This window comes from Coloeus monedula, assembly GCF_965178545.1.
Source record: "Coloeus monedula genome assembly, chromosome: 7".
Taxonomy (NCBI): Eukaryota; Metazoa; Chordata; class Aves; order Passeriformes; family Corvidae; genus Coloeus; species Coloeus monedula.
The window spans coordinates 5,790,866-5,862,615 of NC_138787.1; the positions used below are offsets into that span (position 1 = coordinate 5,790,866).

Here is a 71,750-nt window from a genome sequence, read left to right on the forward strand (position 1 = left end):
TTTTCCTTCCCCCTCTAAGGCTCAGTTTAAAGGCATAGAAAGGCACAAGAATTAATTTCTGGGCATAGGGCAGCGATACGGGATACACATCATAAGGTCACCCCAAGACAAGTGCTCCCTCCCAGGACCGATAATTGTTTCCCTTTTTCCCTTTCCCCCCTGTATTTGTACAGTCAGACTCTGATTCCAGACTGAGCGGCTCTTTAGGGTACTTCTCTCATGCCCCCTGTGCCATGTATCACCCTGCAGTCCTTCTCTGTTTGCCTTCTACTTTGCTGTGATGCTGATTTGCAGGAGGTAGCAAAGTTGGGCAGGGGCCTGTATGCACAGGAATTCTGTTGCCCAGAGCAGCTGCGGCTGCCCCATCCCTGGAAGTTTTCAAGGCCAGGTTGGACAGGGTTTGGAGCAACCTGGGATAGTTGAAGGTGTCCCTGCTCATGGCAGGATTTGGAATGAAATGAGCTCTAAGATCTCTTCCAACCCAAACCAGTCTGGGAAGTCTTGATCTGGAACTTTCATCACTTACTCATTAATTCTTCCTCTCTAAAGAGTTTCAGATTTGTCTTGCTGGGAGATTCTTTGGGGCTACTTGGTGTAAATAACCTAGTAGATAAAATAGGTGTAAGTATTTCAACTCTCATTTGTCTTGTTTTCTTTGGCTATCAGGAACAACTTTAATACTCAACAAATTATGTTAGGTTATCTGAAAAGCTATTTAACAATTTTTATTGAAAATTAAAATTAATGTATGAGTTACCTCCCAAGATCTCAGCCCTTGAGGGGGGAATACATCAAAACTGTTTGATTTAGTCTTGAGTCACTGTTTTGATACATTCACAAGGTTTGGTCCAGTTGCCCCTCTGATGTGGTTTTTTGTTCAAGGGGGACCTTATTGTTCCCTACAACTCCCTCACAGTAGGTTGTAGCCAGGTAGGGATAGATCTCTTCCCTCAGATAACAAGTGACAGGACCAGAGGAAATGGCCTCAAGTTGTGCCAGAGCACATTTAGATTGACTAGTAGGAAAAATTTCTTCACTGCAAGGGTGGCCAGGCACTGGCACAGGCTACCCAGGGCAGTGGAGAAATCACCATCCCTGGAAGTGTTCAAAAGGCTTGTAGATGTGGCACCTGGGAACATGATTCAGTTGTGAACATGGAGGTCCTGTCTTAACAGCTGGACTTGATGATCTTAGAGGTATTTTCCAACTTTAGTGATTCTATGATTCCATGTGCAAGTAACGCAGACCACGGGTCCTAACATGTGCCTGGTCATGCCAGCATCTTCCCTCTCTCCCACTCTCCTCCTGCCCTATCCAAAATCTTCTGGGTGTTTCCCTTGCTTGCAGTGTTAAACTCTGGGATATATTACAGTTTCTTGAGTATGAAGGTGGTTGAGTGCCATTTCTGCACAACATGGCTAAAAAATGTCTAGTACTCTGTGATGGTAAACACTCTGCCCACACACCTGAGTGGTGAAGGCACTCAGATTTTACAGCGTGTGATTGGTGGTATGGGTTTGTTTTTGTGTGGGTTTTTTTTGGTTGGTGTTTGTTTTTTTCTTTTTGTGTGTGTGGTTTTTTTTTTTTTAGCATAAAGTAACTTGATACTGAGTAACACAAGGAACTGCTGTGGAAGGGACAGTTTAAGTCAGTCTTTTGTGAGAGAGATCCTTGACAGCCAGTTGTGTTCAAGATCCTGAGGAAGGCTTTCAGGATCTCAGAAGACTGACGGGAAGTCAAGGTGCATCAAAAGTTAGCTTGAAGTTCTTCAAATCTGCTCATATTTTAGTAGGAGAAAAGCAGAAATGTGACTGTAAAAGTGAAATGTAACACTTTCATATTCTTAGAAGTCCAGCAGCTTGTTCTTCATAAAACATTGCAGAGATGAGACACAGATGTCAAAAATCCTGAAGTCTCCACTATGGAAATGCAGACTGGCAGTGAGGCTTGAGTCACAAATATGGGATGCTTCTAGTTTAGCTTGCTGGTGCTATGCTCCCTCCCTCTCTGGGACAGCCTCAGAGTGGGCCTCTGTGGGGAAGAAAACTCACTTTAAGATGCAGGCACTGTTTTTTTGGCTCCCTGCTGCACTGGGGCACTTGGTGTCTTTTCCTTGGCTGATGTGGTGGGGTGAGAGCCACCATATGTCCAGACTCCATGCTGTGGTCTAGTCCTATCCTTGCATCGCTCCTCTGTGGTCTCCAGCTCTGCCCAGAGCACAAAATTAATATTGTACATAGAGAAGCAGCAAAAAAACAACTGGCCTGGAAACATGCTTTCCAGCTAACCCAATCTTTTGTTTGGAAAACAGTATGATTCAGGTTTCTTTCACAGTCTTCTAACTGTCCCCGGAGTTCCTGTAAGGTGCAAGTTAAAGCTAAAGGATTAAAGAGCTCTAAAACTCTTCCATGTTACATGCATAATGTATATTTTAAAAATAATATTAAGCCAGGTAAAAAGGCTGTTAGTGGGTGCCCTGGCTTTGGGTGCACATGTGCAATCCATGATTTTTGTTCCTCTGGTGTAGTTTGTGCTTTCTGGCATTTTGTGCACAGCACATGCCGTTTGTGCTGTATCTCCCATGGGGGAAGCTATTGGTGAGCTGCAGGCTGATGGAGAATGGTTGGCTTTGGGATTCATGTCAAAGGATAGGCCTGGAATTCCCCCTCTGCCCTCATGAGACTCCACCTGGGGTACTGTGTCCAGGTTTGGGGTTCTCAGCACAAGAAAGACATGGGCCTGTTAGAGTGGGTCTAGAGGAGGCCTTGAAGATGCTCCAAGGGCTGGGGTCCCTCTGCTCTGGAGACGGGCTGGGAGAGCTGGGGTGTTCAGCCTGGAGAAGAGGAGACTCTGGGGAGACCTTAGAAGCCCTTCCAGTGCCTGTAGGGGCTCCAAGAAAGCTGGAGAGGGACTTCAGGCAGGGGCCTGGAGGGAAGGAGAAGTGGGAATGGCTTCCTACTGACAAAGGGCAGCATTAGATGGGATATTGGGAAGCAATTCTTGGCCCTGAGGGTGGTGAGGTCCTGGCACAGGTTGCCCAGAGAAGCTGTGGCTGCCCCATCCCTGGAAGTGTCCAAGGCCACATTGGACAGAGCTTGGAGCAACCTGGTCTGGTGGAAGGTGTCTCTGTCCTGCAGGATGTCCCCTTCAGGTCAGGGGTTGGAACAAGATGGTCTTTTAAGGTCTCCTCCAACCCAAACCATTCTGAGACTGAAATGTGCACAAACAGTGACTGTGTTAAGTCCTGTTTCCAGCATGTGCATTTTACCTTGGTGAACTCTTTTTACTGAAGTTGCAGATCCCTCTTCTACTGTTTTATCTTCATCTTGGGGCAATAAACTGCAATCAAATGACCTCTCATCAAGAAAATTGAAGAAATTTGTTGTCTGGGCTGCATAAGATGCTTTTTCCTGCAGTGATTTGTGTGTGGGTATGTCTTTGCCTCTTGGATCTTGTCAACAGGAGGGGTGGTTTAAATCTCCATCATGTCACTTGTCTTTTGTCAGGTGCTGAGAGGTAACACTTAGCCTCTCTGTGTTCTGCTGTTAAATCCAGGAATAAATCACATTGGTTCTTGAGGCTGCAGACATGATCTGGGAGCTCCCAGTGAAGGGTGTATCACTGCAGGCATGGCTTAGTATGGGCACTTCATCCCACCTTTGCTAATTCTCAGTCTGTCTCCCAGCTTTGTCAGTAATCTATTGTTACACCAGGAGGCTGCCGGCAGTGGCACAGCCATCCCAACCTGTCTTTAAAAGCAGAGGTCTGGGAATAAAGTGCCTTGTTCTGGCACTCCTGAAGCAATAAACTTTATTTAAGGACTGTGGAGAGTGAATTCCCATGGTAACAGCCAGAGAAGATACTCACATGTCCTTAATGCACAACATAATCTCATGGTTTTGAACACTTAAACTTGAGTGATAATTATTTGGCATCTTTTATTAAACACTGATTTCTGAGGCTTTTTTCTGAAGACTAATGCTAAGTACGAAGTGTTCACATGCATCTAATCTTTGCCCTAGGGTGGGAGTAAGGCTGAAAATAATTAAGTCTGCCTTGTTGTGAAAGCTGGAAAATATTGCTGCTGTTCAAAGGAAGAAAGATTTGCATTCCTCTAGTATGTGCTGCACATCTGTAGAACAAGTTTGAAGGAAGTTTTACAGGTATTTTTTTAGAATGTGTTAACCTGAAAACCCTGGTTGGTCACCATAGCATTGAGAAGGGCTTTCAGCAGTTTTAACAGTAGGTGCAGAAACATCTGTTCCAAAGTGGGGCATTCCCCAGTGTCAGAATTGGTCAGTGTGGTGGGATGGGTGGGTTGTCCTGTCTCTGCTGCTCTTGTAGCCTAAATTTTGTCCACAATTTGTCTGTAGTAAAAAGTAGCTTTTCTTTTTTTAGCTGTTGTCTAAAAAGTACTAATACCAAATGGAGAAATTACAACTGTTTTCTTGAATTCTGTTGCCTTTTAAAAGCTTCTGCTTAGTCTGGAGGTTGCACTGTTGGACTATTTTAGTTTGACTAATGTTTAAAGCAGCTAAATAAGTAATGTAAATGTTTAAACACTAGCTGTAGTGAAATCAACAAGATTAAAGCCTAAGTTCCCCTGAAGACATTTACGGTAATTTTACTCATGTGAATAATTCCTTTGGCTTCAATCACGTTCTCTTCTAAGGTAACTGCTCTTATACATGGGATGATCCTGTAAGAAGGTGTGGCATTAAAACCTTTGATTTTGAAATGATATTGTTTCAGTATCAAAATTTTGTATTGAGGGTTTGGGATGCCAAATGTACCAGGAGAGCAGTGAACATAAGTTTTCAAACATAGGAAATGGGAAAATTAAAAGTTAGAAGTGAAGAGTTTCTTGCTGATACTATGGGAATATGTGAAACCATTTCTGGTGAGACAGTGTTTGAAAAATAATTTACTGTGTTTCTTCCTGAACAGTTTTTGAATAATTGGGTGTTCTAGAATAAATGATGAACATACTTTTGTTTGATACCTGCAGTAAAAGCTTGGATATTACTTGATGGAGTAGCATTCTCTTTTTTTTTATCCATGGATTCCTGTTGCTTAATAGCTGCTGAATTTTCATAGCTTTTGAAGTGTCAGTGAACTTCGTTTCAGTGTCCTGCGTATAAAAAGTATCTGTTTGCAAGTTCAAAAAGAGTTTGTTTTATATCAAGGGAAGGAGAAGCACTTGACAGCTTGTATCATGTATAAACTGTGCTTCTCTTTCCAATTGCAACATATATATCCTTTTTTTCCTAAACTTTTTTTTTTCATTGTGGTGCTCACTTGCTAGTCTTTCTTAATTTACTTCAGAATTTTAAATGAGCAGTTCAAAAGGGCTGTAGGGAATGGGGGTTGGGTTTGGGCTATTATATCTTTAATTCAGACTGATAAACCGAAGTAAGTACATCATAGATGTCAAACTGTTTCTTTGTATTTAGGTGGAAAATGTTTTCAGAGGAAAACTCAGTTCTGTAGTTGTGCTGTTGAACTGTGTTTATAGTTTATGGCGGAGACTCATGACTTGGTGTATGAAAAAACACGTCATGTCACAGAATATCCTGCCTTGGAAGGGACCCACAAGGATCCTTGAGTCCAAGTCCTGGCCCTGTGCAGGACACCCCAAGAATCCCACCATGTGCCTGAGAGCACTGTCCTAACGCTTCTTAAACTCTTACTGGAGGCTCACAGTATTGTTCTCTGGGATCAGGAACAAAGTCTTGCTTGAAGGCATCTCTTCCTCAAATTCCGTAAGTGACTTTTATACAAGCAGATAGTGATAGGGCAAGGGGGAATGGTTTTAAACTAAGAGAGGAGAGATTTAGATTAGGTGTTAGGAAGGAATTCTTCCCTGTGAGGGTGCTGAGGCCCTGGCACAGGTTTCCCAGAGAAGCTGTGGCTGCCCAGTCCCTGGAAGCATTCAAGACCAGGTTGGATGGGGCTTGAAGTGTCCTGGACTATGGCAGGGATTGGATTGAGGTGAGCTGTAAGGTCCCTTCCAACCCAAACTGTTCAACACTGGATTTAACATATATGTGGTTTTTGTCATGCACCAGCAGTTGAGATGCCTCAACAGATTACTTTCCTTTTTCAACACGAGAGAAGTCAAATAAATAGGAAAGTAAATATGTAAAGATTGGACGTGGTGGTTTTTTATCCTGACTGTAGGACTGGTGCTGAGTGATGAGTGCCTCCAGGTTGTTGCCTTGGTGTTTGGGTGATTTTTTTGCAGGTTTATGTCTTGAGGTGGTACCTCAGATGTCTGTTTTGATTGTCATTGCCTTGAAACATTTTCAGCTGGTCTTTAAAAAGTTAGTATTTGAAGGTATTCCTAAATGGCCAACATGTGATGATTTTCAAGTATCCTTTGCTGCCCAGGGAGAAATCATGGGCATGTTTCTGAACTTTTTAGGGTAAATTAACTCAAATGTGACACGTAAGGGACAAAGAACTGGTTAATTGAATTTTTTGGAAGGTAACAATATGGAGATGTTGTGGCTAAGTGCTGAGCTCCTGGAGGAGCCCCCTTCTTGCAGGCTCTCCCTGCAGAAGGTGTCGGGGAAGCATGTCATGACTTGAAAAAGCCCCAAAATACTCATTTGCCACTGGGCAGAGCCAGGTAGGACATGCTGAAGATCAGAGGTTTGTTCCTGGCTTTTGTAACATAGTGTTATTTTCCTTTCTTTGCTATTTAGAATTTTTACTGGTTTAAGGTGTTACAAGTCTCAGTTTTTCCTCCACCTGTCTTTACTGCTCATAATATAACAAAAATAATTACTAAAATAAGCTTTTTTTCCCTAGTTTTGAATCCTGGCTGGTTCTTTCTCTGTAAAACTCACTGCAGCTGTCAATATATAAGGATTTTTGGTACTCAGTGGTAAACTTAAGAGTCTAAATTTTCATGAATTGTTTTTAGTTTGTTAGAGAATTATCGACTGGAGTAATGTTGTGTATAAGGAAGATAATATGAAATAAAAAGTAACTCAATGATATACTGAGATAAAAACTATTAGCAGTGTGTTTTCTCAGCATTAATTATAACTTTAAGCAATGCTCACGTAAGAAGAGAATTGTCAAGCTTGTTTTTAAAACACATTTTTGGTGGCTTCTGCCACAAATATGAGATTTTCACATCACACCTAATTTATAGCTTGTATTCCAAGAGTTTGGAAGTTTTTATTGTCGATATGGGAACACTAGGTTGGGACTTCGACTCTGAACTGAGTAATCTGGGCATTTTTCCTGCTTTGTGCTAAGACCAATGTAGTATTTGAATTAATCTTTTTATTTTTATTGGAAGATGCCAGCATGAAGTATTGGGAAATTGAAATGTCTTTAAAAAAAAAATAAGCTGGGATGAATTGATGCAACATGCTAGTATGTGGACTTTAAATATTGTGTCAGATCCCTTTTTGACCAAACCAGTTTAAGACCCGAGATGTGCATCTATTGGGTTGTGTTGTGCAGCCGTGCTCTGTGTAACTTGAATTCAGTGCAGGTTTCTGCAGGGTACCAGCACCCTCTCGTGGGCTGTGATTGTGATTTTGGAACCATTTTAGAATAGTCTTATCTTCACACTGGTAAGGCCCCATCAATATTTTTTTAGATCTAGGAGGTTATCTGTTAAATTAAAGCTGTCTGTTCTTTATCCAACAGCTGTGCCTATTTGTGGAAATAAAATTTCTCACAGCATCCCCGTTATCCTGTATCCTCCTTAGAATAAGAATCACAAACCAGTTTGGTTGGAAGAGATCTTAAAAATGGGGGTGTGTGTGTTTTACCCTACATCTATCTACCAGTTGTTTTCCATCCCACTGCTGGTAGTTGAGGGATTTTCCTGTTTTGCAGGAGAATACAGACTAGTGTCAGTGTTATCAAGAAACTGGTGTTTGGAAAGGGGGTTGTTGTATGAGGGGCCATTTTTATGGATTAAAATCAATCCCTAAAAATAAAAACAGAAGATCTAAATTAAAAAAAAATCTAACAAGATGAGAACTCTGGATTTGCTTTCAGGATAAGTTGGCTGTGATAACACAAGTTTATTTTGGTTTTAAACCATTATTTACCACATTTTTTTCTGACTCTCTCTCCTAGAAGGTGCAGAGATTGCAGATTGGGTTCTACTACGTAACTGCTTGTACCTCAGGGATCTTTCATGACCCCCAGTATTAGGAGCCTTGAGTCTTAATTCCTTTTTCTTAATTTTTTTTTTTTTTTTTTAACCAGCCAGGAATGTCCAGAATGGTCTGTCCCCCTCTCTTTGCTAGGGTTACAAAGGACTTCGCTCTGGGACTGTGTATGTGCAATATGGACTATTTATTTTTAGAGAATCAGAAATGTGTCCCTTTTAAGGTCAGGGGTTGCCATTTGTAATGCTCTTAAATTTTTAGAGAGCCAAACAATTAACTGAGTTTCCTCTTCTTTCAGGTTGCAGAATCAGCATGTCTCTCCAATAGTTAAAAAGGTAAGCACACTATATTTGCAAACATAGAACAGGATTCTCTGTTTTCTTATTGATGCATTTGGCTCATAAGTTGGAGGAGAAGAGACTTCATCTTAATTTATTTGAACACTTACATACTTTATTGTTATATCTATATCTTTTATTTGTAGTTTTACTCTAAATCCCTTCACGATTATTTGATCAGCACAGTTTGAAAATAGAGAGGATATTGGTTAGAAATATCTAAGGGAATGAAGTTGATGCTACAAAAACTTAGTTACCCTTCTGGGTGCAAATTTAATATGTGTGTATATGCAAATGAATGTGTATCCAATACATATTAATAAACTAAATAGGCAGAGCTGGCAGGTAGGACTTGAGAGTTTGCGGAGTGTTTGAGCAAAGCTTAATAGCTGATTTTGGTGGGAAAAGAGGAAATAAGTCGGATTTGTAAGTCTGTCTCCTAATCCCAACCATCAGCCTACCTGTGTGACTGGTTTTTTATCTTTTTATGAAGTAGCTTCAAGATATCTGAGTCTCTTTTAACCTCCTTTAAAACTATTCTAGATTTTTCTTCCAATTAGCTATTCTTTTTCTTAGCACTGGATAGCTGTATCAGTTATCTTTTAAATGATGTTGAAAATATTGATATTACTTACTGGGAGGTCTAGGCTGCTCAATTTTCTCTCTGAATAGTTACCACTTTTGCCTTGGAAGCACATTGTAAATACATTTCTGGTAGTCACAGGTATTTGAGGAGTCCTTCAGAAATAAAATATGTTAAAAATGAGATGTTCAGTCCTAACAGTAAACCAGTAAGGAGGTTACAGAGAAAGGAATAAATCTGCAAACATCTGAAGTTATTTCTAATTTGGAGCAGAGGTCTGGACTTCCTTGGTCCAGGAATAGATGCAACCTGAATTATTTGTGTAACAGCAGATGGCGCTGTTGGAATGGCTTGAATAAACTTCAAGCTGAGCAATAAACTCCAGCATGAGGTGTATCAGAGCTCTTGGGGTTCCCCATGTGCAGCCAGCAGCTCTGGATCTGAAATTTGCTGTGCAGAGTAACTTCTCAGGCTGTAGTTTAGCCCCTACTAATTCTAGCAGTTGCTGCTAATTTATATTCATTCTTGCTGAAGTACACAAAACTAAAAGGAAAACTGCTGTTGGCCTCTAATATTGTCCTTGTGCTTGAAAAATACACAACTTGCTTGTGGGAGCAAAAAACTAAAAAATCTTTGAAAGTGCTTACAAAATACAGTGTATGACTTTCTTCAAAGAGTATGTAAAGTAAGCTGATAATAGGGGCCAAATCCATAAGTAAATGAGATTAGCAAGGGTGGTTTTGGTGCGTGGAGATTTTAACGTGATATATATATATAAATTTATCATATGATATGTGATGTATATGCATATACTTTATATATATGTAAAATAGGGGCTGCAGCATGGCCTCAAGCCTCCTGCTGCCAGAGGACCTGATGGGTAAGGACTAGAGATGCCACCTGAGGAATGAGGTAACTCTTAGAAAAATTAAAAAATTACAAAAATCAGAAAAATATAAGAATTTGGGATCCTAGTGGCTCAAGAGGTATGCCCCAGGAGCGCAGGGATGTGAGATCTTTCGGCTTAAACAGCACTGGACCTCTGGTGGAATAACTTGCAGTGCTGGGCTGACTTTTAGCTAGTCTAAAAGTCAAAGAAAAAATTATTAAAGGCTCCTAAATAGGAGTAAGGCGTAAGTGCCCAGCACTGGCGTCTACTACACCTGGAATCTGCAGTGGTCTGCACCTGCTCTGAGGCTGACTCGCTATTTTATAGTGCCTTTGCTCCGCCCCAGTCCGCCCACAGACCGCCCATGGCACACCCCTTTGGTCCCAAGTGATTGGTGCTTCCCTTTTGACAGATCATCTCTGTCTACCAATGGCTCGTCGTTGTCAGGGGGGTAGTAGCAGCTGGAGTAAGGGTGGTAACATGCCCTCATTTAAGATTCAGGTTGCCGTGGAGCTTAGTTACAGACCAAGGCTGAAGGTCTAAAATTGGCTGTTGGCTGTTAGAAACTGGGGTTTGGAGCTGGTTCTGAGACTTAAGGAGCAAAGTAGAAACCCTTAAAATAAATATTAAAATACATCTAACACATCTTAAAACATTTGTAAAAGTATACAGAGAACATGAGAAAAACAACTGTTACAGTGTACAAGTGGTTTAAAGTTGGAAAGGGATTTTTAACTGGGACACTTTTAACTGGGGGATTTTAACTGGAACTGGTGCAGAAAAACTGCTTCGAACAAGTGAAAACACTAACAGCAGAACTTGATGTTTGTACCTGGACTGATGGGTGAACATTAACACTCAAAAATTGTTTAACCCAAATTTAACTAATTAAAACACTTAACATGCAAAGACCAAACTAATTAGGGATTTCATGTATGACACCACAGCTGCAGGGTCTCTAAGTTGGGCTCACAAATCCCTCATCACAAAACTCCATCTATCACAAGCCATAAATCCATGGAAAAATAGACTGGCTTTGTTCCACTGGGTGGCAGAGGGGAGAACTGAGGAGATGCTGAAGTTTTCTACCAGTCTGGCTGTGTTGCTTCTGATCTTGCCTGGGTTAGTTTATCTCTGGGATTTGAGTGGAATATGCTTGAGTTGTTTAGTGTCTCTGCTTTCCTGGTTCAGTGATGCAGGTGAAATGGGAGTATTGCAGATGGGGTAGGTCCCAAATTCCACCTGGGAACTGCTTTTTCTTTGGAGAGAAGGCAGCCCATTTTCTCCTTGATGCCTCAGTGGGTGTCAAATCTGTGAAATACAAGATGTTATGGGATTTACTGCTTCCAGCACACACATTAACGCTGAATGCCATAGTTTTGTTCTGTGTGCAGCATTTACTTCCTTGCACTTGGTTTTCAGCCTGCTTTTGTCTAATCATGTGGACATTATAAATTTAAGGGTATTGAGTATTTAACTTCATACATATTACAGTTTGCTTATTACAGGGTTGTTCAGCCTGGAGAAGAGAAGACAAGGCTCTAGAAAACCTCATTGTGACCTCCCAATACCTAAAGGGGGCTTACGAAAAAGAGGGAGAGTGACTTTTCATGCGGGCAGATAGTGATAAAAGAAGAAGGAATAGTTTTAAACTATAGGAAGAGATTTAGATTAGAAGTTAAAAGGAAATTGTTCTCTGTGAGGGTGGTGAGGCCCAGAGAAGCTGTGGCTGCCCCATTGCTGGAATCATTCAAGAGTAGGTTGAACAGGGCTTGGAGCAACCTGGTCTAGTGGAAGGTGTCCTTGCCCATGGCAGGGGCTGGAAAGAGATGAGCTTTAAGATCCCTTCCAACTCAAACCACTGGTCTATGATTTGATTCTATGATATTTTTTATTTCCTAAAACTGTTAATGTCACACATGCAGTGGGTCACCAAGTTTCTCTCCCAAGTGCACTGTGTATGTTCTTCAGACAATAGTCAGATTTTAGAGACCTTTTTGTCCCTTCAAAGCTGTCATCCGGCAAGGCCTTGTCTCAGGCCTCCCTCCTGAGTGTTGTACCCTAGTGTCACTGCCTTGGGGAGCAAACGTTGGTAGAGTTAGGAGCTGCTTTTGGGGAGGAGAGCTACAAAAGTGACCTGGAGAAGTCTCTTTTCCATCTTTACAGCAAATTTTGTGAATGATATCTCTGACAGGTTAGGGCAGATAAAGTAATTATTAAAAGCAAAATCACTTTTGACTTCAGATAGCTAATGCAGCAACTCTTCCCCCAGAAGGAAGGAGAAGTACACATCATTGTGTGTCTCTTTCTTAGCTGTGCTGAGAACAACGTGGTAAAAATTTAAGCAGCTGAAGGAATTATGGTAAAGAGCTCAGTAGTTGCACAGAATGCTCTTCGCATTTTACAAAGTGTGCCATTTTCTCAAAGGTGCAAAATGAATTCTCATCCCCCTATGGGGTGTTTTTTCCCTTTCTCTCCGTGTCATTATTGTTGTTCCTTCAATGCTGTGTAGATGTAGATACCTCACCCTCCATGTTCTTGGTCTGTCACACACAGCTTATTGTGTATTGAACTGTGAAACTTGGCCTGAAACTGTTAATTGGCCTGCAGAACACCACACCAAATTAGGCACAGCACTAGTTTGGGGAGTTGCTCTTAGAAGGGACTCATGTCCTCCTGAGTTTCTTGGTGGTGAACATGTGACTGTGGCATGACTATGTTATTGATGGCTTGTTTCTCCGTGGTAAGTTCTTTCTAAATTGTGTCAACTGAGCTCAAAGGTTCCTGTTCCTCTTTCTTCATCCTTAGAAAAGTAGTGTCTAATAACATGGATGCCGAAGTAGAACTTCAGCTCCTCTGAACTGGGGAAGTTTGAAGCTTTTAGTGCTTAGGCTTCAGACAAAAATAATTACAGTCACTCAGTCTCTGCTTTCCATCACTGTCTGGAGATATAAAAGCTGTGATCTGGGGAATGAGTGCCAGCAGGTAGAGCTCCTTGTCAGCCCATCAGCCCAGTTCCAGTGGTGAGCTTGAGCATGTTGGGTTTGGTTAGTGAAGTACTGCTAATTTAAGATGCCAGTGGCAAAGTTTTTCAAAAAATGCCAGCCTGGATAGTTGTCAAAATATGATGGTGCATGTAAGTCATCTACCAGAATTCATCTAGATTCTATAATGTGCTGCGTTCCTGATGTACTGAGAAATAAAGGTCTGAGAGCAGCTGGAGGCGACTGGTCAGAGAAATCTCATCACTGTAGTAACACACTGAAGAAACCTGTGGAGCATGCCCCTGTAGGCATTCCCTGCTGGAATGTGCTTTTTTGTCCTGTGAGGTTTAATCTGAGGGTAGGATTAAAGGATAGCTGCAACCCTCAGCCTGAGCTGGTGATCTGTAGGATCTACAGGATCAACATATGTTTTTTGGTCACTCAGATGGGGAGACAGGATGATATCACATTATCCCATAATGTCACATGTTATGTTTTAGTTTGTGAAAAGGCTGGAAAATACCACAGGTAATGTTGACAATAGGAGGCCTCTTGGTCAGGCCTGGCATAGAAACCCTTGTATGGAAAATCTGTGACTAAAGTATGTTTGAGATTAGCATATATACGTATTCCTGCTATTTCCAAATACATTTTGTGCCTTTTGAGGCAGTGTGTGAAATGTGAACACAAGAAACTGTTGTAAAGGGTGCTGAAAGCATTTTGTTTCATGCACTAGGCTATATAAATATTTCCTTGCTTATGTCTCTCCTTGTTTCTGAGCTACAGGACTGAAGACTTGCCCTCCTTTATTAATAACAAAATAAGGTTAATTGAGCTTTTCCACACCTAGCAGTGAGGATGTCTTTGATCTAGTCTTTCTAAGAGAACTGTCCTTCCTTGCCCCTTCTGTGTGACAAAGGGTTGTCACACGTGCCTCTGGCAGTGGGTTGGGGTGAGCTGCATTCTTAACTCACCTTTGTTCACTGGGCTGTGCACTGGTGTGTTCCAGGGTTCCAGGGGCTGGGTAGAGAGAGCACAGGGTTAACCCTCCTTTTGGAAATACGTTCTGCCGCTTTGGGAGGGGGTGAGGAGGTGACACAGGCGGTAGGGGGGTGTGTGGCATCATGTCAAGCCATGGCTCTGGGCATGGGGACCCTCTGCAGCACAGCCTGACTGCGCTGGATACGCAGGAGGACGAAGTGATCTGAGAGGAAAGGTAGGGTTTGAATTGCTGCATTTAATTGCTGAAACAAAGGAGTTGGTGGAGGGGTAGTGGTGGTGTTTGTAAACATAGTTTTAAGGTGAGGTTTGAACCTCTTTGTTAAGTCCAACTTCAGTGTTAGCACTTTGGATTCATAAGAAATCCGGTTTGTTGGAAATATTTTGAGCAAGATCCATGTTTTATTTCACTTTGCTTTCAAAGTTTGGAAGGAGAGAACTTTTTAACAAATGTGAAACTTCTCTAAAACTGCAGCTTTCTGACTTACATTGTTTTCTAACAGTTTTGTTTCATCTGTCAGGTTAATGCGGTATTTTGCATATATGCCATTTGCTGAATGTAAAGTGTTGTTAGCTGCTAAATTTCCCTTTCAAGACATATTTAGGTTTTCTCTCAGTAATGAGAATAAACCAAGATAACTCTTAAGGTCTTTCACAACTCTTTTTTGCATGCAGTCGATACCTAGGATAGTCAAACAGAAGAAATGCAAGTGATCTCTAAGTCCTCCTGTGGTGTGTGCTTGCTATAGTTAACATTTACTTAAAAATCTCTCAGGTAGTCTCCTGTGAAAATAAAGGCAAATTCTCTTGTGTTGGCTGCTGCATTTTTAGGTACTTCTGATGTTCTTCCTATCTTTGGAAATACTCTACAGGAATTAGACTTTAAAACCAGGAGAGGATTAAAAGTATGCTTTCTCCTGGCTCCACTTAAATTAGCATTCATTTAGATGCTGTTTTCCTGTTTGATATGGCCGGCTTTTAATGCATCTAGGAAAAGAAAGGTTTTTGTAGTCAGAACATTTCAGGGTGTGCTGCTATGCAGAATCCCTTGGCTTTGGTGAGTCAGTTTAGGAAGGAGCTGGGTGGAGGTTTGGTGCTCTGTGTTACGAACAAAAAAACTCCCCTCTGCTACACCAGCATAGTTCAGTCAAACCCTCAATTTATTTTATCAGTATACCTGGGAGGAAACATGGAGCTGGCTTCTCCCACAGCCCCATTCCACACAGAACTTGCTGTAAGTACACTGACCCAAATCACTTTGTATTTATGGCAGTCATTCCTTGTTGCTGTTTTTCCAAGTTTGTTAATCTCTGAACAGCAGTTAAGCTTTTTCCTTTACTCTTACACTTTTTTTCCCAAATAAAAGATTTTTCCAGTGCTGAGAATGTTACTGTAGTTGTGTCCCTTATCTGAGAGCAGGATTTTAGGAACAAAACGTGAGAGTTTATCATATCGTGGTGTCCAAGGCAGATGCACAGCTTCAGTGAAGTCCTTTTGGAAGGTGTCCTTGCTCAGATGCCAGATGACCATTGCCCAACCTCACGTGGAGGCTTTGTGTCTGTAGGACCTGAGATGTTCCTGGATGTCAGTTGCTAAACTGGTTATTTACAGGCAGTGAATGTGTTTATTAATGCAGTTTTGCTGCTCAAATAAAAGTTTAGAAGGTCAAAGAAGTCAGAAATGCTGTTCCTTCTTCAAAGTGAAATGATAACTGAATCAGTAATGTTTTCAAAAGTAACCAAGCATGCCTTGGCAAGAGAGGAAGCTTTTTTTTGTAGTGAGCAGCCCAGGCTCAGAGTCCATTTTGTGAAAGAATCTCCCCTCTCTTTCTGAAAGCATACATAGATCCTATTTTATATGGAAGGACTTTGAAAAACGTTTTTTCTTCTTATCAAATCCTCTACATTTGAAAGCCAGGTGGGAAAAAACCCCCATGGATTACATTGGGAGGAAGTTTGGAAGATAAATGTGTATGCAGAGTACTGAGTTCATTCTCTCTGCCCAGCTCAGTACTGTCTCCTACACATTATTCGTAGAATCATACCATGTTAAGGGGTTGGGATGGACTTTAGAGATCATCCAGTACCAGCTGTGGGCAGGGACACCTCCCACTAGAGCAGGTTGCTCAAGGCCTTATCCAGCCTGGCTTTGAACAGTGCTGGGGTTGGGGAACCCACAACATTTCACACTGTTTAAATATCTAATTCATTCTCTTCCAAGTATTTTTGACTTGAAGTGGGTGGTTGTTAGCAATTAGTTGTAATAGAAATAGTTGTATAAGACACACACAGTCTTGTAGTGATGTGCTTAGAGTAAGGGAGGCTTAGCAGGCTGCCTTGGGAAGTGGTGGAATCACCATCTCTGGAATTGCTCTGGAAACAAACAGACATGGCATTTCATGCTTTGGTTTAGTGGGGGCATGCTCTTACTCAGTAAAAGGCTGGCCTTGATCTTGAAGGTTTGAAGTCAGTGGTTCTGTGACCCTTAGGTTCTTTACCAGAGTGATCTGCTGGTGCAGTTGTGGGGACTGGAGAGAGGAGCTGAGTGCTGCTAACTGTACTCATGTATTTTTTTATAAAGAAAGGATTAGGGAAAAAGGTGATTATTCTTTATTTGGCAAGAGTAGTCTAACTCTTAAACATATATGGTTAAAGCTTAAAACAGAGCTTAGTGTCATTTGGCTGCATTAATACTGTAGGGTTGCATCTCTTAGGTGGCTTAGGGCTCTTCTGTTAACTGTCCTTCTTGGCTGTTAATCTTCCTTGATGCTTCCTGAATATGTTTTAGCACAGTTACTGAAATTATTTTAAAACCCCCCAAAACGATACAGATATTTATGCAAATGGAGTTTCTGTTTGCTTCTGCTTTTAGCAGAGAGGTGCTTGCCTTTTCTCTCCTTCAGGCTGTAGGGTGAGTTGCTGAGCCCAGGCTGATCACCCAGCTCCTCAGGAGGGTTTATCCATGGTGTGGAAGTGAGGGGCAGCTCTACAGCCTTTTTCACTTCTAGCTTGGCTCAGGGAGCTCACTGATCACCTTGGTAGGAGTTAAACCAGGAATTGTTCAAGTCTTTTGTCCTTGAGTGCAAAGTTGCAGGAGTAACTGGAGCAGGTGTGATGTGCTAATTAAGGTGATAATTATTTACAAGTCCTATTGATTACAGTCAACTAATATCCTCTTGTTACAGTGGAGTGTGCTGATGCTGTGTAATGCAAACTGTCTCAGGGGTTGGGCAGAAGGGGTTATAGTGGATGGGGTGACATCAGGTGTGTGTTCAGTCACTAGTGGGGTTCCACAGGGCTCCGTCCTTGTCCCTGTGCTCTTCAGCATCTTAATAAACAGTCTGGAGACAGAAATCAAAGGAATACTAAATAAGTTTGCTGCCAGTACTAAATTGGAAGGAGCTGTTGACTCCCTCAAGGGCAGAAGGGCTCTGTAGAGAGACCTTTACAAATTTGAGGGCTGGGCAGTCACCAACCGTAAGAAGTTTAACAAGGACAAGTGCTGGATTCTGCACATGGGGTGAGGCAACCCTGGCTGTGTGTACAGACCAGGAAATGAGAGGCTGGAGAGCAGTACTGTGGAAGGGACCTATGAGGCTCCTGGCTGATGGCAAGTTGAGTAGGAGTCATCAGTACCCTGGCAGCCAGGAGGGACATCAGGCACAGCATCGCCAGCTGGGCAAGGGAGGAGATTGTCCTGCTTGCTCTGGGCTGGTGTGGCCTCACCTTGAATCCTAGCACAGGTTTGAGCACTACAATACAAAAAAGACATGAAGCTATTAGAGAATGTCCAAAGGAGGCTGCGAAGAAAGTGAAGAGTCTGGAGGGGAAGCCATAGGAGGAACAGCTAAGGGCACTTGGCTTGCTCAGCCTGGAGGAGAGACGGTCTCTCCCTGTGGGGAGACTTCGTTGTGGTCTTCATCCTCCCACTCTGGCCTTCGACAGCTTGGGGCTGCATCTTTCAGTCACTGACAATCATCTCAGTTTTAGGAGGGATCTTTGGTCAGGATTTACCCAAACAGCCCAGTGCCAAGCCAGGGCCCAGGCTGCTGCTTTTAAAGGACATTCAATACTTTACCTTACAAGTTGCTACCTTAAAACCTAAATATCCCCTCCCTGTTTTCCAGACAGAAGCAGTCTCCGCCAGCCAAGAAACCAGCAAAGATATTTCACAATGGATGCAGACGATGAAGAAAACATGAGTAAGATGTGTTTATTTACATAGTAATAAACTAATAGTTTCTGAAAGTGATTTTTTTTTTTCCCAAGCACAGGGGCGACTGCAAAGAAACTTTGGATGCGGAAAAGACAATACTTAAATGTGGTGAAGAAGGGTGAATTGGAGCTTTTGCATTAACAGTGTTTTAAATATGTTAATATAATTACACCTTCTGTATTACACTTTATACCTTAGATTTTTCTTACAGCAGCTGACTAATCAAATAAAATATTTCCCTGTTTTGAACCGGCAGTGAGGAAGGGAGGGATAATAGCAGTAGTGCCCATGCCAAGGGTTAAGTACTGGTAAGGAGTGAGTGGTAAGATGAAGGGGATGGAGTTGAAGAGTACAATATGATGGAGGGAAGGCAGAAACGGAGAAAGGACAAGGCAAAGGAGGAGCTGGAAGAGCTCTGTGTAGGTCTCACATAGCCTGATGATTCTCTTTAGATGTTGATTGTCCCAACCCTGAACAACTAAATTATTAAAGTGATTTTAAAGCACAAAAATAGTCAAATAAAGAAATCATCTTGATGCATACTGATGCAGCCAAGTGTGTGAGTGCTAACTCTGGGGTATAATCAAGGTCTCATAACTTGTGAGAAAAGTATTCTCATTAAACCATTCTAAAATATTTTTACTGTTATTTGCCTTTCAGCTATCTCTTTCTTTTTGTGACTCAGAGAATTGTTCTGTTGCTGCTGTGCTGTGCCTGACTGTAAATAATTGTATATTATGTAATAACAAATGTGCTTCTTTTTCCCTCAAGTGGCAGTGGCTAAAGAGTGCATCTGGCAAAGGTGACAAAGCCCAGCAATCGCTTTGGAGCAGAAGAGTTGTAATTCAGTCTACAGGAGTTACAGAACAATTTTAGGGGGAGATGAGGAAGTTAGATCATTGTGTTAAAAATAAAGCAAACAAACCCAAACCAAAAATCCTCACCCTGCCAAAAAAACCAAAACCAAAGCAAAAATTATTACCTGAAATAAAATTAATCTTTTTTCCTTAGTGAAACAGTGAACTCAACTGGAATATGCTTGGTTTAATTTTCTTTTCCTTTATATATAAGAAATTACTTCAAATGGATGTTTTAGCTGTTTCTAAAAGTGGCCTCCCTAAGGAGGCCATCAAAAAGTAGTGTAATTGGGTAATTCACAGAAGATTTTTATTTTTGATAAAGCATCCCTTTTCTCAATAATGGTATAGCTCAGCATGAATAGAAGGTGCCTTCCTGAGCTGGAGAAATATAATCCCTTTATAGGGGCATTCTTTAATTCCGTGTCATTAAGCAAAACACTAAATTTTTGTCAGCTTCTGGGTTTTTTTGTGTTAGTGCATCATTATGGGAAACCATTCAAGGACTTTGTTATTTTGTCAGAAGCCTGGCTCAGTGGAACTGTTTAGGGAATGCATTTGTTTAACTTCAGTTTTGAGATGTCAGAACCTTGGCTAAGCCCGGTTCATATAAAGTGCAAGATGATCTTCCTTTGTGTGCCCACGCAAACATAATGAATTTGAAATGTTAAATCATCTGATGGGGGGGGGGGGGGGAGGGAGGGAGAAATCAAAGTTTAAATTTTAAATTTTTAAGTTCTTTGCTTTGATTTGTGCAGGGATACATGTTTTTTAAACTTTTTATCTCTCCTTAGTTTTATGTCTCTTAAAATAGTGAAGTGGCATATTAGAAGCTGCCTATTAAATATTTTATTATTTTATAACTGCATTTGGGGAAACTATCTTAAAGGAAGGGAAGGTGAGCTATGCAGTCTTTGTAGCCTGTGGTTGCATAATGAGAATTCCTCTGCAGAAGCCAGAATTAAGATTTTTTTTTTTTTGGTTCAGATGAAATATAAGACAGTGATGATGTCTTACATTAATAAATTAATATCCCTGACAAACAGTGTTTCAGACTTCAATTTTTAGTGTTTTCCTTCTTTATCCTTTGGTCATAGAGATGTTACAAGATATTTGGGGACAGATACGGTTTTTTAGAATGTTTTTATTTGTTTTCTGTTGCTTTGCGTGTCTGGTGTGTCTGCATCACTCTGAACGCTTGGGACACAAGTATGTGATTCTCCTGACCGTTGTCTTTGATCTGTGTGATCTGTTTGCTCCTTTTTCTAAAAAATGCTCAGAAGAGAGCATGTGGTTTTTTCTGCTTCTTTTTTAATGAAAAAAAAGACTTATTTAGAATTTCCCCAGGCCAGTAAATTAGAACAGCAGTATAAAGGGGTAGCTAGAACCATCTTTTGGTTCAGCTAAGAGTCATCTGAATTTAATTAATTGTGTTCCAGATTAGACAGAGCAGGGGGAGTGTTGTCTCTCAGCAAGCAGGTAATGGAAGGTCCCCAACGGATAAAATATCTTGATGGCAGACACTTTTTAATTACAGGGAATAAACCCAAAAATAAGCCAGCACATCCAGACAGAAGATTTATTTCTTTCCTGGCATGAAAAATTCCCCATGCCTCTTTCCTGCTTTGAGTGTTCTTGTAAGCACTCAGATGAGATCTGGGGGCAGGACTGTCCTTCAGCTGAAGTTGTTGGTGTCAGCTATGATTTTTGCTAAGGTGGCTTCCACAGACATCAATCAAATCTCTAATTGAAGCTGCCAGCTCTTTTTAATGACTAGAAAATACACCAATCTCATGAAAAATACCCAGTTTTTAAATCATGGGTTGTATAAATGTTTAAGAAAACAGGATCTCAATCAAGTGTTTTTATATATGTTAATACTGCATTAAAGCCTTAAATACACAGCAGGTGTGATGGACCTCAAAGGGCTCTCTAATAAAAGCATTCATTCCTTGAAACATTAGATGTAAAGACTGGAAATACTAGCGATTTCTCTAAAATCATGCACAACATGTGGTGTTTAATATTAGAATCATCAAACTTTAAAATCCAGCAAATAAAACCCAGGAGATGCATTAAGACTAGCAGGTGGAGGATCAAATAATGCAATGGGAGATGTTTTAATGCCATTGGTAATGAAGTGGTGAAGTGCCTTGCTCAGGACATCATGGATGCTATGAGTTTATGGGGTCTTTAAAAGCCATTAGAAAACTTTCTTTGGGGGGGAAAAAAAGCACATGTGGCTCCCTGCTATGATCTCTGGGAGAGCCCCAGAGCTGCGAGGCTGCCCTGGGGAGGGTCACTGTATCCTTATGCTGGTGTGATACCCTCTCCTGGGGTCTGGTGGTCCTGTCACTGATGGGGAACTGGGCAAGGTGAGGAAGAGCCAGGAGCGCCATTCCTAACTTCCCTGGAAGGGTGGCATGCCTGGGGAAGGCATCAGGGAGCGGCTGGCCTGAAGGCGTTAGTCTATGTCTGAACATGGACAAGGTTAGAGGTGACATGTCTGACTTTAACAGGTTAAGTTTTGACTAATCTGTGAGATCTTCCCAAGCCCTCAGGTAATTAGAGGGCCTCAGCACTGCTGCGCAGGACAGGCTGAGGAAAAGGACCAAAAGCAAACCTTCGCCCTCTGTCTGACAGGGAGGGACCTTTCCTTGCAGTCCAGCAACTCTGTGGGTTCAAACAAGCACAGGTCCTTTTGGTTTGCACAGGAAGTCCTACTTTCCATCACATACTTGGATTTGGATCAACTCCACAGTGTTACCTCCTTTCCTGGTCTGTTGGTTTGATTCAGGATCAGCTCCCTATGTGCTTTCTTTCCAAGTTTCTTCCACCCTGCAGATGCTCCAAAGCTAACAAAGCCTAGTAGCTCTCAGGCAAGGAGTAGTTTTCTTTCCTTCTCTCTTAATGAGACAAGGTAAGCATGCAAGTTTATTTCCTGCTCCCTACAAGTCCCTCCTCTCTTTCAGGACATCGTTTCCCTTACCTGATGAAGGAGTTAGTTCAGCTGCCGTGCTTATATGCAAAAATTACTCTTTTTAATGTTCAGCTGGAGTCTGTTCAACTCCTGTTTTCTTTCTGTGGTTTCCACAGGCACTGGTAGTTTTCATATAAAAAGAAATGAAACCAGAGACCATTAATTAGTATTAATGATTTCTGTTTATCCTGAAAGTCTTGGTGGTTGATAACAAATACCTGGTGCCACCAGTAAGGGCAGTGTTCCAGAAATGATGTTTTACATGAGATGTAAGAAGCTCACTGTAAGGAAAGATTTAAAAATGTCCTCCATTGTCCTTAGATTCCTCCACCATAAATTTATATTTTTATGAAGAATATATGCATGAACACTGTATTGACAGTTGTGGCCCTATAGCCTTCGTTCTCCAGGCAATGTTTGTGGTTTGTGGCTGAACAAGAGATACTTGATTAAATCTAGCAGATTTCTAGCAATTAAATGCTTCAGAATTTCAATTCTTGACCAAATTTAATTAACTTAATTGCATGACCAGTACTGTACAATTCTTTGTTGTGCTGCTATGCTTTAACAAAATGTGTTCCTACTTTGGCTTTTTCTTTTGATATTTTTTTTTCCTTCCCTTTTTTCTCTTTGAGCACCGAAAGGAGTAACCTATCGAGCTTTTGCTGGAGGATGTTATAAATGAAAATTTAGTAACCATTCCATCAGCTTTGTAACCTGGGCGAAGTGATGTGTGCATGGTAGAGGATTCTTAGGGAAGACTGAAAAGTGTCACAGAAATGTGTCACTATGAAAGAGAGCTTCCTTCCACCTTGGTTTGCTCTAATTTCAATGAGCATTTACCACCTTGGATCAGTGTAGATGTAATACAGATCTATTGAAGTTTTGGAACAGGAGAGTTAAAAATACTTGACCTATTAAATTTTCATTCATAAATGCTAATAGAAAGCACAAATAGTTAATTTTCTAAGTTTCTTTATCAGGGTGAAAATGAGGTCTTTGAACTTATAGCAAATTTAATTCCTTAAATACAGCTCTGATATCATTGCCACAACTTATATTTTTAAAAACAAATCATTAAATTAATATTATATTGTCTCCCCTGCCCTCTCATTAAAATATTATCACTATGACTGGGCAGCTTTTGTCACAGTTCTGTTGTGCATAGCCTTAGAGAGGATCTCTAGCGATTTTTGGGTTTGTAACTCCATGACTGCAGTTTTCTCAACAAGGAATTACTCTCTGTAAATGATGAATAAGAGATCTTTTTAACAGAAGGCTGTGTGGAAATATGTAGTCTTGTGGCCATGCTGGCACAGTGGGCAGCTGTATTTCCTGAGAAAATTGGGATGAGGTGAAATGAATGTTTAGGAAAGGTATAAAAAAGAACTGAATTTGAAAAATATGGAATAGCTAAACAGAAACAAAAGCATTCAAACACTCTTCAGTCATGGTACCTATCAAAGGGCTGCCTAATTTTTTATTGCTCTGAATGAAGGTTTTATTTATGTAGTTTTTCAATTTAAGCAACTAAAATCACTGAGATAAAAAAGTAACGTGACTAAACTGATAATATAATAGAAATAAATATCTGGCTCAGAGTTGTGGTCTTAAGCATCCATTTTTATTTTACTAATGGCAGTTGTTTGTTTTGTGGGCATATGTTGCTATATATATGTATATGTATATATATATGTAAAGAATTTTTTAGGCTAAATGTAACTTAAAAGTAAAAGTTTTTTTTCCAGCATAATTAAAATGAAAAAAAAAGTTATAGTGATTTTTTGCTGTACAGTTGTATCAAGTGTGTAGTTTGAAGATTGTGTTAATTCTTGAATTATTGAGAGGTTTGTTACATTATCATCATCTCCAGTTGTATTACAAAAATATTTAACCTGTGAGCACACATCACTTAACCAGTTACAAAGAGAGATAAAGGAATCTATAAATTTTGCATTTACAAGATCCTGCACCGAAGGCATTGTAAGTTACTCTTTCTGGGCACCGCAGGTTCGAGCAGCACCGACATTAAAGAAAACCGCAATGTGGACAACGTTCCCCCGAAGGACAGCGCCGGCCAGGGGCCCGGGGAGGGGACCCTGCTCTCCAACGGTGGTGGCAGCAGCAGCAGGAAGAGACCTCTGGAGGAAGGCAACAATGGCCATTCCAAATTTCGCCCCAAGAAGAGGAAGAAAATGCCTGGCCCTGTTCTGCCAAAGAATGCCCTGATGCAGCTTAATGAGATTAAACCTGGTTTACAATACAAACTCCTCTCCCAGACAGGGCCGGTCCACGCCCCCATGTTTGTGATGGCAGTGGAGGTCAATGGGCAGGTGTTTGAGGGGTCTGGCCCGACAAAAAAGAAAGCCAAGCTTCATGCTGCTGAGAAGGCTCTGCGCTCCTTCGTCCAGTTCCCAAATGCCTCAGAAGCCCACCTGGCCATGGGCAGGACTCTGTCGGTCAACACGGACTTCACATCCGACCAAGCGGATTTCCCCGACACCCTTTTCAACGGGTTTGAGACACCAGTCCCTTCTGACGCTTCCTTTTATCTGGGGTCCAATGGGGACGGGTCCTTTGGCTCGGGCGGGGACTACGGATTGCCATCATCTGCCATAGCCAGCAGCCTTTCCCAGTCGCCTCTCCCCCCACCCTCACCCTACCCCACAGCCAGTGGGAAGAACCCCGTCATGATCCTCAACGAGCTGCGCCCGGGGCTGAAGTACGAGTTCCTCTCGGAGAGCGGAGAGAGCCACGCCAAAAACTTTGTCATGGCTGTGGCGGTGGATGGTCAGACTTTCGAAGGCTCGGGAAGGAATAAAAAGCTGGCAAAAGCTCGGGCTGCTCAGTCAGCCCTGGCATCCCTGTTTAACATGCAGCTGGACCAGACTCCATCTCGCCAGCCCATTCCCAGCGAGGGGCTCCAGTTACACTTGCCACAGGTGAGAAACCCTTTGGGTGTTGTGGATGGCTTTGGGTAATGACCAAGAGGAGTCAAGTCATGTGTATTGAATCAGTTTGCACAGCATTTCTGCTTCCGTAGATATGTGCGTGTATATAGACATATATATAATATATGTTTATATGTATTAGGTGATTTATCCAGTTGTAGCTTCTGACAATGTGTGTTCTCTTGCACAGAGAAGAGACTTTGTTTCTGATGTTTTCTACCTTGACCATGTTGCGTAAGAGAGCCTCAGTGCCAGCCTGAATAATGGTTTGTGCTGGGGAAAGATTGAATCACACCTTCCTCATCTCAGGCAGCAAGACTTAGATGGAGTTCAAGTGAGAATTACTGCTTTAAGTGAAGTTATTATTTGATGCAACAGTTTTTAGCAGAGAAGAAAATCATTCTCTCCTGCAAACAGAAATTGTTGGAAGTCAAGATCAGATTAAGTGAGGCTGATGCAACTGCCACTGATTTCCAGGGTGTAAACACATTCCATATGCATGTATCCAGGATGTGTGGTTAAATGGCTGTCATCTGAAGGGTTGGGCTCTAGGCAAATGAATTAATATGCATATGGAAGTTGCTTAGGCAAGTAAATCTGGCTGAGAAATAATTTATATCAAACAGTTAGTGAACTAGAGAAGATATCAAATATACTGGACACAGACTAGAAATTTAAAATCACTAGAATGGAGTAATTTTGAATTTTTTTTAATGCAGAAGAATTCTCCTCTCTTGTTTATGTATCTTCCCAGTCAAACTACACTAATAATTGTTTGACTACTGTCTTTCTACTGCATCTCTTGGGTCCTTTTAATGATACTATATGCCCATCTAAATTAAAATATTTGCCTGTGAATTCTTTAGTAACTTTCTGTTTTAGAATTTCAAGGCTTTGACCTTTTCTATCTCAAAACCATTGTTCTAGATTTCATTAAAATTCTGACATACTGTTCTGATTTGATAATGTGGGGTCAAAGAGTATAAGTAGATGTTGTGACTATTTTAAATACATTGTTTTTGCAAGATACATGGACAATATGCATATTTTAGAACTTCGTATATGGTTTCATTTTAACGTTGCACAATTATTGTGTTACTGATAAATGTTTCCTTCATTTTCAAATCCAGGATCATGCTGTTTTGGGTAGTTATGATTTCTTCAGTAGATTCAGTGATTTCTGTGCTTTTTAAAAGCAGAGTACATTCTCTGCTTTTAGAAGTAGATTTGACCCCAGACACCAAAAAAATTTCACTGCCAGTAATTCATGTGTTATTAGTTCTTGCATCAGTAAAATGGTGAAAACTGGAACTGGAAGAGGGAAGTGTGAAAAGCCCAAGCTGAGCTGGGAAAGATCTTACATGGGTGCTGCCTCGTTTAGACCAAATTTCAAGTAATCTTTTTATTCAGGGGCTTTTGATCAGCTTGTCATCAGGGTGTCATCAAGCACTTCACTGTGTTGCTTTGCTTTGAATTTTAATTAACTGTTATTGGAATTACATTAGGTCTTTTACGTATTAGTGATTTTGGTCTGTGTGTATTTAATGATTTAAGCATTTGTGGTGTTTAGATGTCCTGCTTTATTTATCTTCTTTTTTTAAAGTCTGTGAGTTGTTTAATTTTTTTAGATAGTGATAACTGTGTAAAAGACTGTTAAATTCAGAGATAATCCTAAAGTGGGTGAAGTCACAAAAATTTGAGAGTGCAGGAATGATGTAAATGAGGATAGGATTTGATATAACATGTGGGCCAAATAAAATGTTGATTGGGTTGGAAAAAATGAAAGCTAGAAATATGCAAGGGGAGGAAATATTCAAATACCAAATGCTTAGGGGAAATAAAAGATGTACAGTGTAGTTGTGCTAGTGAAGATGTTGGAATTGACTGCCTGGGTGGCAGATCCAAACCTGCCTGTAGCTCATTTGTGATGAGAAGAATGGAGTTGAGATGAGAGATGATCCCTGTGACAGTGGTGGTTGTGAGTATGGCTGAAAAATCTTGTCTGTGACCCCACCAGACCTCCTGAGAGCTGCAGGTGCCCCAAAGAGAGTTAAATGCAGAAACACATGTGCAAAGTATCAAAGGGTACAGAAGGGTTGCTGCAATCAAAAATTGATTGTTGTGAAATGGGTGTGAGAATAACCTTACGGTCTGTACAGGGGGTTATCGAGGTGCTGATCCTGTGGTTCAGTTTTTCAATTCAAGCTTGTCTGCTTGCTCACAGCTTGGCCTGTTGTTCATCCTGTTGTCAGGGATGAAGGAAGGTTCCCTGCAGTGAGGAACATCTCTGTGCTGGGAAAGTGAGTTAAACTCGGGAACACACTCAACGTGTGCCTCAAAGCGGGTAAAAGTGTCCCACTGAAGAACTCAGTAGCTGTGCATTTATCACCTGGCAGTGGGTGTGGTGGGATTGTACAGGTTGTCACACTTGCATTAGAGGGACTTGCCTCTCCAAAACAAAGAAAATATTTTTATGGTTAGCTCTGCTTTGGGAACTGATCAAAAAATCATAGAATCACAGAATGGTTTGGGTTGGAAGAAACCTAAAGATTATCTTATTCCCACCCCCTTCCATGGGTAGGGACACCTTCCACTATTCCAGGTTGCTCCAAGCCCTGTCCAACCTGCCCTTGAACACTTCCAGGATTGGGGCAGCCATAGCTTCTCAGTGCCAGGGCCTCACCACTCTCACAGGGAAGAATTTCTTCCCAATATCCCATCTAACCCAGCCCTTTGTCAGTAGGAAGCCATTCCCCCTTCTCCTTCACTCCAGGCCCTTGTCCTGAAGTCCGTCTCCAGAGCCCCTTCAGGCACTGGAAGGGCCTCTAAGGTCTCCCTGGATCCTTCTCTTCTCCAGGTGAACACCCCAGCTCTTCCAGCCTGTCTCCAGAGCAGAGGGGCTCCAGCTCTTGGAACATCTTGGTGGTCTTCTCCGGAGGGGTCTCACACCTCTGTCAAAGATGGCATGGTGCTGTCCCAAAAAGAAGTTCTCAGACCAGTACCAAATGCTTTGGAGTAAAACTGAGAAAAGAACAGTAGCAGTAATTCCCCAGTATATGCTTCAAACATTCAGCAGTCCAGGCTGCTGGCGTCACTCAGGGAAAAGTTTTCCGTCAGACAGTGGGATCCTGCTGGTTGGAGGTATCACCTCTTCACGCCACTAATGGCTTCTATTAGAAAGCTGAGATGGAGGTTTTCCTAATGTTATCTCCTCAAACTGTTTGCTTAACAAGATAACTGATTAGTCAAGGTGTGCAGAGAGGTAGAAATTGAAATTGTACACACTGAAGCTTAAAATACAGTTATTTAGATTAGGAAGTTGGACTGTTGTGAGAGAAAGCAAGATGAGCTCCACAAATGAGCATTGTAACTGCAAATGAGATCAGTTTGAAAAACATCACTAGAGAGAGTATTTTTAATCGTTCACCAAATTCAATTTATCCTTTCTGTTGTTGTGGACAGACATTGAAACAAAATGTTAAGCAGGAGAAATGGGATGAGAACCAGTACTGAATGGCTACTTGTACTTGAAGTGCTTTTTTAGTCCTGGTTCAACATGGGGCGAGGGGAACTATAAAAAATTATTCAAATATAGAAAAGATATGCAAATAATTATGAACATGAGTGGTGATCTGGAAAAGCTGGTTCTGGAGAGGTACTGAGGAGTTCTAGGCAGTTCATTGCAATGGACTGCTTAGTGTATACAGGAGAATAAGAATGCAATGGATTCAAACCTGGGAAAAAGATAATTTTGAATATATTTATGGCAATATAATAAATTATATGTTGGAATAATTGCTGTGGAATTGGAAGAAATGTATAAGATACATCAGCATAAGCAGTGAAAGACTCTACAACCAGGCAGAAGTTTCTTTAAATCAATACAGGAAACTTCTCTGAATTGTATGTGCTGGTCACTGTTAAAGGGGAGGACCTGGTTGACCTTGATTTTACCTGCAGTGGGAAGTTCACATAAGCCATAAACTGTGAAGAAAAGAAAAAAACAAAAACAAGGGAGAACATTTCTGCTTGAGAAAGTTCCCTGGAGATCCAAGGAGAGCACAGAGGACTTGAGATGTCTTCGGTCAGTTCCCATGAGACCTGTGAGCTGTTGCTGCTGCCTTTCCCACTGTTCAGGGATCACCAGCATTCATCTTGGGTGGTCTCCATGGCTTGCCAATGTCTTCCTTCAGCTCCAGATTGACCTGAACTTCACCAGCTCCAGAATATTTTCAAATGTGAATGGTCAGGGTAGTTCTGCTACAACATTGCTGCAACACCTGAATTTAACCAAAACCAGTCTGTGTGTGTAGAAAAGGAGTGGATTCTCTGTGACTTAATCAGAGAAAGGAGCACCCAAAAAACTTGGAGCTAACATGCCTTACTGAGCCAACTGTCAGCTATTTTAGGTCTTTTATTTTTTGAATTACTCAACTTGGAATAATGATTTAATGCAGGAGCGGGGGTAGAGAAACTGTGTGTCAGATGTTAGAGCATTCACAGGGGAGGTGAGACATGAGTTCAATTTCTGTTCCAATTAATATTTATTTGTATGAAAGGCAGTAGAGTCAGAATGAGATGTGAAAGATCCCTACTTAGGCCAGTCAGTGACCTGGGCTTGTTGTGGAAACAGCTTCAAGTCCTTAGTTTTGAGATGGGAACCACGAGGACGTAATTTCTGGCCAGTAAGTCTTGTTCCCAGCACTGCCTTATTCCCTTGTCTTCCATGCTCTTAGCTATGTCAATGTAATAGACTGCCTGGGAGAGAGGGATAATTCTAATTTCTTGGGCGAGTATTGTTATAAAAGACCAAAATCTTAGTGACTACATCTGTAGGCATTTAGTAGTGTTTATTCCTCACTGCCCAGCTGTTGTCACACTATTTGTATATCAAATAGAAATAATGAATCTTTAATATATCTGCCTGTTTTCTGGCAGTGATCCTCCCCCCCCGTTCATCCTGGATTGTTTGCATCTCCAAGGGTCATTTTGTCTCGCTTGAGTTTTGTTTAGTCCTTCTTATGAGTCCTTCCCAGTGTCTGGCTCCAAGTTCATCCACGTGTTTTTAGAATTCCTTGCCAGCAGCTTAGTTCCAGGTTCAGTGAGATGCAACTCCATCCCGTTCTGCTGTGCCAGCTTTCATCTTCCTGGAGGAACTCACTGCGTGCTTGTTTGTATATCAACACCACCGTTTCCTCTGCTTGTTATGTGAAAAAAAGGATCCTTTTGGAAAAAGCTAATGGATCCAGCCTGTATGCAGGCTTCCTACCCAGCTGCTGTTTAGGGAGCCTTTTGTCAGTGGTATTAGCAGGCAAGGTGGCCATGGATTTCTTTCCAGAAACACCTGGCAGTTTCAGTTCCCAGTGTTGGGGAAGACTCCCCCAGGTACCAGGCACCATTCCTTTTTTTAAATTTTTTTTTGAGCAAAGGTGAATCACATATTTTATTCCCTGGATGCCAAGCCTTTTCTAGCAGGTTTGAAGCCTCTATTAAGCATAGAAGCGTAGCATAGTTTGGGTTGGAAGTGACCTAAAGCATATATTCTCTTTGTGGATCAGGTCCATCCCTGTCTGGAATAGTTTGGTTCTGTAGTGTCTGTATTCCACCACAATGTCATTCAACATGATTTTACAATTCAGCATGATTTTACCATATGCTGTCTAGCACATGACAGTGTAGGGTAGAGCAGAAAATACACAGATTACAGAAATGAGAGCATAAAACTTGCTACTGGGAAGCAATAGCTGTAACTATGCAATGAGGCTAGGGATAAAACACTGGAATGGGGACTCTGTGCCTTGGTTATACAGTGATCTGCCTGCATGGCTGCAGGGAGGTTAATAATTTAAGCCTTTTGTGTATTAATTTTTCATTTCTAAGACCAGGGTCTTAGAAATGAAAAAACACTCAGTTATTTGCTTTTTCTTTTGTGTATTTACCTTAAAGTTCAGCTTTCTGCATTAGGTAAGTACCAGGACAATTAAATGCAGATTTAGTGCTGTGTGGTTTTGGTGCTGGCAGAACATGGACTGTAACCCAGTTTTGGGTCTAGCAACAAAAAGACCATGTTTGAAAATCAGTGTCTGACCGGACACGTTAATAGCCTCTGAGCCAAATTGTGTTCCCAAAAAATATATGGAGTTTCTGAGTTGCAGTCCGTTCAAATGTATCAACAAAATTGGTGTTTGCAATGTCAAGAGTCTTCTGATTCCACAAGTTGAGCGATTGCAAAACATGGATGAGGCTGGTGCAGTTGGGACCTGACTGCTGGTCAGTGTTATCTATCAGGCTCTGGTGAGAGCTGCCAAGCTCTGTAATCATGACACCCAACCTTTAGCTATTTCTTCCTTGGCTGCTAAAGCTTTTCCAAAAGGAAGTTAACATTGAGAGCATGTCCACATCATTTCTAGGCTGTTGGTTCTCATGAGCCTTGTTAAGGAAACGGGAGTGAATGGAGCTGGTGGTCCTCAAACCTTCTTCTTTTCTTTTTTTCATTTTCTTTCCCCTTTTTCTTTTGGGCATCTAACACATCTGTATCATAGAATGGTTTGGGTTGGAAGGGACCTTAAAGCTCATCCAATCCCACCCCCTGCCATGGGCAGGGACACTTTCTACTAGACCATGTTGCTCCAAGCCCTGTCCAGCCTGGCCTGGAACACTTCCAGGGATGGGGCAGCCACAGCTCCTCTGTTCCAGTGCTTCATGCAACATCTGCATGGCACTGGTGGGTGTGACACAGTACCTGTGTCTTTGTGGCATGTGAAGCTGTGGGCCGGGTGTGCACACCTAGAACCTCTCAGATACTGCTGGTTGTCAACATATGGTTGCCTTGGCTTCAGTTTCTTTTCAGGTGAAAATTCAAGAATTTGGTCTTGACTCATCTTTTCTAGCAGTTACAGTTCCAGCTGCCTTGAAAACAGCCAGTGAGATTAGCTGCAGTGCTGAACTGGATTGTCAACAGGAGCAGGACTGGTATTTTGAAGTTTTCCTTCATTTTATAAGTTAGCCCCACTTACAGCCTGACTTAAAGTGACTGTTCAAGTTTTCCTGAAAGACAGAAATCTTTCTTAATTTTGAGGCAGCCTATTTGGGGTTATACACTGATGTTTTCTATTCCTAACTTTGTACAGATCTTGTAATAAGACATAGGAAGTGTTAAACTAGTGTTGAAAACAAAGTTGCCCTTATTTATGTAATAGTTAGATAAGGAATTAGATTGTTATAAAAGGTTCATTTGAGGGGCATGGATTTTTACTTCAATCTTCTTGTCAGGCTCAATGTTGAGGATACTGAAATGATGTGTTTTGAGGTTTGAGTATGAGAGTATAGACTTATCTGTCTATCCAGTTGTTCTCCCAAGCCTCAAATGTTCATCAGGATCACAGGCATTAGATACTTGATGCTTGGCTTACGGCTGTCTGACCTTGTTTTAGTAGACATGGAGTACTCGTACCCCTGCTTCCACTTGCAAGTGATGCCTCAATTTTTAAAGTGAACAATAAAAACTCACTTCATTTGCTTTGTCCAATCATATAAAAGTGTAAATCTTTATAACTTAATGCTCCTGTAATTTTTAATTTTTGAAAAAATTTTTAATGTGCATTTCTGTGTGGTGTTACAGGTTTTAGCTGATGCTGTTGCACGCTTGGTTGTAGATAAATTCAGTGATTTGACAGAAAATTTCACATCTCCACATGCACGTCGAAAAGTCCTTGCTGGAATTGTCATGACAACAGGTAAATTAAAAAAAAATAGTATTTTGAATGCTTAAATATGATAGCTCTGTTTGCATCTAGTAAACTAACTTTTTTCAGTCAACCAGTATATATTTCAGTATTGAAATATATTTTTACTGTTTAATCTTGCAGGTGGACTAAATATAGTAATTAAATCTCAGGTACTTAGAGGAAAATTAGACCTGCAAACACTCCTGTTTCCACAGAATTCCTGTCCTCTTCCTGATTGAGACATCTGAGTAGCTCACAAAATGTAGGTTTTAAAGTTAATCATGAAACTTTGGGAAAATAAATAAAATCCCCCATTGGCCTTGTAGATGGTATTCCTGTTTTGGGCATGTTTTATTCTTAGTGCTCTATGTCAGTCATTTTAGTAAAAATATCTGAAGAAAGCAGTTGATGTTTTGGCAGATGGCAGTGGTGTGCATGTGTCAGCAGTGGTGTCATGGTTCTCTGGGTGCTGACATAATTGTGTTGCAATTATTAAAGGATCAGGGGCATGGATCATTGATAGAATTAGGGGATCAATAAAAGAACTGTAGCAATAGGCCTGTAAGCAAAAGGCCTGTGTATGAGGAAAAACTCTCCATGAGAAAATTCTTGTGTGAAAAAAACAGGGCTGGGAACAAAGAGAACTGGAGTTTGAAGATTTACAGCTGTTCAGATAAGACCCAGAGAAGGGGAGGTAAACTCTGAATTCTTTTAATCATAACATAACTGTAGAAGCTTGCCAATGCAAGTCCAATTATGTAGAAGTAGAAATGCGCTTTGATAAGTTTTAAGCGACTTAAGAGTTAACAAGCTGGTATACTATATAAGTGCCTTTGGATTGCTAATAAACGGAGTTTTGCTCTTATCAACCACATTGGTTTTGGACTGCAATTTTCTCCCCCCCGCCGGAGCGACTGGGCCTCCTTCTTTTTTCAATTCTGACATCTCTGCTTGTCCAAATCACCCAAAACCGTGAAGTTCTGCCCTAAACTAATATATGACCACGCTGCTGCTGAGTTTTCCTCACATTAAGGTTTATCTTGGTCTTCAGTCCATGTGAACCCTTGGTGGAATGCTCATTTTGAGGCTGTCCCAGCCGTGTCCCCTGCTGGTCTCTTGCCCTCCCACTGACACAGGCCCTTGGCAGGTTTGGGAAGCCTTGATGCTCCTCAAGCACTGCTGAGCAACAGGCAGACCTCCATCTGGTAATAACACTGTTTTAGCCCCAAATACATGAGGAACGTGCTGTAGTTTATTTTATTTTGTGATATTTAACAGGTTTTTATGCTATTTACAGCCCTGTATGTGCAATTCCCCGAAGAGTCATGTGCCAAAGAATTAAGACTTAACTAACACATGAATACATTTTGATTAACTGTAGAAATAGCTTTACACAGAATTAGAAAATATTTCACCATGAATACATGTCTGGGCAACACCTGGAATTAGATGACCCCGTTGCATAGCCTTGTGTTGCAGCTCGTTGCTTCTCCTCTAGCCCTGTGGGCAGGAGGGCCCAGCTGGGCTCAGGTTCATTTTAACTTGTTGGGCTTTTTTTACCCCTGTTTTGCTAAGTGTCATTTTGGTCTGTCTTTCTTAGTCCTTCATTCACCTCGGTTTTTTGAGTGATAAAGGCAGTTCTCTGTATAGGAAACACCCACCCAACATACTTTTAAAATTCTATTGCATGGGGTGGTTTAATACCAAGAACTACACATTATACTGGTAATCTTTACAGTGATTTAAGCATTTACAATTGTTTTCTCCCTAGTCTTACCTTTCCTGTTGTTGGCTCAATACCCTTCCATGATGTGTTGCTGCTTTAATAAACCAGTGCCTTTCAGATTTCTAAAGTGGCTGTGAATATTTGTGTAGGTGGCCAGAAGGTACGTGCTGAAAGTTGCTGGCTGCCTGAACCTCAGGAAAAAAAGCACTTTGAATCTCGGTCTTTAATGATTCTTCTTGAAGCAGCACTTTTTACCTGCAGGTTTTCAATTTTTAACTTGTCTGAACTCCAACATGAAGAGAGTAGTTCTCATAAGAGCCACAGACAGTGCTGGTGCAGGGAGGTATGGCTCAATGAAGCTTTTGTTTTAAATAAATTATCAGAAGAAAACCCCATTTTTTTAAAAGAAGCAAACAACAACAACAAAAAGAGCCTTGTTTTGGTTCTGCAAGAAGATCACTCAGTGCATTATTGGTGATGTTAATTGTATCTCCTTCCTGAAATTTTGTTTTGCAGGTACAGATGTGAAAGATGCCCTGGTAATAAGTGTTTCTACAGGAACAAAATGCATCAATGGTGAATACATGAGTGATCGTGGTCTTGCATTAAATGACTGCCATGCAGAAATTATAGCTCGACGGTGTCTGCTGAAATTTCTGTACACACAACTTGAGCTTTACCTAAGGTAAGCTGGAGGGAAAAAATGATGAGCTGATCCCACAGAGCTGAGAAAGTGTCTGTGGAAAACATCTGTCTTCATTATTTCACTGTAAAACACTTGTCCTGTTGCATTAGGATGTTGAATTTAGAACTTGTGCCCTTTGCCCTCAAGTTTGAGTTGAACAAAACATTTATTCAGTGAGGTGTCAGTCATGAGAGGGGAGGACAGGGAAAATAATTGGCAATCATTTTGTAAACTGTAAACATATAAATCAAAATAATATGAAGTGGGCTAAAGGTTGCTGATGTTTCATTTAAGTGCCTGAAAGCTCTTGACATCTGGCGTTGCCACAGGCTCTTTGTTTCCTGTCTTGATGGTCCTTTAATTTTGTTAATTGTCATAACTGTTAGATTTATATTACAGAATCTTCAGCCATCCTGTGTTTGTTTTTAATGCCTGTTAAGTCTGCCCATCTTATGCTTATTTCCATGTTAATGACAGTTTTCACTCTAGCTTTCTTCTCTGTTTCAGCAATAAAGAAGATCAGCAAAAATCCATTTTTATCAGATCGGAGCAAGGCGGGTTTAAGCTGAAGGAGAATGTGCAGTTCCATCTCTATATCAGCACATCTCCTTGTGGTGATGCTCGGATTTTCTCACCCCATGAAGCAGCTCAAGAGGGTATGACAGCAGTCCTCTTCCACCCAAGGGAGCTTAAATTATTCTTGGGGCATGTACAAGCGGCATGGTTAAAATTTAGGTGTCTTCTTTCCTTTTAGCATAGAGGTGTGTTAGACAAAGATCTCTTCCATAAAAGTCTGAGCTGTTCTTCCTCTGTGGTAGAAGTTCAGTATAGGGTGATGAGCCCTGTGGTCTTGAAGAGGTTGATGCTAACTGAGATAAGCCAGTGAGTCAGCAAGTATTCCTACAGAACTAACCATCCCCTTTCCTTGTTTCTATCCTTTAACAGCAGTTTGCTGCCTGCCCCTTCCACAGTCTGCCCATTAACTTCATTTTAACTCTGTAACACCCAGAACAGAGCTCAAGAGCTGCCTGCTTCCTACTGCTCCTTTGGTGAAAGCTTGGTTTAACTGCAAGTGTGTTTTGGAAGGCAGTGTTTGTGAGAGGTGTCTGATGCTGTAGCTAAATTGCCAAGAGCAGCAGGAACTGTGATGCAAGCCAGCAATAACTGCAGGCAAATACCTCAAATTAGTCTTTCTTACTGTGATTCTAATGTAAAACCCTTTGAAAATGTTCCTCAGCTGATTCTCAGTGTTTTTTGCCCTTCAGACCAAGGGGACAGACACCCAAACCGAAAAGCCAGAGGACAGCTACGGACAAAAATCGAGTCTGGGGAAGGGACCATCCCCGTGCGCTCCACTACCACTATCCAGACGTGGGATGGGGTATTGCAAGGAGAGAGGCTGCTGACCATGTCCTGCAGTGACAAGATAGCCAGGTGAGATGCTGAATGATTGGTTTTGTTGCTATTGATGTTACTGCTGAAGGAGGGCATAGGACAAGCGGGAATGGCCTTAAGCTGAAGCAGGGCTGGGTTAGATGGGATATTGGAAAGAAATTCTTCCCTGTGAGGGTGGTGAGGCCCTGGCACAGGTTGCCCAGAGAAGCTGTGGCTGCCCCATCTCTGAAAGTGTCCACGGTCAAGATTGAATGGGGCTTGGAGCAACCTGGGATAGTGGAAGAGGAATGGAATAAGATAATCTTTAAGGTTTCTTCCAACCCAAAACCATCCTGTGATTCCTAAAGGAGGGGTGCATGGTACCCACAGTGCATGTGCAGGGAATTGTTGGGCTTATCTCAATGCTTAGACATAGTGTGAGAGTGGCTGTCACCCCGTGATAAAGCCCTGATTCTTCACCTACAGTTGATGTCAGACCTTTTGCTGGCTTCAGAGGCAAGGTGAAGTCATTCTGTATCATTCCAGCCGCATCAAGTCATGACAGCTTTGTTTTGTATTTCTGTCACTAGGGAATAGCAGAGGAATGTTTTAGTGGTTTTTTTTCCCCTTAAAGTAGTATAGCATTAGGAAAACAGTACAATAAATCTATTACATTACTTATATTTGGATAACTTCCTCTGGTGATATACATCCTTGCCCCATTGTTGGAAATGTTCCATGTCAGGTTGGATGGGGCTTGGAGCAACCTGGTCTAGTGAAAGTGTCCCTGCCCATGGCAGGGGGTTGGAACAGGACAAGCTTCAAAGTCCCTTCCAACCCAAACCATTCCATGATATCAAGGATACCTACATTTTCCATGCATAGTTTAGATTTTTATTATTTTGTATGGTGGAAAGTGTCCCTGTTAAAAAAATCCTAATGGATGGGCACTTCTAGTTTTTAACTCTAGAATTTTATTTATAGTTGAAGTATTTTATTGTAATTAAATATTTTGTTTCCAGAACAGTATTTTAATTTATATTTCATCCAATTCCTTCTTTGTTGTCCTTTTTGGCAAAGATTGAAAGATTGTTTTTGTTTTCAGAATCATAAATGGACAAAAAAAAATTTAGCAGTAGAATCCTTTAACAAGCGTCAGAAGTATGGGAGAGTTGCAACATCATAATTTTTTTAAATGAGTCTGTGCGTTTGCAGCCTTTGTGCTCTTGCAAAGTAGATGAGAAATACCAAGTTTTTTGGCTAATGTTACTTTAGTTATTTTTTAATGATATGTATGTTAAATATGTTTTAAAGTCACCGTTAGTCCGATTCAATGTTTATTAAGGATATTAAGTAGGAACTATTTTTGTGAACTGCATATGCCAGATGAAAAATAGAGGAGGAAAGTTGCATAATGGATTTGTTCCTTTAGTCTTGTTTCAAGTAATCAGCATCTCTACTGAAGGAAAACATTTTATTTTAGTTTAAATACCCCTAACATAAATGAATAGGGTCTTTCAGAAGCTAGGACAGGCAGCTGGGGAAAGGTAATTCTATAAAAATGACATTTCAGCTTCTTTTATAATATTTTCAGTAAAATTCACCAAATAAATTCCCCAGTTTCATGTCGGGGCTTCTCCCAACCTACTGACTTGGGATTCATGCCACATTCTTTTATCACATTGGCATTGCAAATATATTAAAAAAAAAAGCGCCAGTTGTTGAGCTAGAACACATTTGACTCTTTTGTTGATTTTGTATGATGCAGAACAGAATCCATCTCTCGCTTCCATAGCTAGCTGTCACCTCTCCTTGGGGCTAATGGGAATAATTTTGTTTGTGCCAGTGAAGGAAGCAAATAGAACTCCTTGACACAGAACAAAGACTGTATGGCGGGTAAGGAGGCCCAAATTTTTTTTTTTTTTTTTTTTTTTTATTTTTTTTTTTACATTGCCCTGACATGTTTTGTCCATTTACATTTGAAAGAATGCCTTGCTCCACAGTGTCCAGCAATCAGTCCTCCAGTATGCCTCAGACATGGGAATTACCACTGATCTTTCCCAAGGTTCACAATCACAGCCTGGGAAAGATGTGGATAAATTTGGGGTGTGGCACTGCACTTGTATCAAACCACTTGTATCTGAGCTGCCTCATCTGTGTGGATTATCTGTATAATCCAGGTTGCTGTTTCCAGCCTTTGAGGGCTTTGCTGCAGCGTGCTACCCAGCACCCTCCTAGACCTGGTAGGAACAATCAGGGAGAGTTGTGAGAAATGTGGGAGGGCCATGAGTGTAATCCCCCTTGGGCTGGAAGCATTAAAACAGGATTGTCCTGGTGTGTTAGAGCTTGGTGGCTCTGCAGTAAGGTGTTAGGGTGGTTTCTGACCAGAGTTAACATTAATATACATGCATTTGTTTTAAATGTATCCTGACCTGGTGCCATGGTACTTCATGATGTTGATTTTTGTCATTCTCCTTCTGATGTGCTTTTCTGCCCATATTTTTGGTTTCAAATAATTACTTACCTTCTCATTAAACATTCCAGTTAATGGCTAATGTCCTGCTGAGAAGTGCAAAATTCCTTTTCACATGGTTTCTCTGGTAGAAAAGCTCTAGGAACTGAGAAAAACTTTCTATGTTGAGTTGTTAAAAGGAAAGTCGTTGGTGCTCTTCTACTTTAAAGAAGGGAAAATATTTTTCTGATAAACTGTTGTGTGAAAGAATATCACATGCCCATCCACCAGCCTTGTTTTGTGCTTATTCAGAGTGGGAAATCCAAATGGACATTTGTAACTCAGTCTTCCTCCTTTTGTCCCCAAAAGAGAGCATTTCTCCTCACCAGTTCTTAACCCAGTGACAGTGGCTGATGTGATTGCAGTGGCCACTTTGATGCATGGTGGCACTTAGGTAAAATACCTGAGGGGAGGTGGGGAGAAACGACTATCCAAGGTGTACCATTATGGAACCTCTCCAACTAGGCTCACATATGTTACGATCTGGTTTAAACCCAGAAGAGCAAAGTAAACAAAGTCTGTGTATAAAACAGAAAAAACTTTGAAGGTTCAAAATATACCCAAAAACGAGATTAAAACCGAACGAGATTAGATGTTGGTGCCAAAAAATTGATGTGTTTTATTTAATAGTAAAAGAGGCAAAGAGAAAGAAAGAGAAAAGACAGAAAGAAATAGAGAAAGAAGTGTGCGTGGGGGGTGGGGGTACAGGGAGAGAGTGATGGGTTAGGTGGAAGCATATTACCCATCCGAGGGTCCCAATGACGTCTCATTGCTCCCCTCCATCTGGTCTTGGTGAGGGTCCCCTGCCGCCGCCGAACTGAAGAGTGTAGAATGCAGTGGATGAACACATGTTTTGGGCAGGTGGGAATGCCCAGGTGTCTCCCCTGCAGGGCGCCAGTGTGTCACTGTCCCTTGCAGCACCATGGATCTGTTGCATCATCTCTGGTTTTCTGGTGAAGGATCTGGGGACCCCTTTGAGGGGGGCGTTTGATGGGCCATGGCACCCCTCTGTCCTTCATGTGGATGCAGCTTCTCCCTAGCAGAAGAGGGCCCTCAGCTGGGCTTCCCTGCACAGTGGAGGATGGGCATTCACTGCCTTTCACCAGAGGCTTTTCCAGCACACACCCGAAGCCTCTCCTCCCTCCACCCTTTGGTGCAGGGGTTCTCTGTGAGCCTGGCAGCTGATAGCCCTGGAGCTGTGGTCTCCACTCCTGAGGTGTTAAGCCTGTGCTTTGGGAATGTCCCTAGCCCTGAGTTGTTACTTTATCTTATCTTCATCAGCGAGAGGTGTAAAAGGCCTCAGGCCTGTTCAGTACTGGTCTCTGCGGCTTTTGTAATACATTTTGCTAGAGTAGGCAAAAGTCCTTCATGAAGACGTTTAAGTAATAAACTATTAACATTTCAGTCTCCAACAACATACAGGCAGCAAATCCAGGCAATGCCAGAAAAGCTGGGACAAGGCAGAGCTGCATGGTTGCCTGCCTTGGTGCAGCTACAAGGGGAAACACTTTTTCATGTGTGTAATTGCAAGTCTAAAATGGTGTTTATGAGAAGGGCTGCTGTCAAAGACCAGAGACTTCCTGCGCTTACAATTTACAGTGTGGGCTGCTGAGCCAGCTACTTGATTTGAAAGAAGCTCTCACTCCTTGTAAAGATACTGCTGCCTGTTTACAACTGTGGCCCTTGAAGAGGAGTGGTCATAGAGACTTAATTAATCTCTTAAGGAAACAAGAAGAAATCGGGTTTAAAGTTGTGCCTTCTGCACACCAGAAGGAAAACTGCTTTCTGGTATAGTCCTTCATCTTCCACAGTGACACCTTTTCTCACTTGCCATCAGTTGCAAGTAAAAACTTGTGATAAACAAAATGCTAACTAAGTAATTTTTATTTCTTCATAGTAATTGTGGTATTATAAATAATACTGATATGGGAAGCTCTTTGAACTGTAAACACTTGATAGGTTTTGCCTTGTTTGAGTATTTGCAGGAGACTCTTGTTTTCCTGAGATGAATTTTGACACCAGTTCCATGTGGACACCATTGTGGGTCACACATAGTGAGTGCCCTCCCCCATACTGCTCTCTGCATAAAAAATTAGTAACTGTTTGATATTAACATCAAATTGTATGACTTACTGCTGTTAGGCCCCCCTCAATTCTGTATTTTCTCTAAAATAATGTGAATAACAGCATTCCTGTACCTTTGGAGTTTGAAAAGTTCAGAGGGGAATTTTTACCTGACGCGTATATTTTTAACTGGTTTTATTTTTGGCAAGAGGTGCTACCAGCACATTGTGAAAGTGTTGCTGAGAGTTAAATTTTACTTACCTTCTCATGTGTCAAGAGCTGTGAAATCAGCTGCATTTCTTGAAGAAATCCACAGACCTTTTAGGAATCCACTGTGAATTCCACAGACCTTTTAGGAATCCACTGTAGATACCCTTGAGCAGATGGTGGTCTGAAGCAGAAATGTGACAACACAGCAAGGAGGAGAGGACTCCTCTTGATTTGGTGTCAGTGTCTGGTTTCTCCACCCTCTTTTTTTAGTGCAGCGTGCTTGACAACAGCAAAGGTTGAGGAAGTGCATCCATCCTTCAGATTGTTATGAACAGAATCTAGAGTAGAGAATACAGAATAAGAAAACCAGTGACTATGATAAATTTATAAAATTCAGATTTCCCACTGAGGTGGTCATCTGTAAGACCTCACGTGAGCACAGTACACAGAGAGTGTCCTCTGTGTAAATTGTCAGGAGTTGAACACAACTCATATGCATTGATCTGCAAAGGCCAAGGTGGGGGTCGAGCCTGTAAAGGTGTTGGGATGTACTGGTTTGAAGGAGCATTTCCCAACACTGTCCTTGTACTCCCAACAGTGAAGAAATCACCATTAGCTGTACCCCAGCTCAAATCAGGGCACCCGTGTTTAAGCGTTGGCAGTTTGAATGTAAATCCCGTGGCTATTCATACCAATCTAAGAGCTTGCACTTTAAATATCAGTTTTACTTTGAGGTAAAGTTTTTGAAGGTTGTCAAAGAAAATTCCTGTAGTAACTTAAAACTGGAGTGCTCAGAATGTGTTAAATACTGTTATAAGACTTTTTTTTGCTTAGCTTAGACAAGCATCTCATGTGTTTCCAGTGAGAAGGTATACATTGGAAAAGTTTCCCTGCCTGCTTCCATGTTCTTTCCCATCTGCAGCGCTCTGCTTTACATGCTTTTCTTTGGGCATGTCAGTATCTTTTGATGCGATGCAGCATTCTTGTGTTCTGCTCGTGCTCGTTTTTTAGTACCCAGGTTTGGGTTTGTAAGCTAGATTTAAGTCACTTCAGTTACTTACTTAACTCTTTTCTGATGCTATTTTTAATGTGAAGAAAAAAAAATCCATTGTTTAATTGCTCCACTGCAAAGACAACACTGACTTGAAGTTTTCTGTAGTGCATTTTGCTTTTTCTGCTCTGCACCACATGGTTTATAGTGAAGTACAGCATTTGGCCCATTAATTTTAAAAGAAATTGTGCTTTCAGTAGAGGTTAGTGTTAGATTGGCAGCAATTGTTGGTGTGTGTTCTGACAACCTGTGTTTGTAAACTGGAGGATGAGGCACTTCTGGAGGCAATGCCTGTGGCCTTTTGAAAACTGATGTATGGTGGTGGTGTCTTCTCAGTTTATATTCATAAAGGTTGTTCCAGTGTACGTGCTAATGGAAGTGAGATATTACTGTTCGATGGAAGTAGAGTATGAAAAAGGAACAAGAAGAAAGTCTCCATGTAGTGCTTTCTTTCACTCTGCTATGATCTGCAGAACATGACCATAAATCTGATAGGGAGAAGCTGAGGGATCTGGGGGGGCTCAGCCTGAAGGAAAGGAGGCTCTGGGGTGATGTTCTTGCTCTCTGCAACTCCCTGATGGGAGGGTAGAGTTAGGTGGGGGTTGGTCTCTTCTCCCACATATCAAGGGACAGGACCAGAGGAAATTGCCTCAAGCTGTGCCAGGTGAGGTGCAGGTTGGATACTGCAAAAATTTGGCCAGACCCTGGAACAGGCTGCCCAGGGAAGTGGTGGAGTGTAGGTGGGAAGTGTCCAAAAGGTGTGTGGATGTGGCACCTGGGAACAGTGGTGAACAGGGTGGTGCTGAACAGGGTTAATTGTTGGACTTGATGCTCTTAGAGGGCTTTTCCAGCTTTAGTGATTATGTGATTCTTTTGGGTTTCATGTTCATCTCTGCACTATAACCAGTTTCTGATATAAGAATACATTTTTGTAGAGAAGTAAATGTTCTTTTATTACAACAATGAAATTTAAAGCTAGTTTTATAAACCTAACCACCACCCAACCCTGCGTAACGAATATTAAGAGCTTTGGCTGTGTGAGTGGTTTCTGCAGTCCCTGTCCTTGTACAGGCCCATTGCTCTGAGCCCAATGAGTGTGTGCTGCAGTGGCAAAGGGGATTCAGCACAACCCAGCAAACCAAGGCCCTAGCCCAGTAATACCAGTTCATACAGCCCTCCTTGCAGAGGCTTGCTCAGCTGTCCTCACTCCTCCTCCTCTTCTAATCAGAAGTTAACAAGACAAATGTCAACTTTCATTTTCTGCGCCAGAGAAGGTCACCAAGTGTGGGAGGAAGCAGCAAAACACGAGCTCTGGAAATACTGAAGTCAGAAGTAAGGAAAAGGGTCTGGCAAAGGGGGTTTATTTAGGAAGTAAGGGCTTTGCCAGAAGAGTGCCTTGGCCTATTTTAAAATGTCTATCATCACTCAAGCACTGATCATGTAATGTAAAATGTGATGTGCTTTGTCTGCAAACCTGAGTTTGCAATGCTCAGTCTTGAATTCTTTCCAAATGTTTCTTCCATAGTTTTACCTGTGTCTGTAGCAGTCAGAAAGGCATACTGGTCCTGGGAAGCAGCAATTTTCACTTGATATCTTTACTCTGACACTTGGTTCCTGATTGCATTTTCAGTCTTATTAAAAATATGCCTTTATTCCATGTAAAATACACCTCATTTAATATCACAGTATTTTTACTCATTTATTAGGGCCAGCTTTTTTAATGACAGGTGAGTAAATTAATGCGCATTGCCTCCATTTTCATCCTCAGTAAAGATATGTAAAGAAACTGTTTCCTTGGATTATAATCTTTGTTTTACCATTTTTATTTAAAAAAAAAGAAACATGTTGCAAGTCCTGAAGCCAGCCTGTGTAGTTCAGTTTTTGCAGTATTGAAACAGTTGTGGTGTGGAGTTTCTAACTTGAAATGATGCTAATGTGTAGCTCTGCCATCCCAGCACAAGCTGCAAGAAACACTGTTAGCAACATCCGAATTCCCTCTTTTCCTAGGACAACCTTGCAACCTGGCATAGGATGGGCTTTTTAACAAGGACAACCATTCTATGGGAGCACGAGAGCTTCTGATGTGCTCCTCTGTTTCATCCAAGCACCAAGGGAACTTTTCCTGCTGCTTGTGTCTGAGTGTTGCAGTTGGACTCCAGCTCCAGGTTGGACAGGGCTTGGAGCAATCTGGGATAGTGGAAGGTGTCCCTGCCCATGGCAGGGGTTGCAGCTAGATCATGTTTAGGGTCCCTTCCAAGCCAAACCATTCTGGGATTCCAAGACTGAAATACACTATTTTCATTGTTGCCAAGCTTTTTGCACGTATTCCTCAGACCAAGCAGTGAAAATACTCTACAGGAGATGTTGAAGTTTTCAAAAGTATTTTGCGTGACAGTTACAGAGACACTGAGAGCCAAAACTTTATCAAATGAACACAGCTAAAAAAAAAGTCAGAATCAGGATTTTGCTCCTAGGCATTCTGCATCCCTGCCACCAGATCTGATCCAGTGTAAATCACAGTGCTCAGACAGGGATTTATGTTCGCAATCTGTGAAGCAGCTAAAGGGAGCAAAGACTATATGCATTCTTTGCATGTTTTCAGTTTTCATATTCACTTTTCTCCCTGCCTGTGGATATTGCAAGCCAGTGCACATGTCAGCAGGATGTGGGCAGTTGGGCTAAGGTTTGAAGGACAGGCCTTTCCTTGTGATGGTGAGGTGTGGAGGTCTTGCAGACAATCCTTCTTGTGCTCTGGAAAGGATGCTCTTCTCCCTGCCAGGTGTCTTCTGGAGGCATCAGCTGCTGTTTTTGATGGAGAATCTCACGGTTTGGCTTTCTCCCATTGAATGACCCTGTCCATCTCTGGCATTAGAGTGCTGGAAAATGCATCACCAGATATGTTAGCAGGGTTACAAGAAGTCTGCTCCTGTTTTAGGTCATTTTACTCAGGATTACACTGAGTGTCCCCTAAGCTGATCTCTGAAATTCTGGCAGGTTTCACAGCTTATGCTACCATGGTCATGTGCTGGTCAGGAGGAAGGGTTGAAAGTCCATTGTGATTAACTGCTGTTATGTCTGGCAGATGTTACTTGTTCCATTAAAAAGAAAGTGTTTTTTTGTTTTTTGTTTTGTTTTGTTTTTCCCTCCCTCTTAGGTGGAACGTATTGGGTATTCAAGGAGCCTTACTTAGCCTCTTTGTGGAGCCAATTTACTTCTCTAGCATCATCTTGGGGAGTTTATATCATGGGGATCATCTATCCAGAGCCGTATACCAGAGGATAGCAGAGATAGAAGATCTACCACCTCTTTATACACTCAACAGACCTTTACTTAGTGGCAAGTATCTAATGGAGAAGGCCGTGCCGGTAACTAAGTCTGTTCAGTAGCATTGTGATTTTCCAGTTCTCAAAACCTTGCAAACTGTGTGCTGTGAGTAAACTGCTTGCTGGTTACAATAGAGAAGTTGTGGTAAAACATAATACAGATATCCAGTCAGAAATACTGTAGCAAGGACCTTTAAAAGCTAAAAAGAACTGGGGGATGAAACTTTGGATGAGTTTCCCCACCATTCCTGTCTGGAGCATGCCCTAGGAAGATGAGAGGCAAGTTGAAGGCTTAGTGAAACCTCTTCCCACCTGTGGAAATAGTGTGTTAGCACTGACTGTCACTTCTCTTGCATTGCAGATTTTTGTTGACTGGTCCTTTCATTTATCAGTATGCCAAGATAGACACACTTGGTTCACAATTTCTAGATCAATAATCAGCTCAAAATGGATGGAGATAACACTTCACCTGTCTTAAATTCAAAAATGGCTTATTACAGTAATGCCTGAAAGCTTTAAAACTGAAATCTCATCCTCTCACTGTGTGCATTGCTTTGCTCTGTAGAGTTTAGCTTTTGGCATGTGTTTATTTTCCAGGGGAAAAAAAGCAGCTCATAATTTTAAAGCATGTTGAAAGTTGGACATGAATTTTTAAAACAGATTTAGGGAGGGAGTGGGGAAAAGACCATTGTGAACAATGAGTATTCCTTTAGGTACAAAAGGTAATTAATAAGGATTCCCCGAATTAGAATGTATAAAAGTGCTAAATAACGTATTCATCCTTATATTAGCAAGTAAGTAACAGTTGCAACACTCTGTACCAAATAGCTAATAGTTTTATGGGCATAGTAGCTGATGCATGGACTGCTTCTGCCTGATTTTGGGGAATTTTTATCAGTCCTTCCAAGACAGCAGGTTTGTGGCAGGATGAGAAGAGTTTTTGTTTTCCTTTTCACAGCATAGAACAGTACCTTGTCTTCTTGAAAATCATCTTTCTGCAATGGTGCTATCATCTATTTCCCATGAAATAGAACCATCTGTTTAAAACAGTTGAGCCAGGACTTGCCAAGTAGCAGAGAGTTCGGAAATGTTCTCAGCTGTTCAGTTTTCACAAAAATACACATCTCAAAAATGTACAGATAGGTTTTTTAGGAGGTTGGGCAGAGATCTCCGTTGATGTATTTTTTTTTTTACTGGTTCAGTCTTGAAAACTGATTTTCTGACCTCTGCTGTTACATTCAGCTGGGGCATTCGTGTAGCTGTGCTCTTGGATTCACATATTTTTCAGTGTATTCTTACCTAGAACAAGTACTGTAGAAATACCTGTCTCCAGTTCTGTGTTCTTTCTTGTACCACACACACACCTCTGTGATTTATTTCTACCAGAGGGATGAACTAGAACAGAAATACCTGTCTTGTCCCACGGTCCTGCCTGTTTAGGTTTAGCTGAGAAAGTACTGTAAAAACAGGTTTTCTTCAATAAAGTAAATTTTATGTCTCCTGGAGCACCTGCATTAGGTTAGAATTATTTTGAGATACTGTTACGTACTGCTAAAAATTGTCTTTTATCATCTTTCTTTCTTTACAAGAGAGTTTTGAGTTACACCTTTTCCCAGCAAGTTGAATCATAGAATCATTAAGGTTGTAAAAGACCCCCAAGATCATCGAATCTAACCATTAACTCAGCACTGCCCTGTTCACCACTAACACGTGCCCCATATATTCAGTTCCAGTAGGGAACATGCATACCAGAGCAGCTGTTTTTCAGGTAAGGGATGCAGGAAATCTGTCTATTGATAGGAAACTCCCTTCCTGTGCTCTTGGAAGCCTTTTGGTTGCAGGAGCCAGATTTTCAGGGTGCCTTTAGCAGCCCAGCACTGAGGGCAGTTGAACTCTCCCTGAGAGGTGGCCACCGCACTTGAAGAGAAGACAGGTTTGAATCTTGTAAATTTCTAGAATAATCTGAAAAGGGACTGATTTCACAGAGTGAGGATGGTTGGATAAATCAGCCAATGTCAAGTTGCCAGTCTGCAGGGTGACCTGCACAGACTCTTTTGGTGGAGCCACTGTGGGAGGTGGGCACGCAGGAGTTCACCCCTGCTGAAGCCCAAGTCAGGTACTGAGATCTTTGTCTTTAGAAATCCTTAGCACATCTTTCATTTGTTCATTCCTGGTTATGTTTTTTGAAATGGTTTCAACTTTTTGCCATCCACAGCCTCCTTGGGTAAGGAACTTCCTTTCTGCTAATTTAATTAATTAGATGTTCCTCAGTGCTCTGTGAGATCCAGACCATAAGCAGTGGTCATGACACTCAGATAGGAAGGAGTATCTCAGAGGTATAGAAAACTAAGTCCTATTTTTTGCAAGCTGAAGTGTCTTAGTCTACTTTGTTGTTCCTTGCACAGAGACCCTTTCACATAAGGATCATTTTGCAGACCCATTTTTGTGCTAGTGAGACCAGAGCAGTAGCTGATATCCAGAGTAAAGCAGCAATACTGGTTTATGTGGTGGCATGTATTCTGTTCACTTCCTTGATCCTTCACTAATAATTCCTAACATTCACTTTGATTACTGTTGGTGATTGACCTGACCTTTTGGTAGAACTGAGTATTAGAAACTAAAACCTCATTCCTGAATGCTAATATTGAGCTCCAAGTCCAGAACTCCTTTTGCAAGATTGCTTTGGGTTTTTTCCTAATATGTGTTGCTTTATATTAATCTGTGAGGAATTTCATCTGCCTTTTTATTGCCCAGACCCCCAGTATGTGAGGTTTTTTCTGCTGCTTTTTGCAATTGCTCCTCCTCTTGCCTTTTAAAAATAATTTAGTATCATCACCGATCCTACCTCAGTTTCCCCCCCCAACACATCCCAGGTCTGCCCCGAGCTGGAAGCTCTCCAGCTGTGTTCACTCTTCCCAAGGAGACTATCTTTATTCAAGTGTTAATGAATTTGTTTTTAAGGTAGACAAAATTAAATCCTTCAGCAGAACTTCTGGTGATTTTTTTTCTTGGCTGTTCCCTTGGTACCTCATCCTCCTGTTCACATTGGTGCTTTTCAGCTTTCTGTGTCCTTTTTAATGAAGCTTGTTTTAGCTCTCTCCTCAAAGAACTGTCAAGCATTATTATTTATATAAGCACTGGCACAAAGAGCTGTGACCTTTCCTTTTGCTTATTATATCCCTTTTTAATAATATTTAACAGTAAGTTCTGAGCAATGTTCTCTAAATAGCTTTAGTTCTATTAGTTTTCAAAGGAGAGTAAAATATTTGACTCTCTATCCTAGATTTCTTTTCTATTTCTAATCTCAGCATATTGTGCTATATTCATATCTAGATTTTGAGGGGGAAGATCTGACCCACCTGAAGTTTTATCAAATGCTTTGATTTTGAGATAACCCTTATTCCCTGTCCACGCTACCTGTGATCCACCATCAGGGACTCCTTTGCCATCTCTCTAGAGTTCTTGCATACAAATAAGCAGCTGAATGGGTTGTTATTAATTAAATCTATTTGAAATTCTAAATCTGGGTTGGTTTTGGGTTTGTTTTTTTTTTTTTTTAAATAATTAATTCATCAAAACCCAAGGAATTGAATTGTATAATTGCAATGGAAATGTAGTCCATACTGGATGTTCAGCTTTGTCATCTTTATTTGATTTGCTTGTGGGACTCATTGTGATATCACAAGTGTTTTGGAGTACTTGATGACCTCTGTCTGATCCCTGTACTTGTGTAATAGTGTACGGAATGAAAGGAAAGGTAATAGTATAGATGTCATTAAATGAAAGAAAAAAAAGACAAAAAATTGTCAGGTGGCATCAATTTCTTAGCACTCTTGCCTCAGTACTTTTGGTAAAATGAACTTTTGTTCCAATTCTCAATTTTTTCAGCTTATATTTTAAGAAAATGGGGAATAGTAGGTTATTTTCTATTATTATTCACTTAATTATTTCTTATCAGTCATAGTGACAAGGTTGATCCAAACCAAGTATAAAAATACAACAGCTTCAGTAGTTTATATTTCAAAGTGTTTCTTTGTTTATTAAATGAGGAATTGATGATAGGAAGCAAACCTGAATTTTGCTGAGTCATTCAGACTTTGTAGGTCTTGCACACTCTCAGTCCTGGGCCCAGAGGTGCCATGAGACTGAGCCAGGTGAGCCAGTCCTGCTCCCAGTGATGCCATGGTGATTTTTTGCCTTTTCTTTTATACCCCTGTTATACCTTTTATAACTTCTGTATTCTTAGTGCTTTTTGCCTACATTCTTGGACTTGTTTGTCAAGCTGAGAGACTAAACATTTTAGAAGCTTCATAGTTAGGGATCAGTGTGCCCCAGACCCCAAGGTTCTCTCCAGAACACACTCTGTAAACTAAGATAGAACCATCGAGGGGAAGGCTCCTTGGGGAGGGGGTCTCACTTGAGCCTCTCATTGGGGAATCTTTGATAGATATGCTAATTAGTAAAACCTATAATGTTATACCAGATCTTTTGTGGGGGGATTGCAGGGTGCATTTTGGTGCATTCCACTTGGACGTGTGCACGTAAGGATCCTTAAAATAAATACCAAGGTAAAATCCCTTTTTCCCTTCTAACTGTGTTTGACTCTTGATTTTAAGACCAGGAAAAGGCATCACCAGGTGCCCAGCTTCATTAGATTGCATTCCAGATATCAGCCAGAAATGCATCCTGCTGTGTTGCTTATGTTCAATTTCCAAAAATTGTCTAGATTTTACTAAGTGTAGGACCTGGCCTAACAGTGGAGTAGACTCGAAATAGGTTCTCAATGAGAGCTGCCTTAAAGCAGGATTTTTATTTACTAGAAAGAACAAATTGCCCTGGTGCTTTGCTCTCTCCTGGTGAGGTGACTGAGACATCTTCAACAGAGTTTTGCCACCCCTGGAATGTCTGGGGAGTCACACATGCATGGAGCAGCTGCTGTGACCTTCATTATGTACAGTCCATCTTTTGAGCATCGGGGTGTCGTGGGGAGTAAATCCCACCCTGGGCAGGCAGGCAGCCTCGATTTGCACTTGGGTTGGATTGTGGTGGCTTTGCTTCTCTATCCCTGGAGACAGAGCCATAGCTTGAAGGTGTCACATAATTTAAGACCTGAGCAAAGTGATTAGAATCCTGTTTGGAGTCCTGTGGTTCCCCATCTCTGGGCTCAGTGTGCAACACTGGCCATGTAAAGTGGGGAGGCAGCTAGAACACAATGGATTTATGCTGGAAGACCCAAATGTCTGCCAGTTCTGGCTTTGTGGAGGGTTCTGAGGACAGGGCTCACAGGATGGTTTGTGTTGGAAGGGACTGTCAAGCCCATCTCATTCCACCCCCTGCTATGGGCAGCGACACCTTCCACTATCCCAGGTTTGCTCCAAGCCCTGTCCAGCCTGGCCGTGAACACTTCCAGAGTTCATAGTTTCACATCCATTTGGAAGTGAGATGAACCCCATGAACTCCTGCCACAGAGCTCTCCATGATCCCCTCTGCCGAGGAGGCCGCTTTCTGCAGAGGTGCACACTTGCCCTGCTGGGAAGGACAGAAGTAGAGACCACTTTAGCCAGAATGAGAGTGAGGTGTCCATGGTGTTACCTCTGCGAGTTGGTGAGAAATCTGCAGGAGAATGCCCTCAAAATAAAAGATCTGCTTGTAACACTGTTTACTCCCCAACAAAAAACCAAAAATCAAGTGTTTGTATTTATTATCATCGTTAAACATCACTTTTCTTTCAGGTATCAGTAACGCAGAAGCCCGTCAGCCAGGGAAAGCCCCGAACTTCAGTGTGAACTGGACAGTAGGAGACTCTGGTCTGGAAATCATTAATGCTACAACTGGCAAGGATGAGATGGGTCGTGCATCGCGCCTCTGTAAGCATGCATTCTACAGCCGTTGGATGCGCATCCATGCCAAGGTACAGCTTCCACAGTGCCAGGTTTGCCACTTCTTAAGTCTTAGTGAAATACCTGGATGTGCTTTCTGTACTCAGAAGCCGCTTTCTCAGCCTATTTTAAGCCAAGCCTGATGTTAGAACCACAGAATCATTAAGGCTGGAAAGGACCCTTAAGATTGTCAAGTCCAACCATCAATGCAGCAGCACCACCATGTTCACATTAAACCATGTCCTCTAGCACCATATCCACACATTTTTTGAAGACTTCTAGGGGTGGTAACCCTACTACTTCCCTGGACAGCCTGTTCCAATGCTTTACAACCCGTTCAGTGAATTTTTTTTTCTAATATCTAATCTAAACCTCCCCTGGTGCAACTTGAGGCCAGGTAGCTGCTGCTCCATGCAGTAAAGGAAAAGAACAATGTGTTTGTTAACTTACTCTTTAATGTGATGATGTCTGGTCCAAAATGCATATTCCTTGTAGCTGAGTAAGCAAAGGATGCTGTCTCCTTTGAGCTTGCCTTTGCATTTTAATTTATTTGGAAGGATAATCCCATTTTCACTGCTGAGGTTTCACTTTTTACTCTCAGAAAGCAAGCTTCCAGGAAGTATGTCTGTGGCTTTTTGGCCTCAACATTTTGTTTGGTAGATCCTTACCTTGTTTTAATATTAGCTGTTTAAATAACTCAGTCACTCTGATACTGTTTGGCTTAATAGGGTCTTGTCTCTCATCCCCACAGCTTTCCTCCAGCTTGCGCTCAAAGATCCTCAAGCCCAACCTGTACCACGACACCAAGCAAGGAGCCGCTGAGTATCAAACTGCTAAAGAGTGTTTGTTTAAAGCATTCCTGAAGGCAGGACTTGGAGCCTGGGTGGAGAAGCCCATAGAACAGGATCAGTTTTCTCTCACAGTCTAATTCACAAACTGCACATCACTTTGGAAAGGGAGTTGTTCTGGAAATTCCTGGTGTCCAGCATTGCTTTCTGGCATCTCCACAGCCGTCAAAACATCTTTCTGCTCTTCGGAGTTGGGTTTTTTTTAAACTTCACAGTAACTATTTCTGTTTTGCCTAAGTATTGAAACTCAATGATGATCTAACACATAATTGTATATTTTGTTATAGGAAAGTAATTTCTGGTGTATTTCTAGAAATACTTTTACTGTAGAAAACTTGCAGTAAGGCTGTCCTTACTGTATACAATGACTCATTTTTTCTGGGTTAAAATATTTCTTTTTTAATTCAATGTCATCAAGTGCATGAAGAAATTAATAGTTTCTCTAGGTTTTACACCGCACTTTTAGGAAGTAGCTTAATTTTTTAAAAAGAAAATAGGCGACAAAGCTGATTCTACTCCTCTGTTAACTTGTTTTTCAACTGCAGATATTTTTAGCACATAGATCACAGAGCCAGAATGGAGTCTGGACAGCTAGTTTTTTCCCAATTCCTTGCTCTTTAAAACCAGCTGCTGAAAATTTCATGTCTTTGATGTATGTATTTATTAGTCTGTGAGCCAGTTTTTAACATGCAGCTTTTTATTCTGTTTTTAAAAATACATTTACCTCCCATTTACACACATTGTGAAGTCTTCATTTTTTTACCATTGTAAACTGGAAACAGCAAAATAATTATTTGTAAGTTAAGAAGTTTAGTCTATAACATGCAGAAGCCTGTTTAGAAGTAGGTGATTTGTATATCCCAGGAACTCATCCGAATACAGTCTTCACTGTAACAGCAATGTGACAGCTTTAAAAAAAATCTACTCATTTTAAGGGCACAGAGCCTGAGTTGCCAAAACCAATCACTTGGTGGGTATTAATTGCTCTCCTCTGGAAGCTCTTGTAACAGAGAAACCAGTTGTTAAAACTTACTTCCTGTGAGTTATACCTGCTTTCAGCCAAATTGTTGTGTCTGAGATTCCCTGGCCTTTGGGCTTTACATGTGTGATGGGCTTCATGAAACTAATTAGGTAAGTTGCTTTCAAATGTGTGTCCATTTGTTTTGACTATTCCTTTAAAAACTGTTTTTCCTGAAGGTGTGGACACCTCTGCTTTATGTAAAAATGTGAGATGGAAGCAAGATATTGAGGTATGTTTGATTAACTGCTGTGTAGAAGGAGGACCTCAGCCCCAGTACCTCTTGGGTCAGCAAGTCCTTGGGGTGCTGGAGACTTTGGTGTAAACCCACTTCTGGCCAGTCATGAATTCTAAGGCATTTCTGCTTGAGTAGGAACCCATTCTCAGCTTCAAAACCTGATCAGACCTGAAAATCATTTGTGCATTAGTTGAAGTCTCTGGGTTCATGTCTTGGGAGGAAGACACTGAGGTGCAAACAGTACATTTGGGTGGTACTATGGATAATAGCAAGCACTGCTCTGGGAAGGCAAGAGAGTCTGTGACCCAGGGGTCCCCCTCAGGAAATTGATGCTTCTGGAGGTTAGTGCCTTTTCCAAATGCCAGGGGAAGAAGCTGCAATAGAAGGGCTGGGTTAATTCGCCTTTGTGGTGGCTTCTGTCACCCTGTCAGCTTCTCATTAAAGCTGAGAGCACTCCCATGGCCTCTTGCAGGCCCAACAAGGCTCTTGGAGTCATCATCCAACTGAGAGGCTGGTAGGTAGACTGACCTCTTCCAAAACAGAAAGGAATTCAGTTGTATGTGGTCAGATTTTGCAAGCACTGGGACACCAGCCTTTGGGATTGACCTTGTCTTGGTCACAGTGCAGAAGTTCTGTTTAAGGCTGTAGCTGAGTGTGTGGACATGTTTCTGCAGGGTTGAGGAAAAGGTGGTCACACCGTGTGTGTTTCCTTGGAGTCATTACTGCTCTTAGGTGAAACACGCTTTTTTAAGGGACTCATTCAAAAGTTGGTGTCTTTCTGAATTTTGTTTGAGGACTAGGAAAGCAGTAGCTAAAACTATTATTTTTTATGAAGTCAAAAATATGAGCAAAATATTTAAATATTATATAGACAGTTTTTTAGCTGTTGAAATGAACTAGTAACATTAAACTGTAAAGGAAATATGTTCCATGCCAAAATCTTTTGACGAAGGAGCGGTGTCAGGTTATTTATGAAGAATGAGTTCTCTTGTTGGTAATTCTGGGATTTTAAAAAGAAGTTTTCCAGGGCTATGTGCAATCCATATCTGTCTTCTGGGAGTCAATAAAATACTGCTTGGCTTCCTTCAATCCCTTGTTCCTTTTTGTGCAGTTCACACATAGAAGGAAGTAGGGAGAGTTCCCTGGAAATCACTATCAATGAGCAAGGAGGGATAGCAATGTATATAATCTAAAGTGACTGTAAAAGACAAGACAACTCAGCCTCTGACAGCTGCCAAATTTTGTAGGGGACCAGCTTTTGGAGGCTGAGGGCTCTGGAAAGCCTGGGCTGGGTGGGTGGGAGCTGGCCTGCACAGGGAAATTGTACTGACATTCTGGGAGCTGCTTCCTTTCTTTTACTTATTTTTTTTCCCTTATATTTGATTGAATATTTATATAATTATTTTGATTGAATATTTATATAATTATAATTGTTTGTCTCAGGATCTTCAAAGGACTTAGAGTAACAACTTTAATGTTGATGAATACTTGAAATTGAATTTAAGATGTTTTTTCTCCAGATGGCAGACTACTTGTAGTAAAGTTTTGTAGGTTAGGTAAATAGATAATTTTAAATAATAGATTTTTTTTTTTTTAAATATATATGTGTTCTGCAGGATCGTTTTAAGAAAATCTGGGCCTAAAAGTTAACACTTGAAATCTTGCTTATGGCTGTACTCAGGACCTGGTAATAACTGTAGATTATTCTTATGGAGTGTGAGCGTGTCATGTGGGAGCTTGTTGGCAGTGGGGATGTCCAGCTGGCTCTTCCCCTGGAACAGCTGGTGATGGCAACAGTGACTCTGCTGTCTTAGGGATTTACAGCAGTGGGGTTTCTGTACAGCTGGCAATTCTCACTTTCTCCTTGTCTTGAAGAAATTGTTTCGTGGCTGGTTATTGCACAGGCAGCTCTGGAGTAGAAGGTTTTTGTGTGCTATTCCTCTAAATCTAAAAAACTAGCTGCTGAAAGGCTCAGGATTACGGAACTGGTGTTGCATTTCATCAGTCCAGTTCTGAAGACAGGCTGGGAGAGCTGGGGCTGTTCACCAAAAGAAGAGAAGGCTCTGGGGAGACCTTAGAGCCCCTTCCAGTGCCTAGAGGGGCTCCAAGAGAGCTGGAGAGTGCCTGGTGTGACAGGACAAGAGACGTGGCTACAAACTGACAGAGGTTAGATTTTGATTGGATATTGGGAAGAAATTGTTCCCTGTGAGGATGGTGAGGCCCTGGCACAGCACAGCTGTGGCTGCCCGTGGATCCCTGGAAGTATCCAAGGCCAGGTTGGACAGGGCTTGGAGCAACCTTGGCACAGTGGAAGGTGTCCCTGCCTGTGGCAGGGGGTGGAGCTGGATGAGCTTTAAGATCCTTCCAACCCAAATTGTTCCATGATTTTGTGATGTCCAAGAGTGCATCTAGCCAAGGGAAACCCCCAAACTCACTGTGCTCTCTGTGCAAATGTGCACAAGTTAAAGCTGTTGGTTCAGAGTGTTTGGGAGTGTGAGGCAGAGCCTGTGTCATGGAGTGGTTTTGCCTTTGGAAACCAAGCTGTGGTTTTAAAAAAATAACCAGCCGGGAATTGAAAATCTGTTCTAAGAATTGCTTAGTCATGGTCACCTCATAGTTAAAGTTTTGGGTTTTTTAAATACCGGTGGTTTTCAAAATAGTTTTATTTCCATTCCTTAAATTAATGTTTGGAAGGCTCATGCTTGCAAAGAAACTGCACTTTGAATTCTTTGCAATTTCAGCATCATTAACTGTCCACTGTGAAAATTATCCCAAAGTTTACTGAAAAGGAAGGAGAGTTGCAATTCAGGTATAGAGTCAGAACAAAAATGTGTCATGTTATTTAAAACCTAAAACCCCACAGAAATAAAATGTATAAAATGTAACTATTCTGTCTCAGAATCACTGTGGTTTTTGTTGGGTTTCTTTATTCATTTATTTATTTATTTTCTAATACCAAGTGTTTTCAGTTGAGCTTAAATGTTTCCACCTTCACTTTGTGTGCTCCTCTTGGGAGAGGAGGTAATGTTTATCCTGGCTCTAGAGCTAGCAGAGACGCAGGGGTTTTGGTAAAGACACAAGGGGGGATTTTAGAAGGAATGCTGAAATTCCTGCCACAGGGCTGGAAGGGGAAGGTTTCCTGGGTTTGGTCCCTGTCCTGCTGGTGGCTGAGTCTGCATCTGATAGAAGCAGGAGGAGAAGAGAGAAATGGAAATCCCTGCTTTCTCTGGTTTCTAATGTAGAAATGGGGATGGGGATTCTGCTGGAGAGGCCCTTGGGCTGCAGGCACAGGGAGCATGGACCAAAGGAATTGCCTACCTGGCAGCAGGTCCTCCCAGCCACTGCTTTTCCCAGAAATGTCACAGCTCAGCTCAGATGTACCAGCTGTGTGTGTACATCTGAGGCTTTTTAGGTTCATTGGGCTTGCTGCTCTTCCTTTATGCAAACAACTGGTCCTGGAGTATTTGCAGCAATTTTGGGTTGATTCCCCACGGCAGGAAGTTGCGTGGGTCGCTGGGCAGGCAGGCTTGGTGTTTGGAGCTGCAGGATTGAGGGGGAGGGTGTCCCTAGGCAGGTGTTTGTCCCTGGGGGGATGCACTCTGGCAGTTCTCCCTCAGTGCATCCACTGGCATCGTGTGCCTGAGCCCATATGGTGCTTCCAATAAAACTGCTTTTTCCATAGTTTCTGTCTAGCTGGGAATGATGCAAACCAGTCATCAGGGGTGCTGCAGGAACCGAGCTAGGGCTGGAATCCTGGACCTGGCAGGGCTGTGGGGAGCAGGGAGGGCATGAGTTCCTTCTTGGATCATGTCAATGTACTGTGTTTTTCAGAACCTTTCAGCCAAAGGCCTGTCCCATTACACATTAATAAATGGGAAGTTAATTGCACCAACAGCACTTGTGTTTGCAGGCATGAGTTTTGTGGGTAGTTGTGTTGTTTCCTTCAGTCATTCCAGGAAAGAGGAATTGAGAGCCATGTTTGCAGCCAGCCTTGGCAGATGGAACAGTTTAAGTAATACCTGTTCTCCGGAGGGAAAGATCCACAGTCAGTGTCACTGCAGTGTTTTTATGTTTTTAATATCTTCATCACTATCGTACCAATATAATTTTTGTTGCAGTTTGGCTGAGACATCCTCAACAAGTTTAAGGTCCAATGTGTGTGTGTGTGAATATGTATTTATACATATGTATGCACAATATTGCTGTATATTATTTGCATTAAGCAGTTACTCTTCCCCAGTCTCCCTGTGTGACAGTGCAAATACATCGGCTTTACCTACCTGGTGTAAGGTTATTAAAGAACACTCTCAGATACTGTCCTTGACACTTTCTCCATTCATAACCCCAAACTGAAGAGGAGACCTTGTTATACCTCTGGTTTGTCACTTTCCTTCCAGCACTCGTGTCCCTCTCCTGGTGTCACCACTGAAGCACAACCCCTTGGTCGATTATTCTAAGCAATGGCTGTTTTGCATACTACCTTGCTTTGTTTAAGTAATGTTTGTACAGAGATTTCAAAATATAAAGAGCTATATCATTGCTAAGTTTCATTATTTTTTTTTTTCATATCAGTGTTGCTAATGACAGCAAAACAATAAGTGAAATGTCACAAAATACTCTGCATGTCCTTAAGGTGGTGGTTTTGGTTATGTCCTGAAGAGCTGGTAAGAGCATGGGAAAGAGGAGGGCAAGTGACAGGTCTGTGACTCCAGTGTAGGCCCATGGCCTGTGTCAGGGTCTGAGAAGGGCTGTGCCACCTCTGGTGTGTTTTAAAACTGGCATTTTGCACTCAAATCCCAAGTGGGATCCCGAAAACCTGTAGGTGGTCACCAGGGTTATCACCCCAGCATGTGTCTGCCATCAGGTTTGGATCCTGCCCATGGTGGTAGCCATGAGCTGCTGCTGTGGGAGCTGTGAGCCCCTTGGGGTGCCAGCACTGCCACTCCCCAAGGAGGGGACCCACCTTCCTGGTGTTGGAGCCCAAACACCCGATGGTCACCTTTAACCAGCACCTGTCCCAAAAAAGCAGGAAGGTTTGGTCCAAATGTACTGCTCTTGTATCCTGCTCAAAGGATGCCTCTGGAGAATCCTGGTCTCAGCTCATCAGTCAGAAATACCAGCTCCAATCCAGGGCTCCAACACTGGCTGAGGAAGGGCGGGGAGTCACTGACACATGGCCCCTGTGGATCTGGCCCCCTGGAAGCAGGTGTACCAACTGACCCTGCATAGAAGAAATCCATCTTAAAAAGGAGTTAGATCCAAGACAGTTCTGCTCCACAGCTTGCTTGTTGTGGGACTATCATGGATAGTAGCCTTCAGCCTGGTATTTGTTGTCCCCATCATCTGGCTTATCAAATCAATTTCTGATTTGAGGAGTAAGATGGGAGATCCCTGCGTGGGTGAGGCACCTGTTTTGGAAAGACCCCTTGTAAGCACCGATGATCCTTGTGGGTCCCTTCCAGCTTGGAATATTCTGGGACTCTCTGACCTTTCCTAGGAACAGCTGGGAAAGCAAAGACCAGGAATGTACAAAAGGAAACTCTTATCACTGTGAAAGCGGTTTCTGGCTTCATGGGTTTAGGTTGGACTTCATGACTTCAGAGGTCTTTTCCAATGTAACTGTGTCTGTGGTACTGTCACCAAGCACTTGCACAACCACAGTTTGGAGGATGCTGGATAAGGGGCACCAGTTCCAAGAGCAGCTCCTGGCTAAGGCAAAATCCGGGATTTATGAGGACATGACCACCTGCCTTAAGTGTTGGCCCAGCTCCTGCCTACACTGAGTTGTTCAAATAAAGTTAGTACTCTCTAACAACAGTAAACAGGCAACTATTTTAGATGCCACGCAGGAATGGTTGCATGCTTTTGGAAAACAAACCAGAATAGTCCCAGGCACGAGAGACATCATCCCAAGCTTGGCAAGTGTGTCAGCATTTGAAGCAGTCAGCTTGGCAGCATTACTGCCACAGCCACTGGGACTTCTGCCATGGGGGCAAACAGCCTTTGGAGCAGTTTTTTTTAAACCTCAAACCAGTAACGTGGGAACCTATGAGTTGATCCCAGAAGGGATCCAAGGGATGCCAATAAGAGATAAATGCTTTGAGAGAGGCTATGCCTACAGGAATCAAATTACAGTGATGACCCATCACACTCTTTGAGACAGAGGACAGCAGAGGGTAAGGTCTGTTGCTGCACAGGCACCTCTCAATTCACTGAGGCCTCTACTCACAAGGCCCCACACTACCGAGCCTTCCTAGAATCCAGCAGGGTTGTACTCCTCTTTTTGTAGGAAAAAAGATATTCAAGAGATATTCATTCCCTCTCTTCAATGGCTTATGTACCTGGCTGGAAATAGTTACATCTCTTATGAGCTCCAGAGTGGTGAAGCTCAAGAAACATTATCCTTGGATGGCTGTGCAGTCAGCCAGGGTGCCAGCAGCTTTTTAAGGTTAAGCTTTTTCCATGGCTGTATCAAATGCTGCAATAGGAATCATGGGAATCTTCTGGCAGGGGTCACTTCTGGATCTTTGTAGCACACAACAAAAGATGAACCATCCAATAAAGGTGGGTTTCAGCAGCAGGCCTGTGTGGTGGGAGCAGGAGTGGGCTTCTGCAGCCCAGGGAGAGGGGGAGCTTGGACCACTTGGCCAGGACTGTGGCAGGACAAACGCTGTTTGTATTACAAAACAGACCCTGATGAGAGGGAACAATCTGATTTTTATTTATGCCTCAACATATGTTATGAATCCATTCTCTGGCATGGGGTGAAAAATTACTATAGGGGCTGTACACGTGCTGAAAGCCCTAACACGTGCCATGTGTTAAGAAGGCAGAAAAGGGAGGGGAGCCCTGTCCTGTAGAGGCTTCCCCTAACAGCCGATCGGGGCAGAGAAAGCTTCCGCGGTTGGGCTGTAGGCGACCCCCCCGGGGCCTTGGCAGCCGGGCAGAGCCCCGGACGCCCGGGAAAAAATGCCTGGGAAACCGGGCTGTGACACAGTGACGTGCAGCACAAGTGCCGCCGGGTTTGGTTTCTTGGTGAGCAGGGGCTGCCTGGGGGTTCGGCTCCCTGCAGAGCTACCTCTTCCGTGCCTTCCCCGTCGGCCTTCCCCGTTCCACCGAGTGGCCTGTTGCCAGGGTAACCTGTGCTTCGAGGCTGCAGGAGCCGACAGCAACCCGCAGCCGCCCCGCTGCACAAGCCTGCTGCCGGGAGAGAGGAGTCGCTGGCGCTGCCTGGGAGCCGCTGGCCCCGGCCGGGAGCCGCGCTGAGCCCTGCAGCACCAGGGCTGCCGTGTGCCTCGAGCAGGCACCAGCGGGCCCCCTGGGGTTCTGCTGGGGACGTTCTGTGTGTTTTGCTTTCTCTCTTTCTCTCTTTTTTATCCCCTCTTCGGCAGGGACATTTATCAATAAACAGTTTTCAGATATAATACTGCTGCGTCTGCGCTTTATTTTCGTCTGAGAAATCTTATCTGAAAGAATCCTCCCGGATTCCTCTTACAGCAGGACAGGACACCTGATGAAAAGATCATCATGATCTTATCAGCCTCTATTCCTTCATCATCTAAACTAAGCCACCCACTCCCCCCTTACTCGCAGGTGCAGAGTGAGAAACAGAACGCCTTGATGCTGTGCAAGTACTGCTCAGCAACAGTAAAACGATGTTGTCTTGTCAACACTGTTTTGGTCTCAAATCTGCAAAGCAGCACGGTGCCAGCTTGTAGCGGGTTCAGTTCGAAAACCGGGTGGAAACACCAATTTAGTGTAGTGGTTTGGTCCAAAATACTAATTTACTATTTACCTTCTGTGAGATAAGAATTAGGAGAAAGCAAAGCAGGCACAAAACTTAAAAGAATATAAAGAAGTTTATTAACAGACCTAAAAGAAGGGGGAAAAAAAATCATACACACGTTCAGAACACTTCTCCTCCCCCTTCTCCCACTGTAAAAAGACAACCCTTGAGATTTTCAGTCAGTTTACCTCTTCCATAATAACCTCGTTCAGTTCACTTAGGGAGAAGAGTCTCTCTTGCTCATGCTATGGAGACATCTCCACAAGAAGTTCTCTCGTGCCTTCAGTATCACAGCAAGACAGCTGCCCGGGTTGGTTCTCTGCTCACATGTGAGAGTCCTTTCCCCCAACGTACATCTTTCCCCACAACTGCTTTCGAGGATCCAATCTTGAGCTACTAGGGTGTGGAATACTCACAGCTTTTTACCGGCTAAGCTCGTAGTTCAATGCCTTAGAAAGCCTTGAGCAGCCTAGAGAGGTAGCACGGGCAATCTAGCATTTCAGTAGCTCTAAAAATGGCAAATAGCTGCAAAGCTGATACCACCAGTAGAAGCAAAGAGGGAGAAATATAGCCTTCGGTTTGCCTAATTCCTGCAATCAAAAGCTTTCAGAGACAGAGACACACAGATGTTCGCAGAAGGAATGCAAAGCCAAAGAGCATGGGCCCCCTCTCGGGTCCTTCTTTTATTTGGAGAAGGGGAAAGGGGAGGACTGGGGGCAGACCCGGGGTAACTGGCCAATCAGACACTGCTGAAGAGTTACATTTGGTTTTGCCCACACTTGAAACAAAGGAGTTCAGAGCACATGGCAGAGGCAAGTTCTGGCTTGTCTTGGGGAGGGGGAAGGGAAGCTCAGAACAGGCAGCAACACTGGGGTACCATTTTAAGGTTGAGCTGTTCAAAAACAATGGTTCTCTTCACCCATCTCTGAGAGCATTTTAATCTCTAAGAATAGAGGTCCTCCCCTTTTCCTGGGAGACAAGAGTCCTCATCATCTTCATCTCTAGGACTGTCTCTGGGAACTATCTCTAGGAACAGAGCTCTTCTCCTTCCAATTGGAGCAAGAGTCCTCATCGTTTCCATCTCTCTCTGTGCAAACTTATCAAATTACAGCTGCTTCAGCATTTGCTTATTCCAGCACAGGTGCTTTTGCTCACAAGTTGAACACTCCACCCCCCCCGTGCCTTCATGAAATTACAACGGGTACTCTGATGTATCATAGTCCATCACTGCCATAGCTTTACAACATAATTTCAGCTTCTAAGCATCTCCTCTTTCTCCTCCCTCAGGATTTCAGCTCTTCTTTCTTTATTTAATGTCTGCAGGCTCCATCTGTTCTGGAGGAAACTTACAGCACTAAAAGGGTTAATCTCACCTGGCCCCACAGCTGGAATTTCGCTTACTGCTGTTGGTCACGTGATCTTTGCCGGGCAGCAGGGCATCTTCTGCTGAATCTTCGGCCACACTGGAGAACGGGGGGATGTAGAGCCGGGCCACGCTGCCTGCATGTAACAGAGCTGGCAGGGGCGCAGATGGAACAGGGCCGCATGGCTCCAGGATGGCTGTGTCCCAGCCTGGCCCGGGCCGAGCAGGGCCCAGCCTGGGCCTGCTGGGCCCCATACGGGCCCAGCCCAGTTACCTGTCCCAGGGCCAGAAGCAAGTGAGAGCTTTTCCAGAATTAGTCCATTCTTAAATGTGGTCTACAGAGGCAGTCAAAATTCTAAGTGGCTTAAAAATTTGTCAGTATTCGAACTAGCCAGTTGATAGGTTCTGTGAGGTCATAGAGGAAGCTGTAAGCACCTCTTTGCAAAAGACTCACTTCTGGGGCTATGCTTGCTAACCCATGACACAGCTACTGAGAAAAATTAAACTCTGTCCCAGCCAAACCCAGTGGTACTTCCACCTCCATGTGTGTTCCAGTGATTGACCACCCTCTTGGTGAGGAACTTGTCCCCCAGTTTGTATGTACATCTGGAATTGCAGCATTTTAAGAGCAGAATCCAGCATTTGTCCTTGTTAGATTTCATTGGGTTGGTGATTTCCCAAGTGCACTAATCCATCAGGATCTCTCTGTCATGGTCTCTCCACCCCCACGGGAATTAATGTCTCCTTCTAATCGATTATCATTGGCCAATTGGCCCTAACGTTGAGCCCGGGGAGCGCCACTAGGGATTGGCTGCCAGCTGAATGTTACCTGAATTTCCTGGAGCTGTTTTCAGTCTCTTGTATGATAGTCCCAGTTAACAGCTGGGAAGCTGAAGTTACTTATAAAGCGAAGGATCCAGAGATTTCCCTTAATTACCTATGGACTAGTACAGCAGTGCTCTTTTGATTGATCCTGCCAACTTATGAGGAAAATGTTATTTTCCTCCATTGATAAAGGTGAATCCTGCTGGGCACAAACAGGCCTGGTGTTGTACAGACCACCCCATGGTCCAAACCCACAAAATTTTGCCAGTGACACCATTCTCAGACCCAGATCTGGATAAAGTGCTTCCACCTGTTTCTTTTGATGTCATTCTCTACAACTGGGAGGCTAGAAGGGAATAGCATGTCTCCTCCTAAAGCCTTTAACAATCTCCCCACAGCCCTGAAGACTCTTTGATCACCCCTGGACTTCTCATTGGGACTTTGCTGGTACACACAGAAAAGTGACAGCAAATAATGATCCCAAGGCCCTATGAGGCTATGGAAGTTTCCTGGTAATGTCTTATCCTGAGCCTCAAGGAGGCAGAACAATTCTGTAAAAGCAGAGTTTGGTCAACAGATTGGGCCCTTTGTTCCCCACAAAGGCCATTTTTAAAAATTTTATGGAGATTGTTATTAATTACATGAATGTACAGGGGCCACATGTTGACAAGTACACCTCTGAAAAATCTCTGGAATGCTTGGAAGGTCTTCAAGGCAACCTTTTCCAGGATAGCTACCGTTGCTAGGTAGAATTGCATTTAAAAATCCAGCTTTTACAGTTTGCTAACAGTGTACCTCTGCTGCTTTGCAGGAAGGAAGAATTCTCTTCTGCCTGTAGGTGGATGTGATTTACATTAAAACCAAAGTTCAGCTAGTGATGGGACATACTCATGAAAGGGATTTCTGATTTTACTTACATGGGGTTTCTTGTTACACTGCACATGACACTTTTTGCAGGGTTATGGCTTCAGTTTAAAATAAAACATATGAATATTTATTTTCTGTTGTCTGCCTGTTTCACAAGCATGTTACTCAGGGATCTAATTCTCTTAGTATATACATCTGCACAGGTTTTAAATTTGAAAAGGGTTATTCTGTTGTTTCAATGGTAATTTCCCTACAGTTTAAACTATTTTTTGGATAAAATCTTGGAGATGGTATTTATTACCGCATGCCTAGGCCCTAGGGTATATCACCGTGTCCCGCAGCCATAGGGAGGAGGAGGAGGAGAAGATCCAGCAGGCAGGAATTGTGCAGCAAGATTGCTTTATTTAATTATTTTACAAACTCTTTTATAGACTTTTTTCTTCATAGTCTAATTGGACAAAGGACCAGCCACCCCTTGGGGGTGATTGGTTAAAATCCTAAAACATCCATTGTCAAAATATTTTCTACTGTACCATAAACAAGATTTTTTAAGGTTGCAGGTGGCTTGGTTGTTTACATTCTCTGCTACCTCTTCTGTGAGAGAGAAAAGTCTCTCACGGACTTAGAAAATAGCAAGAAAATCCTTGCTAGCAGCATTTTTGTATCTACAGGTATTTATTTTTTTTCCCCTTCTTTTCCCCTTCCACCCCTCCTCAGTTTAGCTTTCTAGTAACTTTCAAAGCAAGGGATGTTTATTTCAGCAATTCACTTTCACTAACATACAAGCGGGACAGAATGTTACAGTGACTCGTGTGTGCCTCTCATTTCAAATTATAGGCTTTTGCCTCCACCGTGTGGCAGTTCTTCAGAACTGTCTTGAAGTGCTTTTGCATAGAAGAAGAAAAAAGGACAAAGATGAGTTTACTAAATAGGTTAATTCAGCTGTAATTCAGACTTCTAAATATTGCTTCAATTAGGTAGTTCTTAAACTTCATTTGAAATTTCACCAGTGTTCACTCATCTCCATTTTGAGATGGGTACATTAACCAAATGATATTTCAGCATAATATACCATAATACAATTTTTTTTTTTTTGTATAAACATAATTACCTGTTTTCTGATAGTCTGTGTACATGTGTAAAAATACAACACTTGCATCAGTTTCCTTTAATTCACAGATGAGCCTGCAAAAATGTACTGCCTAGCTATATTCAGGAACATGAGGCTGCTCAGCTCTTAAGTGAGGGAAAACAAAATCAGCTGGCCCACAAGCAATTTGGGTTTGTGAGCTGGTTTATTGAATTTCAGACTGCAGGTGAGAAGAGTCAGGAATAAACAATTTAGATTAAAATCTTTGTAAAATGCTTTTTGCTTTTAATAAGGAAGGCTTTGACTCAGGTATGTTGTTGAGTAATGTGTATGAGCTGTGCTTCTACCAACACAATGATGTTTTCCACTTTTCCACAAGTAAAACTCATGTTGAAATCAGGAGCATGGCTGAGAAACTGTAAATTCTGGTGTCCTGTATGTCAACATGTCTCTTGGTTTCTCAAGCTTGTCAGCTTTGTAAGTGGACTTTCAGCTTCAATAAAAAATTTATTGCTGATGTATTCAGATGCAGTTAAGATGACCCCAGAATTCTCATCTCTGTGATCTCTGCAGATGAATTGTGGGTTTTGTTCATTACAGTTCTTTGCCTGAAGCTGGAGTCTCTCTTCTGTTTAGAAACAGCAGGAAAGTGAGAAATTGTTCTGAACACCCTTTGTTTTATGGTTTCAATTGTTTATTGCATCAGGTTTTGGTAAAGTTTACTGCAGAAATCTGTTTACGAACATATCATTCGTTGTAAGGATGAACTGATTTTTTAGTATGAAAAACTGAGAACTTTTCAATATTTTTTTCTTTTCTGTTGTGTATCTCAGCCACCTAATTTTTGGGTGCTGGTAAGTTAAATGGTGTTGTTCTTTTGCCAAAACTGTTTCTTCCTGGCAACTAAACATATAGCTGGCTTGAAAGAATTAGTTACGAAGTTGTCTGTAATGACAAAAAAAGCACTATAAAATGGATTTTTAAAGCTGTTTAGATCTTTTAATATATTAATAACATATATTATTAATTCAACAGAGCCAGTTTTGTCTCCTGCTCAAAAATGCTCATCAATCCAGACTGTAATAGAAGTCAGCTCTTGCAAGAGCATCTTTCTAAAAATTAATCTCGTTCATGGACATGAGCATAATGAAGAATTTAAAATGTACTTTTAATTATGTTGTTATGGAGACAGCTAGCCTAATAGACACAAAATGTTTAACTGCAATATGGGTGTTTTAGTGGAGTGGGTGATAGTTATCACTGTCCTTTCAGCTATAGATGGTCAAATTTAGATGTTGCTGGGCATCTTCCTAGCTGAGCCTTGAAATGTTTGGGTTTTTTTCCAGATCTAAGTAGAGTTGCCACTGGGAAAGGTCCTGAAAGGTAAAGAGTCATAAATTATCCCAAGTTGGAAGGGAACCTTGAGGATCATAGCGTCCAACTCCTGTCACAACAACTATGGCACTGGTACCTATTTTAACTTACTACTAGTTGTACTGCAGGGGTGGCAGCTGACATTCTGACCCCTAGGAGATAAAACCAAGTTTATTTAGGTGAGTTAAATCTGTAGTAGCATATCAACTTGTGATGCAGGAGCAGCTGCATAGATGCTTTATTTCCAGAAGGCTTTTGTGACATCTGGCTCCAGATGGGCATTTAATGAACTTTGAGAAATGTTGTGTGTGTGTGACAGGGAGTCAGGGAGTCATTAGTGCAATACACAATGTGACAAACACTGGGTCAAGTACAGTTAATCCAAAATGAGAGTAAAATCTGTAAGGCAGATTTTCAGAATAGTATGAAAAAGTGATTGGGTTACTTCTAGTGTACAAATGTCACCAAACTCCCGTAAAATGCAGCAAGTATTGGAAGCTCATGTTCTGATGTATCTTCTGCCATCTGAGATGTGTTTGAAAAGTTTATGTCCTGGTTTAAAGAACAGAATATCTGCAGAGGAAGGCAGGAACCTTCCTGAAACAGGGAAGAAGACCCCCCTCCCTCCAGATTATTATAACTCCAAAAATTATGGGGCTTGCAGGCAAAAATGAAGGAAAAGGAATAACAGTTGTTTACTAGGATATATATGTGTATATATATAACGCAGAACAGAGCAAACAGCAACGCAGTAACAGAAGTTTCCCACTTGCCAAGCGTAATGTCTTTTCAGATGAAGAAATTCACTGAGAGACCTACCCCACAACAGTTTAAAATTCTGATCTAAATTTAGCTTTGACATGTAACAACAGGGCACTTATCTCTGAACCTTGACACCTCGCATGGAAAAAATGAGGCTGCATAAATTTATTTGCTTTCAGCCTTATCACTGCATATGAAAGAGAAAGAAATGGCTTAAGAACATTTTCTCAGTATCCTTCCAGTGCCCTTTTTTTGTGCAATTAAAGTAGCGTGATCAAAGTTGCCCCCTCTCTTTCTGCAAGAGCTGCCACGTCTGCCCTAAGGTGGAAGCTCATGGAATATGGTTGACAGACCAGTGCTGTAAATGCTTGTGTGAAAGAAATGCATAGGGTTTTCTCCACCCAGCCTGGTTTTGCTTGGCATTCTGAGCCAGGTGTTTATTTCCTGGATGAAGGGGTTCTTTTTAACATCTAGAAGTGCTTTTGTGGCTATTGTGCTTTGACCATCTGGAATTGCTGACATTTGAGTCCCAGTAGGATGGACTTGGAACAATGGTGTCTGTACTTTGTATGAACTCTTTGGGCTGGAAGGAAGGAGCTGTGTAGGGATTTGATTCCACAATCTCTATGTTACGTTCTGTTTGGTTTTTATGTTTCCTCTCAAAAAATTTTTATTAAAAACCCAAGGAACACTACCATAAAAGTTAACCAGTAGAAAACTGTTGTTCTTAAAAGAATTAGGCAAACTCTGATCAAAACCCCTATTTTTTTGCATATCTAGACTTCAGTTTTTGGGTAGGGACTAATGATTGACCAGATCATTTGATATGAACTGCATATGAAGAATATATTGGTTTTGTTCTCTGATGTCACTAAGAGCCAAAAAGTCATTATACTAGAACTATAAGTCTAATTGTTCTTTTCTGAAGCCTTACAGTATTTTATTTCATGTTCTATGGGTTTAATTTTCCCAAACTTTTGTCTCCTAAAGTCAGTGAGAATCTTAAAATTGAAATCTCCAGCTATGCAATGACAGGACTAAAATAGCTGGTGAGTTTGACAGTGTGTTAAATGAATTGTGTTTAATAATAGCCTCATAGAAACAAATGTACTAATCACATCAAAGAAGATTCAGTAAAAGCACGGTTAAGTTTTATGCAGCTCAAATTTTACATTCGCATCAAATTTTTGGGGGGGATTGTGGGTTTTGTTGGTTTCATTGTTTTTTTGTGTTTGTGTTTTTTTTTTTGTTTTTTTTTTTTTTTTTTTTTTTTTTTTTTTTTTTTTGTTTTTGTTTTTGTTTTTTTGGATATTGTTATTTTTTTTCCACCATCCCAGCACTGTTAGAACTAACAGTGTAGACTTTCTTGGTGTACAAGGGGAATACAAAACTTAGAAATTGTTGTGGCTTACTGCAGCAAATTAAAGAAAGCAGCAACCTGATCTGGCATATTAGGTTGGAATACTTGCCCTGACAGGATCTAGAGTTTCACATATAAAGGGATTAAATACAAACATCTTTTCCTACAGCCAGCTGCAAAAGAGAAGAGGTGAATGTTTTTCACCTGCAAGCTGTTATTTGGAATGGTTCATCATGATTCCCTCTTGATTGCCCTTTTCAATCCCATCTGTTACTTTCATCCAACAGTTTTCTTCCCAATTTGTTGCATGCTCAGGAGCAAAGAAATAGTTTTTCTTTCTGTGGAATACAAATAAATGTTCTACAGAGGGAAACATAGCCTACCACAGCAGGCCTTTATCCTGTTCTTAGGGGCACTTTGTGCTATGTCACTGTTCAGAGATTCACTGATCAAATCTGCTCCCATTGTATCCCAGGCTGCCTTGGCACAGCAGGAAAAGCCTCCTTTCATAGGACAAGATACCAATACCTGGAAATTCAGCTGATAAACCATTGAATTGTTTTTATACGTTTTAATTGCCAAGATTCTAGGCAGGAAAAAGGTCACAGATCTTCATCATGCAGGAAGGAAAAGTGTGGGAACAGCAAATCTTATAACAGATGATGGCTGAGGAGGCTTAGGTCACCATTAAAACCTGCGTTTTCAAAGTTTCACTCTTGTGTGGGAAGGATCTTGCTCTTGTAGGAGGATCTCTGTCTAGAACCCAGGTATCTCCTCTCTTATTTGCTGAAGATTGTCTTCAGCAGAAATATTCAAAATCAGAAAACTTAAACCTTCCACATTCTGTGTGGAGGACTTGACCTTCTGGAGCACAGAGTCATTTGTTCCAGTGCCTGTGCTGTTACACTGGTTTTAGACTCCCACTCTTGTCACAGTGCCTTTGGTAAGCACTGCAGAGACACTTTGGGAGTAGGTACTGCCCTTCAGAGCTGAAACCTGGAAATGTGAGATTGATGGAAATTGGGGTCTTCCTTTTATAGACATGGAAATGACTGAGCTGAAAGTTTAAGTGATGGCCCAGGGTTACAGGGTAGATCTGGAGCAGCAGAACACATGTAGATCAGAGTCTGGTTTAGCACCGTAGCAAGAAACATTCTTCCCTTCTTCCTAATGTCACTATGGAACCAGCAAATGTATTTTATTTGAAGAGAACTTGGTGTTGGGCAGCTTCTGCTAGAAAACTATGGGTAAGGCTGTATTAGTGCACCTTTTCTTTTGGAGCACAAACACACAGAGGTGCAAGTGCCTGTTCCCCCCTGTGCTCTGATTTTGAGAGGGGTGGAAATAACATTTTACCTTGTCATCTTCTGTTGCTGCCTGTTATGAGCTTCCCCTCCCCCCTCCCAAAGACACTTGCTCCTGCCATGTGCTCTGAGCTCCGTTGTTCTAAGCGCGGGCAAAACCAAATGTAACTCAAACTCTTTAGCAGTGTCTGATTGGCCGGTCACCCCGGGTCCGCCCCCAGTCCTCCCCTTCCCCCTTCTCCTAATAAAAGAGATGGTCGAGGGATGCCCCGCCCTCTCTTGGCTCAGCTATCTTCCTGTGAACATCTCTGGTTGTCTGTCTCATTTGAAAGCTTCTAACCGCAGGAAATTGAGCGGGCAGGGAGCTATATTTCTCCCTCTTTGCTTCTGCTGATGGTATTTGCTCTGCAGCTGATTTTAGAGCTACTTAAGTGCTAGATCGCCCGTGCTACCTCTCAAGGCTGCTCGAGGCTTTCTAAGGCATTAAAGTACTAGCCTAGCTGGTATAAAGCTGAAAACATACCTTCCACAATCTTCAAATGCGAAAGCACCTGTAATCAGCTCAAAGTCAAGAGCTGTACACAAGTGGTGTCATTACACACTGGGTTTGTGTCGTAATAGCAAAGAGGAGACTAGAAACAGCAAAGAAGGGGCTGGTGTGTCGTGCAGTAGCAGCAAGTATTACATACATGAAGGTTAAGTCCTCCTCTCATGCAGAAGCAATAGAAATCACTCAGTAAAAGAGAAGAAAGAAACACTGTGTTAGACAGAGGAGACGGGGTGAAATCCTCCTGTATCTGAAGTACCAACCACACAGTGCAGCTTCTCTAAGTGAGGGGAAGGAAAGCTTGTTTTTTCCCCTCCCAACAGAGGTGCTGTCCGATTGAGATTTAAATGCCCAGCTACCCTACAAAAACCAGACCTATCCTAATACATGGATAAAAGATTTCTTATTTATTTTAAAAACCCTAACTTTGGTAGGAATATTTTGGTGGATTGTGATTTTGGTGACAAATAGAAGGCAATACACCAAGTTCTCATTTTTTCCTCCCCCCCTGCCCCCCTCCAGGTTTGAATAATCTGAATAAATGATTATATAAATATTTTTCTTCCCAAGGATAAGGAAGGTAAGCTTAAAATTAGCAGCTTGGTGGTAGGAGCCTGTAGAAAAACCAGGTACGTATCTCTACCATCAAAGTCTTTGCACTGCTTAGCCTCTGGAGGGGCCACATGGCTTTGAAAATTGGCAGAGATGACTGCAAAAAACAAAGAGCTCCTGACCTGGCATTTGGAAGCAGTTCAAGAGACTGTCCCAGGTATTGATCCAAATGTGTTTGACTGGAATCTCAAAAGCAATGGCTGCAGGTAAGATTTCATGTGGTCTCTCCTTAGGCAATGTGATTTTAAACAAAGGTTTCTGCAAAAGA

At 41.9% G+C, this 71,750-nt stretch overlaps 1 protein-coding gene across 1 annotated transcript; it reads left to right on the top strand.

Annotated features, from left to right (window-relative positions):
- The first annotated feature begins 18,092 nt into the window (after positions 1-18,092).
- ADARB1 (adenosine deaminase RNA specific B1) lies at positions 18,093-54,820 on the top strand. The gene is made up of 9 exons (XM_082285211.1): positions 18,093-18,135; positions 23,997-24,928; positions 32,559-32,673; positions 34,907-35,075; positions 35,583-35,731; positions 36,341-36,509; positions 45,441-45,626; positions 51,349-51,520; positions 52,240-54,820. Exons 1-9 carry the CDS (start codon positions 18,108-18,110, stop codon positions 52,414-52,416), a joined length of 2,097 nt encoding a protein of 698 aa, XP_082141337.1. The 5' UTR covers positions 18,093-18,107; the 3' UTR covers positions 52,417-54,820.
- The last annotated feature ends 16,930 nt before the right edge of the window (positions 54,821-71,750 follow it).

Coding starts and splice junctions, on each gene's coding strand:
- ADARB1 (XM_082285211.1), top strand. CDS start 18,108: ATGGATGCAGACGATGAAGAAAACATGA. Junction 35,076..35,582: donor CAACTTGAGCTTTACCTAAG/GTAAGCTGGAGG, acceptor TCTCTGTTTCAG/CAATAAAGAAGATCAGCAAA. Junction 45,627..51,348: donor AGACCTTTACTTAGTGGCAA/GTATCTAATGGA, acceptor TTCAGGTATCAG/TAACGCAGAAGCCCGTCAGC.